The sequence below is a fragment of the Rhinoraja longicauda genome, chromosome 34, assembly GCF_053455715.1.
Source record: "Rhinoraja longicauda isolate Sanriku21f chromosome 34, sRhiLon1.1, whole genome shotgun sequence".
Classification (NCBI taxonomy): Eukaryota; Metazoa; Chordata; class Chondrichthyes; order Rajiformes; family Arhynchobatidae; genus Rhinoraja; species Rhinoraja longicauda.
This window is the reverse complement of record NC_135986.1, coordinates 20,345,376-20,416,369: the sequence shown is the minus strand read 5'-3', so window position 1 is coordinate 20,416,369 and position 70,994 is coordinate 20,345,376. Positions and strand designations below refer to the sequence as shown.

At 48.9% G+C, this 70,994-nt stretch overlaps 3 protein-coding genes across 3 annotated transcripts; 2 read left to right on the top strand and 1 right to left on the bottom strand.

The window, feature by feature from the left end:
- The first annotated feature begins 11,750 nt into the window (after positions 1 to 11,750).
- Positions 11,751 to 18,220, top strand: LOC144609411 (LRRN4 C-terminal-like protein). Its single transcript, XM_078427884.1, has 3 exons — positions 11,751 to 11,885; positions 14,773 to 15,077; positions 16,833 to 18,220. The coding sequence occupies exons 1-3, from the start codon at positions 11,840 to 11,842 to the stop codon at positions 17,394 to 17,396; spliced, it is 915 nt and encodes a 304-aa protein (XP_078284010.1). The 5' UTR covers positions 11,751 to 11,839; the 3' UTR covers positions 17,397 to 18,220.
- Positions 18,221 to 35,841: 17,621 nt separating this feature from the next.
- On the top strand, positions 35,842 to 57,490 carry LOC144609347 (histone H3.3A). The gene is made up of 4 exons (XM_078427778.1): positions 35,842 to 35,936; positions 50,697 to 50,853; positions 53,422 to 53,575; positions 54,441 to 57,490. The coding sequence occupies exons 2-4, from the start codon at positions 50,726 to 50,728 to the stop codon at positions 54,567 to 54,569; spliced, it is 411 nt and encodes a 136-aa protein (XP_078283904.1). The 5' UTR covers positions 35,842 to 35,936; positions 50,697 to 50,725; the 3' UTR covers positions 54,570 to 57,490.
- A 1,394-nt stretch (positions 57,491 to 58,884) lies between these two features.
- On the bottom strand, positions 58,885 to 67,606 carry LOC144609425 (proton-coupled zinc antiporter SLC30A1-like). The gene is made up of 2 exons (XM_078427903.1): positions 66,571 to 67,606; positions 58,885 to 63,837 (listed from the first exon to the last, which is right to left on the bottom strand). The coding sequence occupies exons 1-2, from the start codon at positions 67,052 to 67,054 to the stop codon at positions 63,122 to 63,124; spliced, it is 1,200 nt and encodes a 399-aa protein (XP_078284029.1). The 5' UTR covers positions 67,055 to 67,606; the 3' UTR covers positions 58,885 to 63,121.
- Positions 67,607 to 70,994: the final 3,388 nt, after the last annotated feature.

The following is a 70,994-nucleotide window of genomic DNA, read 5'->3' as shown; positions in this document are numbered from 1 at the left end:
TAGTGCGTGTAGGATAGTGTTAATGTGCGGGGATCGCTGGGCGGCGCGGACTTGGTGGGCCGAAGGGCCTGTTTCTGCGCTGTATCTCTAAATCTAAAAAACAAAAAACCCCCAGCGGTATGAATATTGATTTCTCCAACTTCAGGTAACCCTTGCTTCCCCTCTCTCTCTGTCCCTCCCCCACCCAAGTTGTTGCACTAATTTCAAAGTCATCTTGTTGAGTCTCAGTGTCTGTAACTTGTTTCCCACAGCTAACAATGGCCTGTTTCCTATATCATCGTTCCTTTTTTGCATATCTTTCTTTCATCTGTTCTATATCTCCCTACGTCACCGTCTTTGCCTCTCGTTTACCCTTTACCCTGACTCTCAGTCTGAAGAAGAGTTTCGACCCCTAAACGACATTTGTCCCTTCTGTGATGCTAACTGTCCCGCTGAGTAAAGTAACTCCAACTTTTTGTGTCTATCAAGGTTTGTAGGTTAATTTGTAGATTTTTTTAAATGGAGTTACTCAGTGGGACTGGCAGCATCTCGGGAGAGAAGGAGTGGGTGAAGTTTCGGGTCGAGACCCTTCTTCGGACCCGAAACATCACCCATTCCTGCTCTCCAGATGCCTATCTCGCTGAGTTACTCCAACATCTTGTGTCTATCTTTGGTTTAAACCAGCACCTGCAGTTCCTTAGAAAATAGGTGCAGGCGGAGGCCATTTGGCCCTTCAAGCCAGCACCGCCATTCATTGTGATCATGGGTGATCATCCACAATAAGTGCCTGCCTTCTCCCCATATCCCTTGATTCCGCTAGCCCCTATAGCTCTATCTAACTCTCCACTAGCCCCAAGAGCTGTATCTAACTCTCCACTAGCCACTAGAGCTCTATCTAACTCTCCACTAGCCCCAAGAGCTCTATCTAACTCTCCACTAGCCCCAGGAGCTCTATCTAACTCTCCACTAGCCCCTAGAGCTCCATCTAACCCTTCCTTCCTACACAGCTCTCTCCTCGATGCGGGCGTGAGATGTGCTGGCTCAATGTCTGATACGCTGCGCTCTGCAAGAACCTTTATGTGGTCTTTATGCGGGCCTCATATCTGAGGAAAGCTGTGCTGTGCTAGCTTTCCTCACGGCAGATCAGCCATGATTGAATGGCGGAGTAGACTTGACGGGGGAGTGGCCTGATCCTGCTCCTCTAACTTACGAACTGAATGAAGTGAGTTAAAAGGTGCGGAGAACAGTGCAAGGGTCCTTGTCACGAAAGATTTAGATTTGATTTTGAGATGCTTTCTCCGGGTGCTCCGGTTTCCTCCCACATTCCCAAGAAGTGCGGGTTGGGAGGTTAATTGGCTTCTGTAAATTGTCCCCTGAGTGTAAGGTAGAACTAGTGTACGGGGTGATTGTTGGTCAGTGTGGACTGGTGTGGACTGGGGCACCCGGATAAAACCCACGTGGTTGCGGGAAGGACGGTCAAACTCTGTACAGACAGCACCCGTAGTCAGGATTGAACCCGGGTCTCTGGCATTGTACGGAAGCTACTCTACCACTGTGCCACCGTGCTGCTAAGGTCATACCATGTACTGTGGCTTACACCAGTGTGATTTGATTTACTCGGATACCAATGACTTATCATATCCATCGATCCGCCAAAACATTATGACCACTGACAGGCGAAGTGAATAACATTGATGATCTTGTTACAATGGCACCTGTCAAGGGGTGGGATATATTCGGCAGCAAGTGAACAGTCAGTTCTTGAAGTTGACGTGTTGGATGCAGGAGAAATGGGCAGGGGTAAAGACCTGAGCGACTTTGACAAGGGCCAAATTGTTCTGGCCAGACGACTGGGTCAGAGCATCTCTGAAACAGCAAGGCTTGTGGGGTGCTCCCGGTCAGCAGTGGTGAGTACCTACCAACAGTGGTCCGAGGAGGGACAAACCACAAATCGGCGACAGGCAGGGTGTTGGGCTCATCGATGCGCGAGGGCAACGAAGGCTATCCCGTCTGGTCCGAGCCGACAGATGGTCGACTGTGGCACAAGTCACGAAAAATGTTAATGGTGGTCACGGGAGGAATGTGTCACAATACACAGTGCATTGCACCCTGCTGCGTATGGGGCTGCACACGGAGGACCAACAGCATATTAGGCAGGTGGTCATAATGTTTTGACTCATCAGGTCATAATGTTTTGGCTGATCGGTGCATTTATTTGTCGTATTGAGACGTTTAGTGTGCGAGGAAGAATTTCATATTCTGCTCCCCAGTACAGTCGACAATTAAACAGTCTTGACTCTTGTCACAACCTCCCGAAACAGGCTCTCGATGCTGAACTGCATCACGTACAGAGATTAGCAGAAGGACAGCGGAAATAATTAGGCGGTTTTCCATTACATCCTCAGTGACCCCTGGGAGGATGAGCAGAGGAATCAAACGTTGACTGCGGCAGAGATACGACGTTTGGGGTGTCTTGTTCTTTAACACAAGGATGACATCTACCTGGGGAACCATGAGCTTTTGATAATCCAGGCAACTCTCACCAGAACAAAGAATCCCAATGGCAGGTCACAACCCAGCCATATACGGCCACAAGGGTCAGAAGTGACAGGAGTAGAATTATAGACAATAGGTGCAGAAGGAGGCCATTCGGCCCTTCGAGCCAGCACCGCCATTCAATGTGATCATGGCTGATCATTCTCAATCAGTACCCCGTTCCTGCCTTCTCCCCATATCCCCTGGCTCCGCTATCCTTAAGAGCTCTATCTAGCTCTCTCTTGAATGCATTCAGAGAATTGGCCTCCACTGCCTTCTGAGGCAGAGAATTCCACAGATTCACAACTCTCTGACTGAAAACGTTTTTCCTCATCTCAGTCCTAAATGGCCTACCCCTTATCTTAAACTGTGGCCCCTTGTTCTGGACTCCCTCAACATTGGGAACATGTTTCCTGCCTCTAACGTGTCCAACCCCTTAATAATCTTATACGTTTCGATAACATCTCCGCTCATCCTTCTAAATTAGGCCATTTGGCCCATCAAGTCTACTCCGCCATTCAATCATGGCTGATCTATCCCTCCCTCCTAACGCCATTCTCCTGCCTTCTCCACATAACCCCTGACACCCGCACTAATCAAAAATCTATCTATCTCTACCTTGAAAATATCCACCGACTTGGCCTCCACAGCCAATTGTGGCAATGAGTTCCACAGATTACCACCCTCTGACTAAAGAAATTCCTCCCCATCTCCTTCCTAAAGGAACGTCCTTTAATTCTGAGGCTGCGACCTCTAGTGCTAGTCTCTTCCACTACTGGAAACATCCTCTACCCAAAAATCTACTCCATCCACGCCTCGTTTCAAGTAACCCTTGCATTCCCTCTCTCTCCGTCCCTCCCCCACCCTAGTCGTCCTGCTAGTTTCACTGTTCGCACCCATATATCCCTTTGGTATCACCTCTTCCACGGCCAACAATGGACCATTGTGGGCTCCACCTTCCCTTGCTCATCGGTGCCTGTTCTGATTTGTTCTGAACCTTTAGGCACCCCTAGTTTCCCTCTCCCCTGACTCTCAGTCTGAAGAAGGGTCTCGACCCGAAACGTCAAGTATTATTTTTCTCCAGAGGTGATGCCTGTCCCGCTGAGTTACTCCAGCATTTTGGGTCTATTTCCAATGGATATAATCTCTTCCTTAATACCACCACTGCACACAATCCCAATAAACTCAAATCCCTTCCTATTCACTCCAACGTACCCAGTCCTAATGGATCTAATATCTTCCCTTTCACTCCCAATGTACATGCTCCCAATGGACCTAAATGTCCACATTATTCACCTCCACCAAACTCAACCCCCTTCCATGTGCTCCCATTGCACACAATCTCTTTCCCATCGCTAAAAACCAACCTCCTTTCCATTGAAGGTAGACACAAAATGCTGGAGTATCTCAGCTGGTCAGGCAGCATCTCTGGAGAGAAGGAATGGGTGACGTTTCGGGTCGAGACCCTTCTTCAGACTGATGTCAGGGAAGGGGGCGGGACAAAGATAGGATGTAGTCGGAGGCAGGAAGACTAGTGGGAGAACTGGGAAGAGGGAGGAGATAGAGAGGGAAAGCAAGGGCTTTCTGAAGTTAGAAAAGTCAATGTTCATACTGCTGGGGTGTAAACTGCCCAAGCGAAGTATGAGGTGCTGTTCCTCCAATTTGCGCTGGGCCTCACTCTGACAATGGAGGAGGCCCAGGACAGAAAGGTCAGACTGGGAATGGGAGGGGGAGTTGAAGTGCAGAGCCACCGGGAGATCAGGATGGTTAAGACGGACTGAGCGGAGGTGCTCAGCGAAACGATCGCCGAGCCTGCGCTTGGTCTCGCCGATGTAGAGAAGTTGACACTTGGAACAGCGGATACAGTAGATCCCTTCCATTGACTCCCTTTATACCTCACGTTGCTTCGGCAAGGCCAGCAGCATCATCAAGGACCAGTTTCACCCAGGCCACTCCCTCTTCTCCCCTCTCCCATTGGGCAAAAGGTACAGAAGTGTGAAAACGCACACCTCCAGATTCAGGGACAGTTTCTTCCCGGCTGTTATCAGGCAACTGAACCATCCTACCACAACCAGAGAGCAGTCCTGAACTACTATCGACCTCATTGGTGACCCTCGAACTGTCTTTGATCGGATTTTGCCAGCTTTACCTTGCACTAAGTGTTATTCCCTTATCATGTATCTCTGCACTGGAAATGGCTCGATTGTAAACTAATCGTGTATTGTCTTTCCGCTGACTGGCTAGCACACAACAAAAGTTTTTCACTGTACCTCAGTACACGTGACAATTATCTAAACTCAAACTAAACTAAAAGCAGCCTGGGTTGTTTTTAAGGCAGATTTGTACATGTGGTTGATTGCAATCACTCGTACGCAAGGTCCCTTGGTTACATCTGTTTGTTGAGTACTTATCGCAACAAAACATTCCTTACAAAACAGATTATGTCTATAGCCAATCTACAATGATTTCTCTCATTGGCATCTAAGCAACCAAGTGGGTCAATCTGGAATGTGTAGGAAGGAACTGCAGATGCCGGTTTACACCGAAGACAGACACAAAATGCTGGAGTAACTCAGCGGGACAGGCAGCGTCTCAGGATAGAAGGAATAGAAACATATGAAATTATAAAAGGACTGGACAAGCTAGATGCAGGAAAAAACGTTCCCAATGTTGGGCGAGTCCAGAACCAGGGGCCACAGTCTTAGAATAAAGAAAGGGGAGGCCATTTAAAACTGAGGTGAGGAAAAACTTTTTCACCCAGAGAGTTGTGAATTTGTGGAATTCTCTGCCACAGAGGGCAGTGGAGGCCAAATCACTGGATGGATTTAAGAGAGAGTTAGATAGAGCTCTAGGGGCTAGTGGAATCAAGGGATATGGGGAGAAGGCAGGCACGGGGTATTGATTGGGGACGATCAGCCATGATCACAATGAATGGCGGTGCTGGCTTGAAGGGCCGAATGGCCTCCTCCTGCACCTATTTTCTATGTTTCTATGAATGGGTAACGTTTCGGGTCGTGACCCTTCTTCAGACCTGGAACGTTGTTGCCCCAGGATTAGTTTAGTTTATTGTCATGTTTACAATGAAAAGCTTTTGTTGCGTACTAACCAGTCAGCAGAAAGACGACACACGATTCAGACAGTCTGAAGAAGGGTCTCGACCCGAAAGGTCACCCTCCAGTTTTCTCCAGAGATGCTGCCTGAGCCAAAGCTCAGTTACTCCAGCACTTTGTGTCGATCTTCTGTGTGGATGTAAGGATTTAGGGGACTAGCCCAATATGTCATAAAGCCATGTCATAAGGGACAGGAGTAGAATTTGACCATTCGGCCCATCCAGTCTACTCCGCCATTCAATCATGGCTGATCTATCTCTCCCTCCTAACCCCATTCTCCTGCTTTCTCCGCACAACCTCTGACACCCGCACTAAACAAGAATCTATCTATCTCTGCCTTAAAAATATCCACTGACTTGGCCTCCACGGCCTTCTGTGGCGAAGAATTCCACATTGTCAATATGGTCAGCCTCGACAAGGTGGTCTGAAGGACCTGTTTCTGTGCTGGGCAGCTCTGATTCTAAGCAGCTTATCAGACCATGGATTTGAATGATGCTTCACAGCAGATTTGTAATGATTTTATTACATTACTAGACCAAGTGGACCCGTTGGGCCCAAACCTCTCCTGCATTGGTGCAGCGCCCTGTTCTCCCCCCCTCCCCCCTCCCCTCTCTCCTCAACCCCCCCTCCCCTCTCCCTTCTCCCCCACTCCCCCCTTCCCCCTCCCTCCCTCCTCCCTCCTCCCCTCCCCCTCCCCTCCTTTTAAACTTGAGTCAAAAATGTGAATTACTTAAAAAATATAAGACCGATTTCAATAAAACTACTTGCATTATCACTAAAGTGACAATGGTGAATAAGGTGGGCCTAAAATTGTCGCGCTATCGTGTACCGTTTTGGCTGAAGTTCAGTCACAAACAAGATAACAAACAGGGAGTTTTAGTATATAGACGACGTCTACGGAAGAGAGATGGGGTTGTGTGCAGTGGAGAGAGGAGGCAGTTGTCTGACTTGGACCTGCGGGTCAGGCAGCATCTCTGGAGAAAAGGTGTAAAGTGACGTTCCGGATCAGACTGAGGGTCAGGGGAGAGGGAGTCGAGAGATATGGAAGGGTGAGGTGTGAAAATGACAGATCAAAGCAGCACAGAGGGGGTGCAGCGAGAAAAGGGTGTTGTAGAACTCTCGTCGGAGAGAGGAGGAGGAGAACTTCTTCAAAGTAGGCACACCTGGAGGAGATTTTGCCGTGCAGCACACTGAAAGTGAAGGAAAATGGAACAGGAGGGTGAAAAGGGATCGGCCCAGACGGTAGAAAAACCTCGAGGGGCCGAACGGCTTCCCGTATTAGCCGGGACATCCCGTACTTCCTCACTGCCAACTTCCTCACTCCTAAACGCGGGAGAAAGGGTTGACGTCACCGCCCCACGCCCCACGTGACCTCGCCCAACCAACGGGAGCACGTGGCCGCTGGCCTGGGCGAGGTCACGTGGGGCGCGGGGCGCTGGCATCAGCCCTTTGTCTCTTATTTGCTAGCGAGGAAGTTGGCAACCCTACTAATACCGGGGACAAGGGACAAACTAATTTAGCCCAAAATACGGGATGTCCCGGCTAATACGGGACAGTTGGCAACCCTAGTTAGGAGGCAGGGTGAAGAGTTAATTACTATCCGCCCGTTGGACGTAGTTGAGTCAGAAGTAGGGGAAAGGTTACTCCCCACCACATCTTGCCTTGGATGCATACTGAAGGTGTGATGTATAAAAAAATGCATCTCGCCTTTTATGGGCAGTGGGCAGCAGAGGCTGAGGGGGGAGTGAACAAGTGCACCCTTTACAACTAGCTGCAGAGGCATGCACCGTCTGGCAGAACTCAGGATGAGTTGTTCCAAACGCAAATGGACCGTTTCGCATTGCTTCACCCAGTCCCGAGAAAGAACAAACAAGAGGCTTACTTAACCACACATGCGTGTTAAAAAGAGCTTTAAACACCAGCATCAAAGTACAATGTAGGCACAAAAAGCCGGAGTCACTCAGCGGGTCAGGCAGCATCTCTGGAGAGAAGGGTTTTGGGTCGAGACCCTTCTTCAGACTTGCTATTGAGGGCGTGCAGCGTAGGTTCACCAGGTTAATTCCCGGAATGGCGGGACTGTCATATGTTGAAAGACTGGAGCGACTAGGCTTGTATACACTGGAATTTAAAAGGATGAGAGGAGATCTTATCGAAACGTATAAGATTATTAAGGGGCTGGACACGTTAGAGGCAGGATGTTGGGGGAGTCCAGAACAAGGGGCCACAGTTTAAGAATAAGGGGTAGGCCATTTAGAACTGAGATGAGGAAAAACCTTTTCAGTCAGAGAGTTGTGAATCTGTGGAATTCTCTGCCTCAGAAGGCAGTGGAGGCCAATTCTCTGAATGCTAGATAGAGCTCTTAAGGATAGCGGAGTCAGGGGGTATGGGGAGAAGGCAGGAACGGGGTACTGATTGAGAATGATCAGCCATGATCACATTGAATGGCGGTGCTGGCTCGAAGGGCCGAATGGCCTCCTCCTGCACCTATTGTCTATTGTCTATTGCCTCGGAAAAGCAGCCAACATAATCAAAGACTTACCCCACCCCCGGTCACAGAAACATAGAAAATAGGTGCCGCCCATTCTGTTTAATGCCAACAAGTGCTGGGTTTGGAGCATGGGTCCCAGGCAGGCATGTGCAAATGCGAACTTAGCTTCCCCTTGACCCAGCAATTTTAAATTTGTCTTCTATTGACTTCTCCTGAAAGACCAGCTATGGTTAACATGAGTGGACTGACAGCAAACGGGGTGCCTAAGTCAAAAGGTCATTAGATTTAGATTAGATTTTAGATTTAGAGATACAGCGCAGAAACAGGCCCTTCGGCCCACCGGGTCCGCGCCGCCCAGCGATCCCCTCACACTAACACTATCCTACACCCACTAGGGACAATTTTTACATTTGCCCAGCCAATTAACCTACATACTTATACGTCTTTGGAGTGTGGGAGGAAACCGAAGATCTCGGAGAAAACCCACACGGGTCACGGGGAGAATGTACAAACTCCGTACAGACGGCGCCCGTAGTCAGGATCGAACCTGAGTCTCGTTGCTGCATTCGCTGTAAGAGCTACTGCTTACAGCGTCAGATACCCGGGTTCGATCCTGACCACAGGTGCGGTCTGTATGGAGTTTTGTACGTTCTCCCCGTGACCTGCTTGGGTTTTTTCCGAGACCTTCGGTTCCCTCCCACACTGCAAAGACGTAGAGGTCTGTAAGTTAATTGGCTTGGTATCATTGTAAATTGTCCCTGGCGTGTTGGATTGTGTATGTCTGCGGGGATCGCTGGTCGGTGCGGACTCGGTGGACCGAAGGGCCTGTTTCTGCGCTGCATCTCCAAACTAAATGAAACCTTATGTCAAAAGACTGCAAAATATTTATTTGGCCAAGGCTCCAGGGTAAATGGAGGGTGTGGCAGGAATGAATAAATATATTTCACTGCTTGAAGCCGTGATATGGTAAAGAGAGATCCTGTGTCCCACTCTCAGTGAGATTGGCTTGTCTTTCCAGAAATATGCATTGAAAATCCAAGCGGGAGGAATTGTGGAATGAAAACAGATGTGTCAATATGCGATTTGACCCAGCGAGTAAACTAATGCTGTTTTGAGCCATTTTGGCTTTGTCTGTTTGACTCGATGTAACCATGGCAAGAGCCAAGTGTAAGAGAACAAATCCTCCTTTCCTTGCCAAACATTAGCTTCCAGGCTACTGGAAGAGGCTGGATTTTAGAAACAATCAAGACCTCTTTCCTTCCCTTCAGAAGTTTGAGCTTAGTTTATTGTCACATGTACCGAGGTACAGGGGAAAGCTTTTGTTGCGTGCTAACAGTGGAAAGACAATACGTGATTACAATCAAGCCATCCACATGATAAAGCGAACAACATGAATAACATTTAATTCAAGATAAAGTCAGTAAAGTCCGATCAAAGATAGTCCGAGAGTCACCAATGAGGTAGATAGATAGTAGTCCAGGACTGCTCTCTAGTTCAGTTGCCTGATAACGGCTGGGAAGAAACTGTCCCTGAATCCGGAGGTATCCGGAGAGGGGAGAAGAGGGAGTGGCCAAGGTGTGACTGGTCCTTGATTATGCTGCTGGCCTTGCCGAGGCAACCTGAGATATAAAAGGAGTCAATGGAAGGGAGGTTGGCTTGTGTGATGGTCTGGGCTGCGTCCACAATTCTCTATAATTTCTAGCGTTCTTTGGATGGAGCTGTTCCCAAACCTTGTTGGGATGCATCCCGATAAAAATGCATTCTGCGGCGCATCTGTAGAAGTTAGTGAGAGTTGTTGGGGACGTGACTTCCTAAGCCTTCTAAGGAAGTAGAGGCGTTGGTGTGCTGTAAGATTGTACGTCCAAAGCTCCCTGTAACGAGGGTTGCCAACTATCTCACTCTCAAATAGGGGACATGGTGACGTCAACGCCCCGCGCCCCACGTGATCTCACCCAGCCAGCGGCCACGTGCTCCCGCCTCATTAATGGCGGCCACCCGGGCTGGGAGGCAGGTTGCTAAGCAACCTCCGTTCGGCGAACACACTCAGCCCCGCTCCCCGAACACACTCCGTTAGCCTACACTGTCCGTGCCTACAGCGGCCTGCGGGTCTTCAGTGTCCGGGCCTACAGTGGCCTGCGGGCCTACAGTGTCCAGGTCTGTAACGCCCCCCCCCCCCCCCCCCCCCCCCGGGCCTAATACGGGACAAGGGTGGTCCCGTACAGATTTTAGATTTAGATTTAGATTTAGAGATACAGCGCGGAAACAGGCCCTTCGGCCCACCGGGTCCGCGCCGCCCAGCGATCCCCGCACATTAACACTATCCTACACACACTAGGGACAATTTTTTACATTTGCCCAGCCAATTAACCTACATACACTTTGGAGTGTGGGAGGAAACCGAAGATCTCGGAGAAAACCCACGCAGGTCACAGGGAGAACGTACAAACTCCATACAGACGGCACCCATAGTCAGGATCGAACCTGAGCATTCGCTGTAAGGCAGCAACTCTACCGCTGCGCCACCGTGCCGCCCAGGACAACCAATTTAGTCCAAAATACGGGACAGTTGGCAACCCTACCTGTAACCCCTGCATTCAAAATGGGCGCCAACACCCGGGTGGCCCTTTGGCATCCATTTTGAAGATGGTGAGAGCGTCTTAGTGGCATGGTTGGAATGGTGGAGGAGGCGGTGAATGGGATCGGTTGCTGGGATCAGTGGGATGGGGGAATGTAACTTTAGTCTCACCCTGCTCCCCCCCGTCCTCCCTTACCCCCGTCCCACTTAACCAAGAGTAAAGAGAGTCAGGTCAAGAGTGTTTTATTATAATAAGTCCCAATAGAACAACGACATTCTTACAAAAGCACAACAGAATATGTAAACATAGTACACTGTAAACAATATAATAGAGAACAAAGTTCAGTGTGTGTATATGCAAATACTCTCACACATACACATACACACACATATATATACAGACACACACAGATATGTACACAAAAAAACAAACTATAATAGTGCAATAATAACAATAATAGTCTATGCAGTTCAGAACTTATTGGAGGTTGTAGTGTTTAATAGCCTGATGACTGTAGGGAAGATGCTGTTCCTGAACTTGGACGTGATAGTTGTCAGGCTCCTGTACCTTCTTCCCAGGGGCAGGGGTGAAGTGAGAGAGTGGCCAGGGTGGTGTGGGTCTCTGATGATGATGCTGGCTGCCTTTTTGAGGCAGTGACTCCCGAAAATCCCTTCGATGGTGAGGAAATAAAAAAATCTACGGCCCTTCCAGACGTGGGACGGCTGTTGATACCAAAAGACACAGTTGCCAGGCATCTGTACTGTTTAGAAATTGGTTCCAGGCCCCCTTGTTGTGCTGTTAAATGCGTGTGCTACGATCCAGTTTCCGCTGAGAAACACAGCAAAGAATTGCCAAAGCTGAATCCATCCAGTGTTTTCTTCCCACCAGTTAACTGACCTGATTCACATTACCCCCCCCACCCCCCCCCCCCCCTCCCCACCTCCGCCCAATCCTTGATTAAGCAATTCTTTGAGCCTTGGCGGGGAGGTCTGGGTTACGTCAGCGGTCTGTGATCTATATAAACCGAGCTGAAGTACAGGGAGAGAGTGAGACAGAGAAGGAGAGAGAGGGAGAGACAGCGATACACCCTGACTGATATACGACTCAAGAAAGCTAATCAGGAGTGTTCTTTGACTGCGCTCAGACAGGGAATGGAAGGGATGCATACAAAGTTACAGAGAAGCAGATTATCTCCAGGTAAGCCCATTTGTTTTTAACTCTTTGGCGTGCTGGTGCTGAAAGCAGCAGTGATTTAATACTGAGGAGGATAGAAAGATCGGCAGTCTCGTTCAAAGTGCTGAGCAGCACTTATGTTACGAGTGGTGTTGTTACTGCTTCTTTTTGTAGCCTTTTCAAAACATTTACCTTGATTTTAAAAATGCGTCTGGTGGTGACCTCCGTCCACCATCGAAGGGGTTTACTGGAGTCACTGCCTCAAAAAGGCAGCCAGCATCATCATCAGAGACCCACACCACCCTGGCCACGCACTCATTTCACCCCTGCCATCGGGAAGAAGGTACAGGAGCCTGAAAACTGTAACGTCCAGATTCAGGAACAGCTCACCTTCCTACGGCCATCAGGCTATTAAACACCACAACCTCCGAATATGCTCTGAACTACATGGACTCTTATTGTTATTATTGCATTATAATTTTTTGTTTGTTTTTTACGTGTACGTACAGTATGTGTGCGCGTACATGTGTACATTTATGTAAATATATATATAAATGTTTAGGAAAGAAAACTGCAGAAGCTGGTTTAAATCGAAGGTGTTACAAAATGCTGGAGTAACTCGGCGGGTCAGGCAGCATCTCTGGAGAGAAGGAATGGGCGACGTTTCGGGTCGAGACCCTCCTTCAGACTGAAGGCCTAAGAGCTAAATCTAATTCTCTCTTGAAAATAAAATCTAACAATTTCATGTTAGCCTGGGTGGGTGGATGGGGCTGGGTGAGAGGGAGGGTGGGTGGGTGGGTGGGTGGGAGGGTGGTGGGCGAGTTTGGGTAGGAGGGTGGTGGGTGGATGGGAGGGTGGGGGGTGGGTGGGAGGGAGGGAGGGTGGGTGGGTGAAGTGGGTAGTCAGCATCAGTTGCAAAGAATGTGAGAGCGAACTAGTTATTGGGAATTGAATTGTTCTGAACGCCGGCATAGACTTGATGGGCTGAGTGGCCTCTAGTGTTGTGAGCATTGAGAGACATGACCACTCCAGGAACACACGGTAGCGGCACGGTGGCACAACGGTAGAGTTGCTGCCTTACAGCGAATGCAGCGCCGGAGACTCAGGTTCGATCCTGACTAAGGGTGCTGTACTGTACGGAGTTTGTACGTTCTCCCCGTGACCTGCGTGGGTTTTCCCCGAGATCTTCGATTTCCTCCCACACTCCAAAGACGTACAGGTTTGTAGGTTAATTGGCTGGGCAAATGTAAAAAATTGTACCAAGTGGGTGTAGGGTAGTGTTAATGTGCGGGGATCGCTGGGCGGCGCGGACCCGATGAGCCAAAATGCCTGTTTCTGCGCTGTATCTCTAAATCTAAAATCACACTGGAGCCATTTAACATGTGTAGTTTCCCCAGTTCATGCCTGTGCCTGACATTAAATGGATTCACACAAAATGCTGGAGCAACTCAGCAGGTCAGGCAGCATCTCTAGAGAAAAGGGATTGGTGGCGTTTCGGGTCGGAACCATTCTCCAGTCTGAAGACGGGTCTCCACCCAAAACGTCACCTGTCCACGTTCTCCAGTGATGCTGCCTGACCCGCTGAGTTACTCCAGCACTTTGTGCCCTTTTGTGTATTAAGCAGCATCTGTAGTTCTTTCCTAAACATGTCATGCAGCAACAAGTGTGGGCCGAGATGTAGCAGATGGAATGCAGCGTAGCAAAGTGTGGAGTCATGCACTTTGGCAGCAGGAATAAAGGGTGGTGAATCTGTGGAATTCATTGCCGCAGACGGTTGTGGGAGCCAAGTCGATGGATATTTTTTCTTCAGAAGCGTCTCAACCCGAAACGTCACCCGTTCCTTCTCTCCATTAAAAGGGATTAAAAGTACCATTAGCAAATTTGCAGATGATACAAAGCTGGGTGGCAGTGTGAACTGTGAGGAAGATGCTATGAGGTTGCAGGGTGACTTGGACAGGTTGTGTGAGTGGGCGGATGCATGGCAGATGCACTTTAATGTGGATAAGTGTGAGGTTATCCACTTTGGTGGTAAGAATAGGAAGGCAGAGTATTATCTGAATGGTGTCAAGTTAGGAACAGGGGACGTACAACGAGATCTGGGTGTCCTAGTGCATCAGTCACTGAAAGGAAGCATGCAGGTACAGCAGGCAGTGAAGAAAGCCAATGGAATGTTGGCCTTCATAACAAGAGGAGTTGAGTATAGGAGCAAAGAGGTCCTTCTGCAGTTGTACAGGGCCCTAGTGAGACCGCACCTGGAGTACTGTGTGCAGTTTTGGTCTCCAAATTTGAGGAAGGATATTCTTGCTATTGAGGGCGTGCAGCGTAGGTTTACTAGGTTAATTCCCGGAATGGCAGGATTATCATATGTTGAAAGACTGGAACGACTAGGCTTATATACACTGGAATTTAGAAGGATGAGAGGAGATCTTATCGAAACGTATAAGATTATTAAGGGGTTGGACACGTTAGAGGCAGGAAACATGTTCCCAATGTTGGGGGAGTCCAGAACAAGGGGCCACAGTTTAAGAATAAGGGGTAGGCCATTTAGAACTGAGATGAGGAAAAACTTTTTCAGTCAGAGAGTTGTGAATCTGTGGAATTCTCTGCCTCAGAAGGCAGTGGAGGCCAATTCTCTGAATGCATTCAAGAGAGACCTAGATAGAGCTCTTAAGGATAGCGGAGTCAGGGGGTATGGGGAGAAGGCAGGAACGGGGTACTGATTGAGAATGATCAGCCATGATCACATTGAATGGCGGTGCTGGCTCAAAGGGCCGAATGGCCTCCTCCTGCACCTATTGTCTATTGTCTATTGTCACCCGTTCCTTCTCTCCAGAGATGCTGCCTGCCCCGCTGAGTTACTCCGGCATTTTCTTGTGTCTGGCTGACTGGACTGACTGCTATCTCTCTGCAGGTGCCAACCTGATGCGATGCGCCGCCGTGTTTGTCCTGTTGGTCATCTGGAAGGAGGCGGCGTCCGTTCCCCTCAGCACCAGCGACCAGCCGCCCACCTCGCCGGAGCAGCCCGGCGTTAACCAGAGCCGGGAGTGGCCGGGACCGGTGACCGTAAATTCCAGGACGCCGGGGAGATGGCTCGTCCGCATGGCGGCGGGAGAGGCGGACTACGATGATTCCGAGGAGGAGGAAGAGCCCACGACGCCCCCTCACCCTCAGCTCCCCTTGAAGCAGTGCAACTATGACCGCTGTGCCCACATGCAGGTAGGTGTGAGGATGTTTAGATTTAGATTTAGATTTAGAGATACAGCGCGGAAACAGGCCCTTTGGCACACCGAGTCCGCGCCGCCCATCGATCCCCTCACATTAACACTATCCTACACACACTAGGGACAATTTTTACATTTACCCGGTCAATTAACCTACAAACCTGCACATCTTTGGAGTGTGGGAGGAAACCGATCTCGGAGAAAACCCACGCAGGTCACGGGGAGAACGTACAAACTCCGTACAGACGGCGCCCGTAGTCAGGATCGAACCTGAGTCTCTGGCGCTGCAAGTGCTGTAAGGCAGCAACTCTACCGCTGCGCCACCGTGCCGCCAGCAATAGAGGGTGTGAGCTGTAGGGAGAGGTTGAGCAGGCTGGGACTCTATTCCTTGGAGCGCAGGAGGATGAGGAGAGATCTTATAGAGGTGTACAAAATCATGAGAGGAATAGATCGGGTAGACGCAGAGTGGAGCAGTCGTCGAGGAGAGGAGGAGAACTTCTTCAAAGTAGACATACCTTGAGGAGAAATCGCAGTGGAGCGGCGTCGAAGAGAGGAGGAAGAAGGGTCTCGACCCGAAACGTCACCCATTCCTTCTCTCCGAGATGCTGCCTGACCTGCTGAGTTACTCCAGCATTTTGTGATACCTTCGATAGGGTAGATGCACAGAGTCTATTGCCCAGAGTAGGGGAATCGAGGACCGGAGGACATAGGTTCAAGAAAAGATTTAATGGGAATCTGAGGGATAACTTTTTCGCACAAAGGGTGGTGGGTGTATGGAACGAGTTGCCAGAGGAGGTAATTGAGGCTGGGACTATGCCAACGTTTAAGGTGGAGGCCAAGTCTCTGACTGCATTCAAGAGAGAACTAGATAGATAAACTCCCAATGTTGGGGGAGTCCAGAACCAGGGGCCACAGTTTAAGAATAAGAGGTAGGCCATTTAGAACGGAGATGAGGAAAAACTTTTTTCATTCAGAGAGTTGTAAATCTGTGGAATTATCTGCCTCAGAAGGCAGTGGAGGCCAATTCTCTGAATGCATTCAAGAGAGATCTAGATAGAGCTCTTAAGGATAGCAGAGTCAGGGGGTATGGGGAGAGGGCAGGAACGGGGTACTGATTGAGAATGATCAGCCATGATCACATTGAATGGTGGTGCTGGCTCGAAGGGCCGAATGGCCTCCTCCTGCACCTATTGTCTATTGAGTCCACGCTGACCAGCGATCAACCCAAACACTAGCACTATCTTACACTCTAAGGACAATTTATAATTTTACCAAATCCAATTAACCTACAAACCTGTACGTCTTTGGAGTGTGGGAGGAAGCCAGAGCACCCGGTGAGAACCCATGCAGGTCACAGGGAGAACATGCAAACCTATTGAGAATGATCAGCCATGATCACATTGAATGGAGGTGCTGGCTCGAAGGGCCAAAGGGCCTACTCCTGCACCTATTGTCTATTGTCTATTGACTATCCCAACGTTTAAGAAACAGGTACATGGGTAGATTTATTCACAAAATGCTGGAGTAACTCAGCAGGTCAGGCAGCATCCCGGGAGAGAAGGAATGGGTGACATTTCGGGTCGAGACCCTTCTTCAGACACTGGGTACATGGGTAGGACAGGTTTGGAGGGATATGGCCCAAGCGCGGGCAGGTGGGACTAGTGTAGCTGGGGCATGTTGGCCGGTGTGTGCAAGGTGGGCCGAAGGGCCTGTTTCCACGCTGCATCACTCTCTCTATGACTCTATGCAGGTGCCGTGTGCGGAGCTGCAGCGGGAAGAGCCATGCCTTTGCCCCGGGGGGTCGAGCTGGTCGGTCCCGCCATCCCAGCCGAAGGTACAGCCGTTGGCCGGGATAACGGACCGGGGGGCGAGCGTGCGCTGGTGTGAGCCGCTGTCGGTGGTGGACGGCTACCAGCTGGTGTACTGGGCGGAGGGCTCGCTGGGCAACGCCACCACCAGCCGCCGCCTCCCCGGCCGCGACCGCACCTACAACCTGGACGGGCTGCTGGCGGGCACCAGTTACGTGGTCTGCGTACAGGCCTTCAATCCGTCCGGCAATAGCACCCTGCGGGGCACCGACCAGTGCGTGACCTTCAGCACCACCTCCGTCCGCCGCCTGATCCTCTACATCGGCCTCGGTATCTGCGCGCTTGTCCTCCTCAGCGCCGCCTGCGTCTTGCTGAAGTGTTTCTGCGCCAGGCGCCGCCGGCGTCTCGACTCCTCCTCGCCCTCCGCTCCTTCCCCCTCCTCGCTGCCCCTTGGCCTTCGCAACCCCACCTACGAGCAAGAAAAGAGCGGCTCGCTGCCGTCCTAGGGTGATCGTTGGACCTTCAACAACCACCCCCCCCCCCACCCCACCCCAACTGCTGAAAGCCACCACTGCTCCTCGAGATGAGGGGGTGGGCTGCAACTCATATCCTGGGACAAGACTCCAAGTCCTGGGCCACCTCATCTCCAATGTCAGGAGAAGCCTCCTCGAAGCCTGCAGATCAGATGAGATCCTGAGAGCAGGAGTAAGACCACTCGGCCCTTCGTGCCTCTTCTGTTATCGTGCAGGAAGGAACTGCAGATGCAGGCGTACACCGAAGGTAGACACCAAATGCTGGAGAGGCCACTGTTGGCTCGATTGTGATCACGCGTAGTCTTTCCGCTGACTGGTTGGCCAAGTCAAGTCAAGTCAAGTTTATTTGTCACATACACATACACGATGTGCAGTGAAATGAAAGTGGCAATGGCTCGATTGTGATCACGCGTAGTCTTTCCGCTGACTGGTTGGCATGCAGCAAAAGCTTTTCACTGCACCTCGGTACATGTGACAAGAAACTGAACTCAACTTATTTAATAAGATCACGTCAGAACTTCTACCTCATTGTCCTTGCATCTTAATTCCTCAAATAATCTGCTGGGTTTTTGTTTCACTCTCCTCAGTGACCGAGCCTCGACAAGTCGAGAGAGTCAAGAACATTTAATTATCCCATGTCCCGAAACAGAACGATGAAATTAGACAATAGACAATAGGTGCACGGTAGCGCACAGTAGCACAGCGGTAGAGTTGCTGCTTTACAGCGAATGCAGCGCCGGAGACTCAGGTTCGATCCTGACTACGGGTGCTGCACTGTAAGGAGTTTGTACGTTCTCCCCGTGACCTGCGTGGGTTTTCTCCGAGATCTTCGGTTTCCTCCCACACTCCAAAGACGTACAGGTATGTAGGTTAATTGGCTGGGTAAATGTAAAAATTGTCCCTAGTGGGTGTAGGATAGTGTTAATGTACGGGGATCGCTGGGCGGCACGGACTTGGAGGGCCGAAAAGGCCTGTTTCCGGCTGTATATATATGATGATATGATGAGGTCACGGGGAGAACGTACAAACTCCGTACAGTACAGCACCCGTAGTCAGGATCGAACCTGAGTCTCCGGCGCTGCATTCGCGGTAAGGCAGCAACTCTACCGCTGTGCCACCGTGCCGCCCTTAGTATGGGTGTCAGGGGTTATGGGGAGGAGGTGGGAAAATGGGGTTGAGAAGGAGAGATAGATCAGCCAGGATTGAATGGCAGAGTAGACTTGATGGTCCGAACGGCCTAATTCTGCTCCTATCACCTATGAACTTATGAATCCTTCCTGCATGTCTGGTCTTCTAGGACCAGGTTATTGCACACATTCCTATCTGATCAGTCAGTCTGTCTGCACCTGACTATCAAGGGACAATCAAAAGAGCAGAGGGGAACAAAGAACAACTCTCTGAGCAATAGCCTGGCTCAGAAGTGTGGAAGCTGGCGTGTGTGTTATGTGTGATGTGCTCCAGATTCATCCTGACTCATAGGCTCCTGCTGAAAATGTTGGACAAATTTCAAAATCGGCCAGTGTTGTGGAAACTTGACATTTGCTTACATTAATTGTCGTATATTGCAACAATCAGCAAGTATATACAGGGAAGATGGATTGAGCTACATCAGCACTTTTTAAAAAAATTGTGGAAGTGTAAATTCCACACAAACAGTACCAGAGGTCAGGATTGAACCCAGCACTCTGGCGCTGTGAAGCAGCAGCCCAGCCCCTACAGCTGCTCCATGCTGTGCCACCTTTGCCATGTTTAGTTTAGTTTAGTTTAGATCAGAGATACAGCGCGGAAACAGGCCCTTCAGCCCACCAAGTCCACGCCGAACAGCTGCCCCCGCACATTAACGCTGTCCCACACACACTTGGACAATTTATGGAAACACAGAAAATAGGTGCAGGAGTAGGCCATTCAGCCCTTCGAGCCAGCACCGCCATTCAATATGATCATGACTGATCATCCAAAATCAGTATCCCATTCCTGCTTTCTCTCCATATCCCTTGATTCCGTTAACCCCAAGAGCTAAATCTAACTCTCTCTTGAAATCATTCAGTGAATTGGCCTCCACTGCCTTCTGTGGCAGAGAATTCCACAGATTCACAACTCTCTGGGTGAAAAAGTTTTTCCTCATCTCAGTCCTAAATGGCCTACCCTTATTCTTAAACTGTGACCCCTGGTTCTGGACTCCCCCAACATCGGGAAAATTTTTCCTGCATCTAGTGTGTCCAATCCGATAAGAATTTTAGATGTTTCTATAAGATTCCCTCTCATCCTTCTAAATTCCAGTGAATACAAGTCCAGTCAACCCATTCTTTCATCATATGTCAGTCCCACCATCCCGGGAATTAATCTGGTGAATTTATGCTGCACTCCCTCAATAGCAATAATGTCCTTCCTCAGATTAGGAGACCAAAACTGCACACGACACTGCAGGTGCAGTCTCACAAGCCCCCTGTACAACTGCAGTAGGACCTCCATGCTCCTAAACTCAAATCCTCTCGCAATGAAGGCCAACATGCCATTAGCTTTCTTCAGTTGAGGTGGTGAAAGGTGTGGAATGAAGAGATCTATTGAGTCCCTCCATGTAATTCTCTGAACGGTAATGTCAAGAATCATGTTTTCACTCTATATTGAAAGAACTGGAAGCTGCAGGGTCTGGACCGACAGTTAGTTTAATCTGCAATGCACTGTTAGCTAGAATGGATGCAATGGGCCAAATGGCCTCTGATTTTTAAATTACAATGATTTCTCAGTACGTATATATTATTGTTTGTAGTTATTGTATGATCCGGAAATTTTCTTGATTCCTAATAGATCTTTTTGTACATTTTCAATGAAATAAAACATATATTTGTGTATATCTCTCTCTCTCCTGTGAATTATTTTCATTTAACTTTGTACTTGGCCCAGGTAGAAAGAAACAGTTTTTAAGTGGGATAAGCAATGGCCAAATTCCATAAATATCAACCTTATTAGAGCTAATTTGTTTCAGTATTGTTAGTTGGGGGATAAATATCACTAGCAAGGAGATGATAATTATTTCCAGGCATTGTTTGATATAAGGGTGGTTCAGTGGGAGTTCATACGAAGTTTAGACGAACAGAGGGAGTCCAAGTTTAATTCTTGCCTGAAGGGTACATCTAACATGTGGCACTCCCTCTTGCAGCTTTGCACCGATCAGCCAAAACATTATGACCACTGACAGGCGAAGTGAATAACATTGATTATCTTGTTACAATAGACAATAGACAATAGACAATAGGTGCAGGAGTAGGCCATTCAGCCCTTCGAGCCAGCACCGCCATTCAATGCGATCATGGCTGATCACTCTCAATCAGTACCCCGTTCCTGCCTTCTCCCCATACCCCCTCACTCCGCTATCCTTAAGAGCTCTATCCAGCTCTCTCTTGAAAGCATCCAACGAACTGGCCTCCACTGCCTTCTGAGGCAGAGAATTCCACACCTTCACCACCCTCTGACTGAAAAAGTTCTTCCTCATCTCCGTTCTAAATGGCCTACCCCTTATTCTCAAACTGTGGCCCCTTGTTCTGGACTCCCCCAACATTGGGAACATGGCACCTGTCAAGGGGTGGGATATATTAGGCAGCAAGTGAACAGTCAGTTCTTGAAGTTGACGTGTTGGATGCAGGAGAAATAGGCAGGGGTAAAGACCTGAGCGACTTTGACAAGGGCCAAATTGTTATGGCCAGATGACTGGGTCAGAGCATCTCTGAAACGGCAAGGCTTGTGGGATGCTCCCGGTCAGCAGTGGTGAGTACCGACCGACAGTGGTCCGAGGAGGGACAAACCACAAACCGGCGACAGACAGGGTGTTGGGCGCCCAAGGTTCATCGATGCATGAGGGCAACGAAGGCTATCCCATCTGGTCCGAACCAACAGGTCGATTGTGGCACAAACATATAACATATAACATATAACAACTACAGCATGGAAACAGGCCTGTCCGGCCCTACCAGTCCACGCCGACCATTCTCCCTGACCTAGTCTCATCTACCTGCACTCAGACCATAACCCTCTAATCCCCTCCTATCCATATACCTATCCAATTTACTCTTAAATAATAAAATCGAGCCAGCCTCCACCACTTCCACCGGAAGCCCATTCCATACAGCCACCACCCTCTGAGTAAAGAAGTTCCCCCTCATGTTACCCCTAAACCTTTGTCCCTCAATTCTGAAGCTATGTCCCCTTGTTGGAATCTTCCCCACTCTCAAAGGGAAAAGCCTACCCACGTCAACTCTGTCCGTCCCTCTCAAAATTTTAAAAACCTCTATCAAGTCCCCCCTCAACCTTCTACGCTCCAAAGAATAAAGACCCAACCTGTTCAACCTCTCTCTGTAGCCTAAGTGCTGAAACCCAGGCAACATTCTAGTAAATCTCCTCTGTACCCTCTCCATTTTGTCGACATCCTTCCTATAATTTGGCGACCAGAACTGCACACCATACTCCAGATTCGGCCTCACCAATGCCCTGTACAATTTTAACATTACATCCCAACTTCTATACTCGATGCTCTGATTTATAAAGGCAAGCATACCAAACGCCTTCTTCACCACCCTATCCACATGAGATTCCACCTTCAGGGAACAATGCACAGTTATTCCCAGATCCCTCTGTTCCACTGCATTCCTCAATTCCCTACCATTTACCCTGTACGTCCTATTTTGATTTGTCCTACCAAAATGCAGCACCTCACACTTATCAGCATTAAACTCCATCTGCCATCTTTCAGCCCACCCTTCCAAAAGGCCCAAGTCTCTCTGTAGACTTTGAAAATCTACCTCACTATCAACTACTCCACCTATCTTAGTATCATCTGCATATTTACTAATCCAATTTGCCACACCATCATCCAGATCATTAATGTAAATGACAAACAACAGTGGACCCAACACAGATCCTTGGGGTACTCCACTAGACACTGGCCTCCAACCTGACATACAATTGTCAACCGTTACCCTCTGGTATCTCCCATTCAGCCATTGTTGAATCCATCTTGCAACCTCACTATTAATACCCAACGATTTAACCTTCTTAATCAACCTTCCATGTGGAACCTTGTCAAATGCCTTACTGAAGTCCATATAGACAACATCCACAGCCTTGCCCTTATCAATTTCCCTGGTAACCTCTTCAAAAAAATTCAAGAAGATTAGTCAAACATGACCTTCCAGGCACAAATCCATGTTGACTGTTTCTAATCAGGCCTTGATTATCCAAATAATTATATATATTGTCCCTAAGTATCTTTTCCATTAATTTTCCCACCACAGACGTCAAACTAATAGGTCTATAATTGCTAGGTTTACTTTTAGAACCTTTTTTTTTTTTAAAGTCACAGAAAATTTTGATGGTGGTCACGGGAGGAATGTGTCACAATACACAGTGCATCGCACCTTGCTGTGTATGGGGCTGCACACGGAGGACCAACAGCATATTAGGCAGGTGGTGATAATGTTCTGGCTCATCAGGTCATGGTGTTTTGGCTGATCGGTGTATAAAACTTTGGTTAGGCTGCATTTGCCTGCAGTTCTGTTCGCCACATTACAGAAAAGATGTGGAGGCTTTGGAGAGAGTGCAGAGGAGGACTACCAGAAATGTGGCCTGGTTTAGAAAGTTTCAGCTGCGAGGACAGGTTGGGCAAACGTGGTGTGTCAGAAGGAACTGCTGATACCGGTTTACACCAAAGACAGACACAAAAAGCTGGAGTCACTCAGCGGGCCAGGCAGCATCTCTGGAGAAAAGGAATAGGTGACGTTTCGCATCCAGACCCTTCTTCAGACTGGTATCAGACTGGTAAAGACCTTATAGGTGAGAGGGGGAAGTTTTTTTTTACACAGAGCCTGGAACACACTGCTGGGGGAGATGGTGGAGGCAGGTCAGCAGATTGTGGCGTTTAAGAGGCTTTTAGTTTAGTTTAGAGATACAGCTCGGAAACAGGACCTTCGGCCCACCGAGTCCGCACCGACCAGCGATCCCCGCCCATTACAACCATCCCTTATACCAAGTATTACCGCTTACACCAAGCCAATTAATCTACAAACCTGTACGTTTTTGGAATGTGGGAGGAAACTGAAGATCTCGGAGAAAACCCACGTGGTCACGGGGAGAACGTACAAATGAGATCAGTGAAAGCGAAGTACTGACTAGTCTAAAGAAGGGTCTCGACCCGAAACGTCACCCATTCCTTCTCTCCAGAGCTGCTGCCTGTCCCGCCGAGTTACTCCAGCATTGTGAGTCTATCTTCAAAACAAAGCACGTTTCCAGCTTCTCTGGTGGATGTTTAAAGCCCCAGTGGGAGTTGTGCAAACAGTTTTCCAGCCACATGCTTCTCCGTGTGACTTTGACTCATTGTGTGTTTTGGCGGTGCTTGACTCACACTTCCAGATAAACACACACGCACGCACACTCACATGGACAAACATGGAACGCATTCAAACATGGACACTGCACTCAAACACACACTGTGATACATGCGCGCACACACACAATAGACAGAGAAACACGCATAAACACACTGATACATGCGCTCACACACAATATTCACGCACACATTGATACATGCGCACACACTTATACACACACACAATAGATACTCACACAAACACACTGATACACATTGCTACATGCATACACACATTGATACATGCGCACACATATATACACACAAATAGACACACACACACAAACACACTGATACATGCGCACACACACACATTGATACATGCGCACACACTTCTACACACACAATAGACATACACACAAACACACTGATACATGCACACACAATACACACACACATTGATACATGCGCACACACATATATATACACACAATAGACAGGCACACACAAACACACTGGTACATTTACACACACATTGATACATGCGCACACATATACGCACACATACAAGACACACACATGCACACGCACATACACACTGATACATGCAAGATACACACATACACACTGATACACACAAAACACAGACGCATGCGCACACAAAACACACACATTGACACATGCGCACACACAAACACACTGATACATGGACACACACACACACAAAAGAGAGAACATTAGATTAGAGGAGAACAAAACCCTCTGATGCCAATGAAATATAGCCCATGTTTTAATGAATGAGATGCAACAACCATTTGTTTCAAGCAAGCTGCCATACACAGCAATGATAATAACCAGATAATCTGTCCTTTAGGGATGTCAGATGCAGCTATTACGGGGAAATGTTGGATAAATATGTGCAGTCATTGGCCCGTTAACGGTACCCTACACGTACGTTTGTTTGCAGGACTCCAGCAGAACCACAGTGAGAGGGCATCCTCTCTGGGTTCATCCTGCACTTGGTTGCTGGCACCACCCAGTGGTTTGCTGCAGAACTCCAAAAGACACGCGAGGAAACTCCAGAGGGCAACGAGAATTAATTAGGCTAATGTGCAGGAAGGAACTGCAGATGCTGGTTTAAATCGAAGACACACAACGCTGGAATAATTCAGCGGGACAGGCAGCATCCCTGGAGAGAAGGAATGGGTGACGTTTTGGGTCGAGACCCTTCTTCAGGCTGACTGGCAACTACTGACGACAGACATTACTGGCAACTACTGTGGCACGGTGGTACAGCGGTAGAGTTGCTGACATAGACCTGCAATCGATCCTGACTACGGTTGCTGTCGATATGGAGTTTGTACGTTCCCCCTGGAGCTGCGTGGGTTTTCTCCGGGTACTTCTGTTTCCTCCCACATTTCAAGGACGTGCAGATTCGTAAGTTAATTGGCCTCTGTAAATTGTCCCTAGTGTGTGGGATAGAAATAGTGTATGGGCGATAGCTGGTCGGCGCAGACTCGGTGGGCCGAAGGGCCTGTTTCCGTGCTGTAGCTCTAAATCTGAAACACATTCCAGGGTGTTGGAGTATGTAACTAGGGATGCACAGAAACTTGGTGCAGGGAGCATGTATGCTTTTTAGACTTTAGAGATACAGTGCGGAATCAGGCCCTTCGGCCCACCAAGTCCGCGCCGACTAGCGATCACCCCGTGCATTAACCTACATACATTAGGGACCATTTTACAACTCACCGAAGCCAATTAACCTACAAACCCACACGTCTTTGGAATGTGAGAGGAGACCGGAGCGCCTGGAGAAACCACACACGGCCAGAGAGACTGTACAGACTCCGTGCAGACAGCACCCGTGGTCAGGATCCAACCCGGGTCTCAGGCACTGTAAGGCAGCAACTCTACTGCTGCGCCACCGTGCCAACCCTTCACTGGGGATCTAGTCTAGGCATCAGCCGCCACTGTGAATGAGGGGCTGGAGCCCTTCCTATTGCTCATGGAGCAGATGAGAAAGCAATGTTGATGTCATGCGGATGTAATGTAAACCTTGCAGCAAATGGAATGCTCTGGTCGAGTGAATGGCAGGATATGAATGTCCCCTTGTATTTATTTGCAAAGTTATGAATCAAGTATAGTTTTGTCAGAAAATATGTCCCAAGGAATGGATTCATAATTCCATCAGCCTTTATAATTATTTCCCGTTCTTTCCATGACTTTCGCAATGGTTCTAAACATATTTGGCCATGACTATTCACCCTTCAGAGCACTGTGCTCTTTTTTTTCAGGCTATCCATACCCCGACATAGCCTGACTTCATAGAAGGAGGCAACTTCAGCCAGTGACTCTCATTCCAACACACAGAGCAATCCATCTTCACACTGGTTTTCCCTATTTAGTTTAGGTTAGAGATACAGCTTCGAAACATGCCCTTCAGCCCACCAAGTCCACACTGACATCCGGGGGTGCCAACCATCTCACTCCCAAATAAGGGACAAGGGTGACGTCACCGCCCCGCGCCCCATGCGACCTCACCCAGCCAGCGGCCACGTGCTCCCGCTCCACCAATGGCAGCTGCTCGGACCGGGAGGCGGGTTGCTAAGCAACCTCCATTAGGTGGCGCCCGGGCCTCTGGACCTGTACACTGTCCGGACCTATACACTGTCCGGACCTATACACTGTCCGGGCCTACAGTGTCCAGGCTTACATTGTCCGGACCTACACTGTCCGGACCTACACTGTCCGGGCCTACAGCGTCTGGGCCTACACTGTCCGGGCCTACATCGTCCGGGCCTACAGCTTCCCCCGGGCCTAATACGGGACAAGAGCAGTCCCGTACGAGACAAACCAATTAAGCCCAAAATACGAGATGTCCCGGCTAATACAATACAGTTGGCAACTCTACTAACATTGTTCAGTTCTGTTCAGTTCAGTTTATTGTCATGTGTACCGAGGTACAGGGAAAAGATTTTGTTGCGCGCTAACCAGTCAGCGGAAAGACAATACATGATTACAATCGAGCCATTTACAGTGTAGAGATAGATACATGATAAGGGAATGTTTAGTGCAAGGTCTGATCAAGGATAGTCCGAGGGTCACCAAAGAGGTAGATAGTAGTTCAGCACTGCTCTCTGGTTGTGGTAGGGTGGTTCAGTTGCCTGATAAGAAGCTGGGAAGAAGCTGTCCTTGAATCTGGAGCTGTGCGTTTTGGAGGTGTGCGTAAATGGTCAGCCGTTTACTTTAGTTCTGTTATCCCACTTTCGCATCCACTCCCCACACACTAAGGGGCAACTTACAGAGCGCCAATTAACCTACAAGCCAGCACCTCGAAGGGATGTGGGAGTAAACCGGAGCACCCGGAGGAAACATATATTCTCCCCACATTCCCATCAATCAACTACTCCCAGTTTCCACCACTCACCCACAACTCTAGGGGCAATTTACAGAGGGCCAATTAACCTACAAAGCAAGAGTCAAGAGTGTTTTATTGGCATATGTCTCAGATAAAACAATGACATTCTTACTTGCAGCAGCACAACTGAATATGTAAACATAGTACACTGTAGACAATAGATGAGAGAGAAAAAGAAAGTTCAATGTGTGAACACATTCTCACAAATACACACACACGGATCAGCCAAAACATTATGACCACTGACAGGCGAAGTGAATAAAAAACATTGATTATCTTGTTACAATGGCACGTGTCAAGGGGTGGGATATATTAGGCAGCAAGTGAACAGTCAGTTCGTGAAGTTGGCGTGTTGGATGCAGGAGAAATGGGCAGGAGACTTTGACAAGCGCCAAATTGTCATGGCCAGACGACTGGGTCAGAGCATCTCTGAAACGGCAAGGCTTGTGGGGTGCTCCCGGTCAGCAGTGGTGAGCACCGCCATTCAATGTGATCATGGCTGATCATTCTCAATCAGTACCCCGTTCCTGCCTTCTCCCCATACCCCCTGACTCCGCTATCCTTAAGAGCTCTATCTAGCTCTCTCTTGAATGCATTCAGAGAATTGGCCTCCACTGCCTTCTGCCACGTCAACTCTCATTCAAGCCCGCAACGCTCTTTGTCAAACAGCCTACATTAAGTAGCAATGTACTACTGAAGAAGGGTCAGTCTGAAGAAGGGTCTCGACCCGAAACGTCACCCATTCCTTCTCTCCCGAGATGCTGCCTGACCTGCTGTTACTCCAGCATTTTGTGAATAAATCGATTTGTACCAGCATCTGCAGTCATTTTCTTATACTACATTAAGTAGCACTTAGGAGGAGGCCTTAGAAACTCTCCTAATCCCTCACTCTTTCCCTTTGACTCTGCACAAAGTTAACTTTAGAGCCACTTATCCAATCCCACTGCAACAGTGAAAAAGCAATAGCAACTGTTTGTATCGATGGAAACTAGGAGATGTAGCTTTCCACTCCATGTGTTTGACTTGTTCATAGTCAGGAGCCGCAGCTTTTGCTGGATACGTTGGGGCTCGGTGGCACAGGGGTAGAGTTGCTGCCTTCCAGCGCCAGAGACCCCGTCTGGATCCTGACTACGTGTGCTTGTCTGTACAGAATTTGTATGTTCTCCCCCGTGACCTGCGTGGGTTTTCTCCAGGTTCCTCCCACGCTCCAAAAACGTCCAGATTTGTCGGCTAATTGGATTGGTAAAATTGTAAATTGTCCCAAGTGTGTGTGTGGGATAGTGTTAATGTGGGGAGATCGCTGGTCGGTGCGGACTCGGTGGGCCAAATGGCCTGTTTCGGTGCTGTAATTCTAAACTAAACCAAACGTTGAACCAAATGCTACCAATCTGGCAATTTATCCTTCCATTTTGCCAGCCTATCTAACAGCTTAGTCGTTTATTTGCCTTCAAGCCAGTAACTTTAAATCTTGCTAACAGCCTTTCCACATGAATACTTGATGAACTTTCTTGATTAATAATAATAATAATAATAATAATAAGCATTTATTTTATATAGCGCCTTTCCAGAAGCTCAAAGCGCTTTACATAAACAATCATAACATATTAACTTCTGTGAGTCACATCCACCCATATTCCCCAACCTCCTCTGAAGAAGAGTTTTCTAAGGTTTGGCCTCAATAGGGCCAAGCTCAAGGGCGGCATGGTGGTGCAGCAGTAGAGTTGCTGCCTTACAGCGAATGCAGCGCCGGAGACTCAGGTTCGATCCTGACTACGGGTGCTGTACCGTACGGAGTTTGTACGTTCTCCCCTTGACCTGCGTGGGTTTTCTCCGAGATCTTCGGTTTCCTCCCACACTCCAAAGACGTACAGGTATGTAGGTTAATTGGCTGGGCAAATGTAAAAATTGTCCCTAGTGGGTGTAGAATAGTGTAAATATGCGGGGATCGCTGGGCGGCGCAGACCCGGTGGGCCGAAGGGCCTGTTTCTGCGCTGTATCTCTAAATCTAAATAAAAAGTAGCAGTTACATATCATCACAAGCTGCAGTCCAGTGCTTTGAATCATTACAACACAGCAGGAGGCCATTCGCCCACCATGTCCATACTGACTGAGAAAGAGATTACCAACCTAGTCCCGCTGTTAAGGTCTGTTCCAAACCTCAGCAGATCAAGCTCCTTCCATCAAAGAACTGTTTATATGTAGGAAACACACATAGACCTTAGAATTTAGAGATAGAGGGAAACAGGCCTTTCGGCCCACCGAATCCGCGCCGACCAGCGATCACCATGTACACCAGCACTATCCTACACACACAAGGGACAATTTACAATTTTACCGAAGGCAATTAACCTACAAACCTGTACGTCTTTGGCATTTGGGAGGAAACCCATGCGGTCACAGGGAGAACGTATAAACGCCATATAGATAGCGTGTGTAGGAAGGAACTGCAGATGCTGGTTTACACCGAAGATAGACACAAAATGTTGGAGTAACTCAGCGGGTCTGGCAGCATCTCTGGAGAAAAGGAATCGGCGACATTTTGGGTCGGGACCCTTCTTCAGACGCAAATGTGCGGAGAAGTCTGAAGAAGGGTCTCCACCTGAAATGTCACCTATTCCCTTTCTCCAGAGATGCGATCTGACCCACTGAGTTACTCCAGCTTTTTGTGTCCATCTGACAATAAAACACTCTGCACGCTTAAAATTTCTGTCTCTGCCACACTTACAGGCGGTGAGTTCCGTACGGGACAAACTAATTTAGCCCAAAATACGGGATGTCCCAGCTAACACGGGACAGTTGGCAACCCTAGTTAAGAGTCCATTATTATCTGAATGATGGCCGATTAGGAAAAGGGGAGATGCAATGAGACCTGGGTGTCGTGGTACACCAGTCATTGAAAGTAGGCATGCAGGTGCAGCAGGCAGTGAAGAAAGCGAATGGTATGTTAGCATTCATAGCAAAAGGATTTGAGTATGGGAGCAGGGAGGTTCTACTGCAGTTGTACAGGGCATTGGTGAGACCACACCTGGAGTATTGCGTACAGTTTTGGTCTCCTAATCTGAGGAAAGACATTCTTGCCATAGAGGGAGTACAGAGAAGGTTCACCAGATTGATTCCTGGGATGACAGGACTTTCATATGAAGAAAGACTGGATAGACTCGGCTTGTACTCGCTGGAATTTAGAAGATTGAGGGGGCATCTTATAGAAACTTACAAAATTCTTAACGGGTTGGACAGGCTGGATGCGGGAAGATTGTTCCCGATGTTGGGGAAGTCCAGAACAAGGGGTTATAGTTTAAGGATAAGGGGGATGTCTTTTAGGACTGAGATGAGAACGTTTGTTTTCACACAGAGAGTGGTGAATCTGTGGAATTCTCTGCCACAGAAGGTAGTTGAGGCCAGTTCATTGGCTATATTTAAGAGAGAGTTAGATGTGGCCCTTGTGGCTAAAGGGATCAGGGGGTATGGAGAGAAGGCAGGTACAGGATACTGAGTTGGATGATCAGCCATGATCATATTGAATGGCGGTGCAGGCTCGAAGGGCCAAATGGCCTACTCCAGCACCTATTTTCTATGTTTCTATGTCAACCATACTGGTGGGTCTAGAGTGACAGATAACAGGGCAGGTAGGTAAGGCTGATCCCATCCCCACAACCGCATGAGTGAATTTGGAATGCTTTTATGACAATCTGGTGGTTTTGCAGCAAAATAAAGCACACTGATGGACAAACACCCATGTGTTTCCTTTCTTCCGACTGTATGTTACCCAGCTGAGGAGACACAGTGTGATCTTCAATAGCATTTGAAAAATTAGGTTTCAAAATATCATTGATTGTTTGTTTTTGGATGTAAGCATGTGTGTGTGTGTGTGTATAAATAAATGTATAGGTAGACACAAAAAGCTGGAGTAACTCAATGTGTGTGTGTATAAATAAATATATAGGAACAAAACCTGCAGGTGCTGGTTTAAATCGAAGATAGACACAAAAAGCTGGAGTAACTCAGCGGGTCAGGCAGCATCTCTGGAGAGAAGGAATGGGTGACGTTTCGGGTCGAGATGCTTCTTCTCGACCCGAAGTACAGTCACAAATAAGATAACAAACGAGAGTTTTAGTATAAGAAAATAACTGCAGATGCTGGTACAAATCGATTTATTCACAAAATGCTGGAGTAACTCAGCAGGTCAGGCAGCATCTCGGGAGAGAAGGAATGGGTGACGTTTCGGGTCGAGACCCTTCTTCAGACTGATGTCAGGGGGGCGGGACAAAGGAAGGATATAGGTGGAGACAGGAAGATAGAGGGAGATCTGGGAAGGAGGAGGGGAAGGGAGGGACAGAGGAACTATCTGAAGTTGGAGAAGTCGACGTTCATACCACCGGGCTGCAAACTGCCCAGGCGAAATATGAGGTGCTGCTCCTCCAATTTCCGGCGGGCCTCACTATGGCACTGGAGGAGGCCCAGGACAGAAAGGTCAGACTGGGAATGGGAGGGGGAGTTAAAGTGCTCGGCCACCGGGAGATCAGTTTTGTTAATGCGGACCGTGGGCCGTCACGGTCAGACACACCGACCTCGCCCCGGTGTTCTTCTCTGACCACTGCCTCCTTCAGGCCACCTGTCACCTACAGGAGGACCGGAAGGCGGGCAGAGGGACGTGGAAGCTAAACGTGGAGCTGTTGACCCCGGAGAACGTTAAGGAGCTAAAGAGGGACTACGCATGCTGGAGAACTGTGAGGCCCCTCTTTGACTCCCAGACACTCTGGTGGGAGGCAACAAAGGAGAACATCAAGAAGTTCTTCGTCTCCAAAGGTGTTCAGAGAGCAAGACAGGGTAAGAGGGAACTGTGTCAACTCCAGACAGATTTGCAGCAGCTACTCCTTCTGCAGAGGAGAGGGGTGGATGTGAGGGAGGAACTGAGAGAGTTGAAGGGCCGGCAAGCTCGGCTCTTTACCTCTGAATCCTCCAAGATCATCTTCCGGTCCAGGGTCCGCCATGTTGAGCAGGATGAGACGTGCTCACGTTACTTCTTCCATAAGGTTCACAGGGGGAGCTCTGTGATCAAAAGCCTTAGGGAGGAGGACGGCTCGGTAACATCCTCGCAGACAGACATGCTCAAGATCTGCAGATCCTTTTATAAGGATCTGTACGATGTAAAGACCACAGACAGCACCGCCTCCCAGAACTTCCTGTCCTCCATCACGGAAGTCTTGGACGACAGCAAGCGGGAGAGTCTGGACCAACCACTGACCCTGGAGGAGCTGACTGGCTCCATCCGTTCCTTTGACTCGAGTAAAACTCCCGGAGGCGATGGCTTACCGGCAGAGTTGTACTCGGCTCTGTGGGACTGGGTGGGCCCGGACCTGCTGGAAGTGTACAACGATATACTCCTAGCAGGCAGCATGTCAGACTCTATGAGGAAGGGCAACATCACCCTGATCTACAAGCAGAAGGGGGAGATGAATGACTTAAGGAATTGGAGACCCATCACATTGTTGAATGTAGACTACAAGATCCTGTCTAAGGCCATCGCCAACCGGGTCAAGTCTGCTCTGGGACAGGTGATCCACCCGGACCAAACCTGTGCTGTACCTGGCAGGAAAATCTCAGACAGCCTGGTGCTGCTGAGAGATACCATTGCCTACGTGCAGGACAGACGGGTGGATGCCTGCCTGGTCAGCTTGGACCAGGAGAAGGCCTTCGACAGGATATCGCACACGTACATGAGGGACGTGCTCTCCAAAATGGGCTTTGGGGAGGGAATCAGGAAGTGGATACAACTGCTCTACTCTGATATCTGTAGTGCAGTCCAAATTAATGGGTGGGAATCAGACAGCTTCCCCGTCAGGTCTGGAGTCAGGCAGGGTTGCCCTCTTTCCCCTGTCTTGTTCGTCTGTTGCATTGAACCCTTTGCCGAATCCATCAGGAAGGATGCGAGCATAAGAGGAGTGACACTGCCAGGCAGTGGGGGCACTCAGGTCAAGGCCTCCCTGTACATGGACGATGTCGCCGTCTTCTGCTCGGATCCAGGGTCGGTCCGCAGACTGATCAGCGTCTGCGACCAGTTTGAGTTGGCCACGGGGGCCAGGGTAAACCGCAGGAAGAGCGAGGCCATGCTCTTTGGCAACTGGCCCGACCGATCTTCCATCCCCTTCACCATCAAGCCTGACTTCCTGAAGGTGCTGGGGATCTGGTTCGGGAAGGCTGGGGCATGTAACAAAAATTGGCTGGAGTGGATAGCCAAGGTGGGGAAGAAGCTGGAGCTGTGGAAGCAGCGCTCCCTCTCCATCACGGGGAAAAACCTGGTCATCAGGTGTGAGGTGCTCTCGGGGCTGCTGTACTTGGCGCAAGTGTGGCCCGTCCCTCCCTCCTACGCCACGGGGATCACCCGGGCTGTCTTCCGTTTCATCTGGGGGTCGGCGATGGACCGGGTGCGACGAGCCACAATGCACAAGTCGGCAGACAACGGGGGTAAAGACGTGCCCAACGTCGCCCTCATTCTGATGGCCACTTTCGTGTGTGGCTGCATCAGGCGGAGCATAGAGCCAAGGCACGTGGGCACCAAATGCCACTACCTGCTGAGGTTCTACCTGTCCCCGGTGTTGCGAAGGATGGGCCTGGCGCAGATGCCACGCAATGTGCCAGTCAGCTGGACATTGCCGAACCATCTGTCGTTTGTGGACAGGTTCTTCCGGACCAACACCTTTGACCACAAGTCCATCGGGCAGTGGTCAGCACGGAACGTCCTGCAGGCACTGCAGGGGAATGACTCCATGGATCCTGTGGCGTGGTTCCCAGAACAGACTGCCCAGCTTGTCTGGCAAAATGCCTCATCGCCAGTACTCACCAACAAGCACCAAGACCTGGCTTGGCTGGCGGTGAGGGGAGCCCTCCCAGTCAGATCCTTCCTGCACCGCCGGAACCTCACTACCAGCGCACGCTGCCCTCGGGACGGCTGCTACGGAGAGGAAACGGTGGCCCACCTCTTCAAAGAGTGTGGATTTGCCAAGAGAGTCTGGAGAGGTCTGCAGGGGTCCCTGTCACGATTCATTCCGAGCAGCTCCGTCACAGAGGACTCTGTGCTCTACGGACTGTTCCCAGGGACGCATTCCGAGACTGACATCGAGTGCTGCTGGAAGGTCATCAACTCGGTGAAAGACGCTCTTTGGTCTGCCCGATCCTTGTTGACCTCCCAGCGGAGCGAGCTGTCCGTCAAGGAATGTTGCCGACTGGCCCACTGCAGACTGCAGGAGTACGTGCTGAGGGACGCTCTGGAGCTCGGTGCAGCCAACGCCAAGGCCCTGTGGGGGAGGACCACAGTCTAGGGTCCTTCCGCTGCTGGACATGGGGGGCAGGGGGTGGTGGAGAGAGACGCCCCTCCAAATAAGGGATATGTATGTAAATGTATGTAAATGTCTAAGTAAATGCCTGTATTGAATATGTAACCTCCGGAAATGTCGGATGGGTTTGTTTAAAAATGATGTTTTGTAAATGATATTTATAACTTGAATAAAGTATTTTTTGATAAAAAAAAAAAAAAATTTTTTTTTTAAAAGTTAATGCGGACCGAGCGCAGGTGTTCAGCGAAGCGATCGCCGAGCCTGCGCTTGGTTTCGCCGATGTAGATAAGTTGACATCTAGAGCAGCGGAGAGTTTTAGTATATTAGATAGAAACATAGAAAATAGGTGCAGGAGTAGGCCATTCGGCCCTTCAAGCCTGCACCACCATTCAATATGATCATGGCTGATTATCCAACTCAGTATCCCGTTCCTGCCTTCTCTCCATACCCCCTGATCCCTTTAGCCACAAGGGCCACATCTAACTCCCTCTTAAATATAGCCAATGTTCTGGCCTCAACTACCTTCTGTGGCAGAGAATTCCACAGATTCACCACTCTCTGTGTGAAAAAAACTTTCTCATCTTGGTCCTAAAAGACTTCCCCCTTATCCTTAAACTGTGACCCCTTGTTCTGGACTTCCCCAACATCGGGAACAATCTTCCCGCATCCAGCCTGTCCAACCCCTTAAGAATTTTGTAAGTTTCTATAAGATCCCCCCTCAATCTTCTAAATTCCAGCGAGTACAAGCCGAGTCTATCCAGTCTTTCTTCATATGAAAGTCCTGCCATCCCAGGAATCAACCTGGTGAACCTTCTCTGTACTCCCTCTATGGCAAGAATGTCTTTCCTCAGATTAGGAGACCAAATCTGGATGTGGGACGTATAACAATAAAACACTCTTGACTCTTGGCATCTCGCTCTGCTGGGAGTATAAGAAAATAACTGCAGATGCTGGTACAAATCGAAGGTATTTATTCACAAAATGCTGGAGTAACTCAGCAGGTCAGGCAGCATCTCAGGAGAGAAGGAATGGGTGACGTTTCGGGTCGAGACCCTTCTTCAGACTGCTCTGCTGGGAGGTCAACATGTTTGTGGGCAGACCGAAGAGCGTCTCTTTCGCTCAGGACCATGCGACAACGGCGACAAACAAAACAAAAAAAAAACCCTCTTTTTGAGTGATGAGAATTTGAATTGCCCGCGCCTTCTCGCCAGCTTTATGAATGGAGTCGAGTTTGCGGCGCTCGACATTGGCTGGCGAGCCTCCCTCCCCTCCTCTCCCGGGTGGCGGGGAGTTGATTGGGCCGAATGAGCAGCGAGTGGGGCGCCAGGATACGGCGGAGCGTTGCCATTGTGTCTGCAGCAAGTGAGGGGGAAAGTGACGAGGGAGCTCCAGCGGCGAGGGAGGTGAGCAGCTTATTTACTCTCCCCTCCCCAACAAAATCTATACAACCCCCTTCCCCCCCTACACACACACACACACCTTTGATGTTTGAGGGGTTATTTCTTAAGCTTTAACTCTGTGTCTTTTATCTCCTTGTGTGTTTTTTGTTGTATTATTGCGTGTATGTGGGCGGACTTGTAACATTGAACGCTCTTGTTGTTTCTGCGTGTATTGTAGCCAAATTGTATCCAAATTTAAATCGTTACATTTTGCTGTGTGTAATTAGTGTCCGGTCGCTCTGTGATACATTTTATCCTCGTCCTTTCCTGTTTATTTAAACGTGGCTCCTCCTGTGCTGACTGGCAGGCTGGGTTGTTTAAACCGTGTTACTATCCTGGTGCTCTGGTGCCTTGAGCTCTGGAGGGGGTTTGGATCCGATCACCATTTTGTCCTTTTGTGTGTGTATGTGTGTGTAAGAGAGAGAGAGTCTCTGTCACACACAATCACCCATGAAACGTGAGAGAATAGTGAAGGATTTGCCCTGCAAGACGAGGTGTGCGTGTGTTTATGTTTTTTTGCTTCACGCAATTTGGCCTTCTGCACTTTTTAAAAAAAAATAAGTTTTATCCCCCTCTCGCTCTGTCCTTGTCGGTTTGAACGGCAGAATTTAGAACTGATTTAAAATAATAGAAAACAAACGACTTCTTCTGGAGGAGAGGTCGGGTGTCCATGTTTGTGTTCCTTATTTTCGCTCTGTTTTTTTTTAAAAAGGGGGGAGGATACTTGTTTATATCGACTCTTGGTGGATTAATTTTACCGCTGAATCTACATTTTATTTTGTTTATGAGCATTTAAAAAAAAAATGTTAACAATTATTGAGTTTGAGTGCTTGAAGGCACGATAATGCGAGTCGGGTTTGCCTTTAAGTTTGCATCTTGAACTATGTTGATGCCAGAGTGGATTTTCTATCGGGAGTATTTTCTTATCGGGGGTATTTTTAAATTGCTGTGTAGTAGTTCTTGCTGTGTGTGTGTGTTTGTTGTTATAGTTGATCGCGTTTCCTCCTCACGTGGTGCGCACAAACGGCGGGGATTTGTAAATTTCAATTGAACGGAAGGGGGTCGATTTTTACTTTATGTTGGCGGGATTAGACCAAGGAGGTAAGGCATATAGGAACATTTTGGGATAACTCAGGCCTGCAATGTTTAATTCGATCGCAATCAAGGACTGAGTTTTCCGAGCATGCGTTTTGGAAGCAAAAAAAAAATCCAGATGTTTTCAATTCACGGTTCCACTATAAACTGAAGAAGGGTCTCGACCCATTCCTTCTCTCCTGAGATGCTGCCTGACCTGCTGAGTTACTCCAGCATTTTGTGAATAAATACCTTCGATTTGTACCAGCATCTGTAGTTATTTTCTTATACTATAAACTTTCGCTCAACAAAGTCAATTATCGATTTTTACTACTACTGATATTTTTATACCTCTTTCTACGCGTTTGTCGTTTATTCGTGATTTTCTTCTTTTTTTTTTAATGCTCCAGATATTTTTGTACGGGATTTTCAGGAATTTGGGCCAGTTCGGGTGATTCTTCTCTATAGGGGAGACAGACATTTGCCAATATTTAAGTAGTGCAAGAAAATAACTGCAGATGCTGGTACAAATCGAATGTATTTATTCACAAAATGCTGGAGTAACTCAGCAGGTCAGGCAGCATCTCGGGAGAGAAGGATAGGAATGGGATTCCTTCTCTCCCATTCCTTCTCTCCCGAGATGCTGCCTGACCTGCTGAGTTACTCCAGCATTTTGTGAATAAATGCCAATATTTAGGAATCTCCATCGGGGAACAAATTTTCTGAGGTGGAAATTTGTCTTCAAGCAATTGTTTCTGCCTGCCTTGTTGCCTAAAATAGATGTTTTTGTTGTGTTGAGTCTGTTGGGACCGATGTTGCGGGTTCCTTGCGTGAGGGCGGGAACAGTGTCTGGCCGGATTAAATTTTAGGTCCGGTCTAATGTAAAGTGAGAACTAACGCCGCTTTTGAATTAACCCCTCCGTGGCGGATGAAACGGCAAGGCACACAAACAAGGGCAGATGTAGAGATTTGTATGAGGCGGTTAAGTTCCCCGAGTGCACTGTCTGTAAATTGGAGAGTTGGGTTGTCCAGATTCAAACCCGGGGACTGCACAAGTTAGATACAGAGTAGAGTAGAGCTCCCTCCAAACTGTCCCGTCAAACAGGTACAGAAGAGGGCCATTTGGCCCTTCAAGCCTGTTCTGCCACTCACTAAAACGATTGGTTGGTTATCTCAATACTCCAGTTCTGCTCTCCCTTGAAGGCTTTTTGTAGAAATGTAACTACCTCCTCCTAAATTACAGTTGGTGTCTTGATCGCCATGGCTTTGAGATAGTGAATTGCTCACCACTCTCAGAGGACGTTTCTCCTTGTCTCGGGGAAGGTTTCGAGGACTCGAGGCCAAATGTGGCCAGATAGGATGAGTGTAGATGGGGCATCTTGGTTGGCAAGGGCAAGTTGGGCTGAAGGCCTATTTCCCTGCTCCGTGTGTGACTCTATCTTAGTCCTAAATCTTTTGCCCTCAATTTCAATTTGGATCCCACTCGTTCTTCTAGACTCGAGTGAATACGGGCCCAGTCAACCTAATCTAGCCTAGCACCCCAGGAATCTCTGGTGAACCTTTGTTGCACAGAGTTGTACAGCACAGGGAGGGGCCCTTGGGCCCATCATCAACATGTTGACCATACCCTATTTGCCTCGGCGATCGCTTCGTTCAACACCTGCGCTCGGTCCGCATTGACCAACCTGATCTCCCGGTGGCCGAGCATTTCAACTCCCCCTCCCATTCCCAGTCTGATCTTTCTGTCATGGGCCTCCTCCAGTGCCATAGTGAAGCCCACTGGAAATTGGAGGAACAGCACCTCATATTTCGCCTGGGCAGCTTGCAGCCCAATGGTATGAACATCGACTTCTCCAACTTTAGATAGTTCCTCTGTCCCTCTCTTCCCCTCCTCCTTCCCAGATCTCCCTCTATCTTCCTGTCTCCACCTATATCCTTCCTTTGTCCCGCCCCCCTGACATCAGTCTGAAGAAGGGTCTCGACCCGAAACATCACCCATTCCTTCTCTCCTGAGATGCTGCCTGACCTGCTGAGTTACTCCAGCATTTTGTGAATAAATACCTTCGATTTGTACGAGCACCTGCAGTTATTTTCTTGTACCCTATTTGCCTGCATTAGAACTGTACCCTGCCATTTTAAGTGCCTGGTTAAATACCTCTTAATGGCGGTGAGTGTATCTAATTCCATCATCACTTCTGGCAATGCATTCCTGATATCAACCACAATAGAAAAAACGTGCACCTTGGATTGCCTTTCAAAATTCTGAGGGGGTTTTTCCCCCTTAAAACTAAGTCCCCTTTATTTTTGATAGCCCCACCATGGAGAAAAAGATTTAGACTGGCTAGTCATCTTGTACACGTCTATCAGGTCATCTCTCCTTTGCTTCACGGGAAAATAGATGGTCGCATCACACCACATAACTAAAGTCCTCCAATCAAGAGTGTTTAATTGTCAGACGGGAACAATGAAATTCAAACTTGCTGTACCTTTACAGCACATTAAGACAACAAGACCTTGAATACATACACAATGATCAGTGTCTTGTCTTGTTGATACTGCACCAACCACCGCTGTTGGGCTATAAACGTGCAGTCCCAGTTATACTAGGGCGTAGAAACAAGGAACCGCAGGTGCTTTTTCTTTTACAAAAAAAAAGACCAATGTCCTGGAGTGACTCAGCGGGTTAGGCAGCATGTGTAGAAAGGAACTGCAGGTGCTCTTATATACTGAAGATAGACACAAAGTGCTGGAGTAACTTAGTGGGCCAGACTGCATACTTGGAGAAAATGGAAGGGTGATGTTTCCAGTCGGGTCTGAAGAAGGGTCCCGACCTGAAACTTCACCCATCCTTTTCCTCCAGAGATGCTGCCTGACCCACTGAGTTATTCCACCACTTTTGCCTTTCCACGGACTCTGTCTGAAGAAGGGTGCCCACCTGAAACGCCACCTGTTCGTGTTCACTGGGTATGCTGCCTGACCCAGTGAATCACTCCAGCGCTTCCTTTTTTTTCAGTTGTACCAGGGAATCAGATGATAATAGCACAACCTTTATACAAAGTCCATAATGGTTCCGAGCTGAGGGTAGGGTTTTGATTTAGGGGTATGTAGTATGCTTCAAGAGCCTGACGACTAATGTGAAGAAGCTGTTCTTGAACCTGGAGGTCATGGTTCTCAGACCCTGAACCCCTTCGTGATGGTTGCAGCGAGATGAGAACATGGCCTGGACGATTCTCAATGTAGGGCGAGTCCAGAACCAGGGGCCACAGTCTAAGAATAAAGGGGAGACCATTTAAAACTGAGGTGAGAAGAAACCTTTTCACCCAGAGAGTTGTGAATTTGTGGAATTCTCTGCCACAGAAGGCAGTGGAGGCCAATTCACTGGATTAATTTTAAAGAGTTTTAGTTAGATAAAGCTCTAGGGGCTAAGGGAATCAAGGGATATGGGACAGGCACAGGTTACTGATTATGAATGATCAGCCATGATCACAATGGCTCGAAGGGCCTAATGGCCTCCTCCTGCACCTATTTTCTATGTTTCTATGATTGTGTGGGGCTTTGTGATTAGCTGCCTTCCTGAGGCAGTGTTTCCTGTCGATCCCTTTGATGGCCGAGAGGTTGACACCTGTGATGGACTGGGCAATGGTCGCCATTTTCTGCCGCATTCATTGAGGCAAATGGTCTGGTGTATCTCCCCCGTTGCATCCTGGTATATCTTTACTATGTTGGGGGATCAGAAATGCGCGGAGAAGGCAGCGTAGGGGTTAATTGCCAGCTTAGCAGCCAGAGGATTTCATCTGGTGGGTGGCTGATTAATTGCCTGGTCGAGCTTGCCCCAGGTACGTAGGCGAGTAGTAGAAACTGGGAGGAGTTGATGAGAATAAAATGGCATTAGACTAGCACCAGTGTAACTACGTGCTTGATGTTTCAGCGTGGGCTCTGTGGATCAAAGGGCCTCTTCACCAGAATGACTCTTTGAAAATGCGCTGTGCATGATCTGAAGAAAGCTCCGCATAACTGTAGCAAGACATCCTTGGTCCTACTCAGAAGCTGCTTGCAATGGTCCAATGTACTTTAATGTTTAATTTGTTGCTGCATCTGTATTGGTTTCAATGTTTCCCCCTTGCACAACCCCGTGGCCGGTATAGACCACACAGCTCGACTGAAGAATAATTCCCCCTGCACTGTCCTGTCACACACCAAGGCCAGATGTTTTGTAAAACTTTCATCTGCCCCAACAATGTATTTTGGTTCAGAACTGAGGAGAGCACGTGATCAATTTAAGAAAGACACAAAATGCTGGAATAACTCAGCGGGACAGGCAGCATCCCGCTGAATTACTCCAGCAAGTTGTGTCTACCTTCGATTTAAACTAGCATCTGCAGTTCTTTCCGACACTTGATAAATTTAGCTTCGTTTAGAGGCACAGCGCCGAAACACTAATTCCACGCCAACCAGCCATCACCCTTACTCTAACACTATCCTACACGCTAGGGACAATTTACAATCTTTACCAAAGCCAATTAACCTACAAACTTGTATGTCTTTAGAGTGCGGGAGGAAACCGGAGCAATAGACACTACACAATAGGTGCAGGAGTAGGCCATTCGGCCCTTCGAGCCAGCACCGCCACTCAATGTGATCATGGCTGATCATTCTCAATCAGTACCCCGTTCCTGCCTTCTCCCCATACCCCCTGACTCCGCTATCCTTAAGAGCTCTATCTAGCTCTCTCTTGAATGCATTCAGAGAATTGGCCTCCACTGCCTTCTGAGGCAGAGAATTCCATATATTCACAACTCTGACTGAAATTGTTTTTCCTCATCTTCGTTCTAAATGGCCTACCTCTTATTTTTAAACTGTGGCCCCTGGTTCTGGACTCCCCCAACATTGGAAACATGTTTCCTGCTTCTAACGTGTCCAACCCCTTAATAATCTTATATATTTCGATAAGATCCCCTCTCATACTTCTAAATTCCATGTATACAATGTTTTATTTGTAAAACGTCCGGGAAAAGCATCGGGGGGAACAGTCATGGGTAGAACATACAAAACTCCGTACAAACAGTACCCGTAGTCAGGATCGGACCCAATTCTCAGCAGATTTCAGTGGAGATACAAGAGGATGCAGATGTTGGAATCTTGAGCAAAACATAGTGTGGGAGGAACTCAGCGGGTCAGGCAGCATCTGCGGTAGGAATGGGCAGCGTGGCGTTTTGTGTCGGGACTGAAGAAGGGCCCCAATCCGAAATGTCACCCGTCCATTCCCACCAAAGATGCTGCCTGTCCATCCAGCACTATGGTTTCAACAACATAATGTGACTGTGAGCTAGTTTTCGTTGGAGGTGGAGTTGGTAACCTTAAATTCCATATGTAAAAATCTCGGGTAATCTGTCCTGGACCTAGCACATGTGTTAATCGGGAAGAAGTCCCAACACTGCCTCTCCTTTCTTAGAAGTTTAAAGAGATTTGACACGGGGCTGGGACTATCCCAACATTTAAGAAACAGTTACACAGGTACGTGGATCGGACAGGTTTGCAGGGATATGGATCAAACGCAGGCAGGTGTGACTAGTGTCGCTGGGATATGTTGGCCGGCGTGGGCAAGTTGGGCCGAAAGGCCTGTCCACGATCTATGACGGAAATAGATTACTCAGTTCCTTTTTTAGTTTATTGTTATGTGTACAGAGGTACAGTGCAAGACAACACATCGAGCCATTCACAGTGTACAGATACACGATGTGCTCAAACCTCTATAGATGTACTCTTAGAAAGTATCGTGACTGGTTGCATCATGGCCTGGTATGGCAATTCCAATACATAGGGGTGCAAGATGCTGCAGATTGGTGAACTTGGTCCAGTCATCCCTGACACCCCACTCTACTATTAAAAGCATTTGCATGAGGTGCTGCCTCAGAAGGAACCGTTTATCATCAAGGATCCCCACCACCCGGGTCATGCCCTCTTCTCACTGCTACTGGCAGGCAGGAATCTAACAGTCCCATGCCACCAGTTTCAGGAACAGCTATTTTCCTACAACCAACAGGTTCTTAAACAGACCAGCACAACCCTAATGGTAGCTCAGCAACAGGACACTACCAACCACTGCATGCACCATGTTCACCAAGAAGCATGATCCTGCTCAAGAACTTGAGCATGGTTCTTGCTTTGCGAATTGTGTTTTCTATTGATGTTTGGTTTTTGCACAGTCTTTTATTTTGATGTCTTGTAGAATTTTGGTGTTATTTGTGTTGTGTGTTGTGCAAGGTCTGTGAGCCTGTCACACTCCTGCAGACAGGATTTATATTGTACCTGTGCCTCACCATACTTGTGCCTGTGACAATAAACCCAATTCGACTCGACAGAACACAGCCGTTGCAGAAAATATGAAATAAAATAACTTGCAGTAAATATTCGGATCAGGTAGCGTTGGTGGAGTGAGAAAAAAACAGAATTAATGTTAGAGGCAATAATGTTGCATTGAAACCGGACCAGTCCTGTCCCGAAACGTCACCTATCCATGTTCTCCAGAGAAGCTGCCTGACCCGCTGAGTTTCTCCAGCACTCTGTGAAACGTCACCTATCCGTGTTCTCCAGAGACGCTGCCTGACCCGCTGAGTTACTTCAGCACTCTGTGAAACGTCACCTATCCGTTTACTCCAGAGATGCTGCCTGACCCACTGAGTTTCTCCAGCACTTTGTCTCCTGATTATTTGCAACTTGAATTCAATACACGCAGTTCCCCGGTTACTTAAGGGTTCCGTCTATGAGCACTGTCTGTAAGCCAATTTCTCAAGTCGGAAATATCCATTTTCTACAGGTACCAATTGCTGTAATTCTTCCATTTCATCTAGCATTCACCCTAACACTATCTATAATTGAACAAAGGGAATAGAGCACTGTCTGCAGTTATTAACGAATACCACAAAATATTATTACGATTACTCTCTTGAAAACCCATTTTAAAATGTATGGGAGAATTTACCTTGTGTCGGATTTCTGTAACAAGGGTCTCGACCCGAAATGTCACCCGTACCTTCTCTCCAGAGATGCTGCCTGACCCTCTGAGTTACTCCAACATTTTGTGTCTAACCTCGGGATTCTAGTGTGCCCAGATGGAGAATGATGTGGTGTTCCTCAAGCTTGCATTAGGCTTCAAGAGGGGCAGTGCAGGTGGCCAAAGAAGATTCACCTTAGGAATAGGACGGAGATGTGAAGTGACAGACACTTGGAAACGTGATGACCTCGGTCGTTGGTTTCTCCAAGGTGCAGGAGAGCCCACCAGCCCATGAAATTATTGGTGGAATTGAATTATTGCTTCACTCAAAAGGGTTGTTTGGTTCGCTGGATGCTGCAAGATTTTAGATTTTTTTAGAGATAACAAGGCAGGTGTTGCATCTCCTGCTGTGGCCTGGGACAGACACTGCCTTTGAAGGCAGCAATGGGTGGATGTGGAAGTGTATATCGGAGAGTTACCGAGGTGATGGTCCCTTTGGGACTGAAAGGGCAGCGGAAACTTGTCTGCTGGTGGAATATCATTGAAGGTGATGGAAATAACGGGAGGAAAAGCTGCAGAATGTGGAGGGCGGCAGGAGCACCCGGAGAAAACCGGAGCACCCGGAGAAAACCCACATAGGTCACGGGGAGAATGTTCAAACTCCGTACAGACAGCACCGGTAGTCAGGATCGAACCTGGGTCTCTACCGCTGTGCCACCTTGCCACCCAGCACTCCTTTTGTAAACCAACATCTGGGAGTGCCTTGGGTCCTGGTTAATTGGTTAGCATGATTTTCACTGTACCTCGGTACACATGACAATAAACTAAACTAAGATGTAGCCTTTTTGCCTGGGACCACGAGTAAAGAATAAACTGGCAGGTGTGAGTGTGATTGGGTTGAATATCCGACACAAGGGTGGAGCTGGGCAATGCAGTTTCTCCTGTCATTAAGTCGGGCTGCCTCTTGGTGTTGAGGGAGATGTTTGCTGTCAGTTGTCTCAATTGCACAAGTCTCCTTGGTGTCTACGCAGAAGGTTCAGCCGCAGGCTGGGTGGGGCCTGTGGGACTGCTTTTGCAAGGCAGCCTGATTACTGCAATTTGCTGGTGTGTTAAACGCGGTTCAGGAAGGTGCTGTGGGGCCTAACCCAGGGTAGCTGGGGCCTAACCCAGGGTAGCTGGGGCCTAGCCCAGGGTAGCTGGGACTAGCCCAGGGTAGCTGGGGCCTTTGGAGTATCCTGGGCATTGCACTGTTGATTGTCCCCCATCAGGTACGTGAAGAGGAAAAAAATAGTCAAGGCAAATGTGGGTCCCTTGAAGACAGAAGCAGGGGAATTTATTATGGGGAACAAAGAAATGGCAGACGAGTTAAACCGTTACTTTGGATCTGTCTTCACTGAGGAAGATACACACAATCTCCCAAATGTTCTAGGGGCCGGAGAACCTAGGGTGATGGAGGAACTGAAGGAAATCCACATTAGGCAGGAAATGGTTTTGGGTAGACTGATGGGACTGAAGGCTGATAAATCCCCAGGGCCTGATGGTCTGCATCCCAGAGTACTTAAGGAGGTGGCTCTAGAAATAGTGGAAGCATTGGAGATCATTTTTCAATGTTCTATAGATTCAGGATCAGTTCCTGTGGATTGGAGGATAGCAAATGTTATCCCACTTTTTAAGAAAGGAGGGAGAGAGAAAACGGGTAATTATAGACCAGTTAGTCTGACATCAGTGGTGGGGAAGATGCTGGAGTCAATTATAAAAGACGAAATTGCTGAGCATTTGGATAGCAGTAACGGGATCATTCCGAGTCAGCATGGATTTACGAAGGGGAAATCATGCTTGACAAATCTACTGGAATTTTTTGAGGATGTAACTAGGAAAATTGACAAGGGAGAGTCAGTGGATGTGGTGTACCTCGACTTTCAGAAAGCCTTCGACAAGGTCCCACATAGGAGATTAGTGGGCAAAATTAGGGCACATGGTATTGGGGGTAGGGTACTGACATGGATAGAAAATTGGTTGACAGACAGAAAGCAAAGAGTGGGGATAAATGGGTCCCTTTCAGAATGGCAGGCAGTGACCAGTGGGGTACCGCAAGGTTCGGTGCTGGGACCCCAGCTATTTACGATATACATTAATGACTTAGACGAAGGGATTAAAAGTACCATTAGCAAATTTGCAGATGATACCAAGTTGGGGGGTAGTGTGAATTGTGAGGAAGATGCAATAAGGCTGCAGGGTGACTTGGACAGGTTGTGTGAGTGGGCGGATACATGGCAGATGCAGTTTAATGTAGATAAGTGTGAGGTTATTCACTTTGGAAGTAAGAATAGAAAGGCAGATTATTATCTGAATGGTGTCAAGTTAGGAGGAGGGGGAGTTCAACGAGATCTGGGTGTCCTAGTGCATCAGTCAATGAAAGGAAGCATGCAGGTACAGCAGGCAGTGAAGAAAGCCAATGGAATGTTGGCCTTCGTAACAAGAGGAGTTGAGTATAGGAGCAAAGAGGTCCTTCTACAGTTGTACCGGGCCCTGGTGAGACCGCACCTGGAGTACTGTGTGCAGTTTTGGTCTCCAAATTTGAGGAAGGATATTCTTGGGCTTGTATACACTGGAATTTAGAAGGATGAGGGGGGATCTTATTGAAACATATAAGATAATTAGGGGATTGGACACATTAGAGGCAGATAACATGTTCCCAATGTTGGGGGAGTCCAGAACAAGGGGCCACAGTTTGAGAATAAGGGGTAGGCCATTTAGAACGGAGATGAGGAAGAACTTTTTCAGTCAGAGGGTGGTGAAGGTGTGGAATTCTCTGCCTCAGAAGGCAGTGGAGGCCAGTTCGTTGGATGCTTTCAAGAGAGAGCTGGATAGAGCTCTTAAGGATAGCGGAGTGAGGGGGTATGGGGAGAAGGCAGGAACGGGGTACTGATTGAGAGTGATCAGCCATGATCGCATTGAATGGCGGTGCTGGCTCGAAGGGCTGAATGGCCTACTCCTGCACCTATTGTCTATTGTCTATTGTCTATTATCTCCTGCCCTCGTCCACAGTTGGTTCCTCACCACTGCACTGCATCGACAGTGCCTTGCTTCCTCAATCTTTTTTGCACTACTGGTGACATTTTAATAGAACATTCTAGAAACGCCCTCTTTATCTAACAGCAGGGGGTCCACCCCTGTGCACGACGGTGGAACTGAAACCAACTGCATGGCTTGTAGTTTTCTGTGTTGTGACCGGTGCCGATCTTGGCTGACTAAAGCTGACGGGGGGAGTTAAACTGTTATCAATGTCAGTTTAAGCCTGCCAGATGTTGATGGTGCCTGTCACTGACTTGTGTTGCTCTGCGATTATCCTGGATCTCTTGTCGCAGTCTTGTGAAGTCCAAATGGTGCCATCTGCAGCTGTTGAAGTAATTCAGCGCCAGGGCTGTCCTCTGTTTTCAGTCTGAAGAAGGGTCTTGACCCAAAACGTCACCCATTTCCTTCTCTCCAGAGATGCTGCCTGTGTCGCTGAGTTACTGCACCATTTTGTGTATCCTGTTTTCAGTCAATGGGTGGCAAAGTGGTGCACCGGGTAGAATTGGTGCCTTGCACCACCAGAGACCTGGGTTCAATCCCGACTCTGGGTGCTGTCTGCACGGAGTTTGTACATTCTCTCAGTGACCTGTGTGGCTCTGGTTCCCTCCCACACTCCGAAGATGTACAGGTTTGTAGACTAATTGGCTTGGTATAATTGTAAATTGTCCCTGGTGTGTGTACGATCGTGTTGGTGTGCAGGGATTGCTGGTCGGCGTGGACTCGATGGGCCTGTTTCCTCACTGTATCTTTAAACTAAAACTAAACTGCAGTTGGATGTTGGGTTAGGGCTAGGGTGAGGCACAACCTCCAATGCTTGCCTTTTTTTAAAATTTGAAAACAAAATCAATCCGTTGCATTTCCACCAACGGGATCCCACCACTAGCCACATCTTCCCATTGCTGCAGAGACCGTTCCTTCTGCAACTCCCTGGTTAACTTGTCCCTTCCCACACAAAACATTCCCCTGCAACCGCTGGAGGAAGATACCTCCTCCCCCCCCCCGACTCCGTCAATGGCCCTGACAGTCCTTTCAGGTGAGGCAGAGGTTCACTTGCACCTCCTCCAACCTCTTCTACTGTTCCAGGTGTGGGCTCCTGCATATCAGCGAGACTAAACGCAGGCTTGACAATCGTTATGCTGAACAGTCCGCCTAGTCCTACGCGATCTCACCAGGTTGCTAAACATTTTAACTCCTCCTCCCATTCCCACGCTGACCTTTCTGTTCCGGCGCTCCTCCGCTGTCAGATTGAGGCCCAAAGTAAATTGGGGGAACAGCGCCTCATGGGGTAGCTTACAACCCAGCGGTATGAATATGGATTTCTCTCCAAGTAACCCTGCTTTCCCTCCCCCACCCTAGTTCTCTGACTAGTTTCACTGTCCTTCCCCTCGGGCAACAACGGACCATTCTACTTTTACTTGAGCATCGTCTTCTTTGATCTGTCCTTTTCACACCTTACCCGCCCATTTCTCTAGTTTCCCTCTCCCGACTCAAGTCTGAAGAAGGGTCTCAACCTGAAATGTCACCCATTCCTTCTCTCCAGAGATGCTGCCTGTCTCGCTGAGTTGCTCCAGCATTTTGTGTCTTACCAGGTTTGTAGGTGAATTGGCTTCTGCAAACTGTCCCCAGTGTCCAGCATAGAACTGGCGTTCGGGGCGATTGTTGGTCGATGCGGCCTCGGTGGGCCGAGGGTCTGTTTCCACACTATATCTCTAAACTAAATATCTCGGAGAAGAATGTCCTACTCCAGGATCAAAGTTGGTACCGTGTAAAACCGTGGGTTATCTCGCATTTTTGTCAGTTTACCACAATGTTTATGCAGCAGCAACAACTTCAGCACTCGGGCACTCGGGGAATTTAAATTCAGCTTATTCTTCTTATTCTTCTTATCGTGTCCACAGCCAAAACTGAACACAACTCTTAGCAATATCATTGTTCTCTGCGAGCTCCTCAGCTTTGCATTCGTGCTCCAATAGAGGACATCTCAATAGGCGCTCCATAGTTTGTGGTTCAGTGCCACATATGCAGATGACGTCTTCAGTGTCTCTTTAACCCCGCTTCTTGAGAGTCGCTTTACAACGACCAGTACCAGCTCTCAATCTGTTGAGGCATTTCCATTCAGCCCAGCTTGATCAGCTAATTAACTAGTTAGAATCATGAGAAGAATAGATTGGGTAGACGCCTAGAGTCTCTTGCCCAGAGTGGGGAAATCGAGAAGTAGATTTAAAGGGGGGGGGGGAGATTTATTAAGAATCCGAGGGGTAACTTTTTCATGCAAAGGGTGGTAGGTGTAAGGAACAAACTTAAGGAACGAACTGTCAGAGGAGGGGGTTGAGGCAGGTACTTTTGCAACTTTTAAGTAACATTTTAACGGGTGCATAGATAGGACAAATTGTATACATTGGAATTTATATCATATCATATCATATATATACAGCCGGAAACAGGCCTTTTCGGCCCACCAAGTCCGTGCCGCCTAGCGATCCCCGTACATTAACACTATCCTATACCCACTAGGGACAATTTTTACATTTTACCCAGCCAATTAACCTACATACCTGTACGTCTTTGGAGGATTTAAAAGGATGAGAGGGGATCTTATCGGAACGTATAAGATTATTAAGGGGTTGGACACGTTAGAGGCAGGAGACATGTTCCCAATGTTGGGGGAGTCCAGAACCAGGGGCCACAGTTTAAGAATAAGGGGTAGGCCATTTAGAACAGAGATGAGGAAAAACTTTTTTAGTCAGAATTGTGAATCTGTGGAATTATCTGCCTCAGAGGGCAGTGGAGGCCAATTCTCTGAATACATTCAAGAGAGAGCTTGATAGAGCTCTTAAGGATAGCGGAGTCAGGGGGTATGGGGAGAAAGCAGGAACGGGGTACTGATTGAGAATGATCAGCCATGATCACATTGAATGGCGGTGCTGGCTCGAAGGGCCGAATGGCCTACTCCTGCACCTATTGTCTATTGACAGGTTTGGAGGGATATGGGCCAAACACAGGTAGGTAGGGCGAGTGAGGATGGGACAATGTTGTCCAGTGTGGGCAAGTTGGGCCGAAGGGCCTGTTTCCGCACTGTAAGATTCTCTACAGTATTTTGGTGACCGTAACGATGAAACCTGCACGTTGTGGAAAAAGCCATCTGGCGCACGGTCCTTTAAAGATTTCCATCTTTAAAGGACCGTGCGCCAGATGGCTTTTTCTAGCCACTCTTAAGGTGAATACAGACCCACTGTAACCTGGTTGGCTCCTTGCCACCGAGTTCAAGGGCAAATAATGATGAACAATAAATGTCGGTTTGACTAGTGACATCAACATCATGTGAATGAATTTACAACAAAAAAAAACTCTGAAATCTAATACCCGTTTAGACATCAAATGACTTGAAATACCAATGTGTGCAAATTAATGCATTTGTATCAATTCAGCGTAACTATTTTTGGAAGGAGCACAAATCCATGATTTTGTTTTCCCCTGACATGGTGCTGTTTGCTGATTTTTGGATCGGCGCTTGGATGAGGGGGAGGGGGCGCCTTGTGATGCTTTTGTTTCTTTAATTCCCTCTCCTTGTGCTTACGTAGGAAGGTGTGTGGTATACTGAAGGTGGAACATGGCACGTACCAAGCAGACAGCTCGTAAATCTACCGGTGGCAAGGCCCCTCGCAAGCAGCTGGCCACCAAAGCAGCGCGCAAAAGTGCGCCGTCAACTGGGGGTGTCAAGAAGCCCCATCGTTACAGGTAAGACGCGTGCTGGCTTGATTTGTGGGGCTAGGAAGCTGGACAGCGATTAGTTACAAGGGCAAAAAAAACATCAACCCCACTTTGCACGATCATAGAGTCATGCAGCACAGGTAACGGGCCTATGTCGACCAAGATGCCCCCATCTATGCTAGTCCCAGCTGCCTGCTTTTAGCCCACATCCCTGAAAACCTTTCCTATCCATGTACCTGTCCAAGGTGTACAGGCCACCTAACAGTAGTAGTAGAGTTGGGGATGGCATCAAACAGGAAATTAGAAATGCGTGCAACAAAGGTAAAACAGTTATAATGGGTGACTTCAATCTACATATAGATTGGGTGAATCAAATTGGCAGAGGTGCTGAGGAAGAGGATTTCTTGGAATGTATACGGGATAGTTTTCTAAGCCAACATGTAGAGGAACCAACGAGAGAGCAGGCTATTCTAGACTGGGTATTGAGTAATGAGGAAGGGTTAGTTAGCAGTCTTGATGTGCGTGGCCCCTTGGGCAAGAGTGACCATAATATGGTTGAGTTCTTCATTAGGATGGAGAGTGACAGGCTAGATGCAGGAAGATTGTTCCCAATGTTGGGGAAGTCCAGAACAAGGGGTCACAGTTTAAGGATAAGGGGGAAGTCTTTTAGGACCGAGATGAGAAAGTTTTTTTTCACACAGAGTGGTGAATCTGGAATTCTCTGCCACAGAAGGTAGTTGAGGCCAGTTCATTGGCTATATTTAAGAGGGAGTTAGATGTGGCCCTTGTGGCTAAAGGGATCGGGGGTATGGAGAGAAGGCAGTTACGGGATACTGAGTTGGATGATCAGCCATGATCATATTGAATGGCGGTACAGGCTCGAAGGGCCGAATGGCCTACTCCTGCACCTATTTTCTATGTTTCTAAATGTATTTTAAATGCTGTTCTACATCTGCCCCAACTGCCTCTTTCAGCTTGCTGCACTTACCCACCACCCTCTGGAAATGTTGCCCCTCGGGTTCCTATTAAATCTTTCCCTCGTAAACTGTTTCTTGATTTCCCTACCCGGGCAAATGAATCTGTAAATTCTCCCTATTTATTCCCCTCCATTGCCCTCATCGCTGGGCAATAGAAAGCGGATAGCTCCTCCTTGGAATTACTGAGCTACTGAGCGATCCTTTTTGTTGTTCAAGTGACCTCTTAGCAAACACTTTCCAACTCTTGATCACTCGGATGACCAATCTAGAGGGCCCATGGCTTGATTAGCTCGAAGGCTCGAATGGCCTACTCCTGCACCTATTTTCTATTAAGATGGTCGGAGCAACAGGAATCTATTTTTGTTGCAAAAATGATTAACGGAATTTACCTCAAGGAGGGTAATATTTCAAGAATGCAGGATAACATTTGTGTTTCATGTTTTCTCATGACAAATGAGGAGCGCATGTGGTCCGTCTTTGCAAGACTTGCGCAAGGATAGTTGAATCTTGGAATAATTGCGGAGAGATCACAATGTAATGGGTTTGGTAGGCAAGGTGGTTGGAAGGACTGGTTGGAAGGTCTTTAATGGTTGAGGCACAGAATGCAAGGAGGTCATGAAGGACCGGTATAAAATAACAGTAGTTACGATTGTAGCACTGTGTACTGGTCTGGCCACAGGAAGGGTGTGTTAGCACTACAGAGTAGATTTGTGTGCTGCTGGTTGGAGAACTGCAGTCAAGAATGAAGATTAACTCGGCTTCCTTATTTTAAGAGGGGAAGGAAGACACAGGAGACTGAGAGGTCATTTGATTGAGTCATATAAGATTGAAAGGGCTACATGAGGTGAAGAGGGTTGTGTCCTTCATCAGTCTTTTAACTAGGGGACTTTGCATTTGAAGTCAATAGGTGGACGGATTAGAGGGGAAGACAAGAAAATAAATTTAATCCAGAGACAAACGGGAATTTGGAATTCACTGCTTAAAACTGCCTCAGAAGGCAGTTCTCTGAATGCATTCAAGAGAGGGCTAGATAGAGCTCTTATAGTGGAGTCAGGGGGTATGAGGAGAAGGCAGGAACGGGTTACTGATTGAGAATGATCAGCCATGATCACATTGGATGGCGGTGCTGGTTCGAAGGGCCGAATGGCCTCCTGCACCTATTGTCTAAAAGTTGAGACCAGCAGGGCTACAGACTGAATTAGGATGAAGGATTAGACCAAACATTTTTGGCCTGCACAATTACTAAAGGTTTTACAAAATGCTGGAGTAACTCAGCAGGTCAGGCAGCATCTAGGAGAGAGGGAATGGGTGACGTTTTGGGTCGAGACCCTTCCTCAGACTGAGGAAGGGTCTCGTCCCGAAACGTCACCCATTCCCTCTCTCCTAGATGCTGCCTGACCTGCTGAGTTACTCCAGCATTTTGTGATACCTTTGATTTGTACCAGCATCCTAAGGTTTTGATGATTTACTGTTGCCCGCCATGCTTCAGCCAAGCGGCTGATGGAATCTAATGACTACTGGGATGGTGAGGATGGGCTATCCCACAGGTGACGTGGTGGACCTCTGGTGGCCTGTTGCTTTTAGTGTTCTTGTCTACCGTTCCTTTCGTCTTTCCCAGGCCAGGGACTGTGGCCTTGCGCGAGATCCGCCGTTACCAGAAATCGACGGAGCTGCTGATCCGTAAGCTGCCCTTCCAGCGCCTGGTGCGTGAAATCGCCCAGGACTTCAAGACGGACCTGCGCTTCCAGAGTGCAGCGATCGGTGCCCTCCAGGTACATTGCTAAGTCCTGGGGTAGGGGTGGGGAACGGACTGACTGACCCATTCCTGGGTGGGGCTGTACGCTCCTCCCACTGTCAGTTGAGAGGTGGTCATGGAGGGAGGCGGAGTGGTGCAGCCGGTAGAGCTGAGCACCAGAGAACCGCATTGGATTCTGACCTCGGTTGCTGTCTGGGGAGTTTGCTAATTTCCCCAGCTCCTCAGAGTGCTCCAGGTTCTCTAATGACTACTGGGATGGTGAGGATGGGCACATACAAAAGACATGCAGGTTTGTAGATTGTAGAAACAAGGAGTGTTGTTGTCAGTCTGAAGTATGGTCTCGGCCTGGGGTTGCCAACTATCTCGCTCCCAAATACGGTACAAGGTGACGTCGCCGCCCCGCGCCCAGGTCCCGCTCCATCTATGGCGTCCGCCTGGGCCGGGAGGCGGGTTGTTACGCAACCTCCGTTAGGCAAACACACTCCGTTAGCCTACACTGTCGTGGTCCACAGCGGCCCGCGGGGCGAATACGGACAAGGGTGGTCTCGTGTGGGACAAACCAATTTAACCCAAAATACGGGATGTCCCGGCTAATACGGGACAGTTGGCAACCCTGCCTCGACCAGAAACGTCCCCAGGTTCTCCAGAGATGCTGCCTAACCTGCTGAGTTACTCCAGCGGTTTGTGCCCTTTTAGGGCTGCAGGTTAATTGGCCGCTGTGAACTAAAAACATGTCCCTAGTGTGTCGGAGGACACTGGCGGTGCAGCCGGTAGAGCTGCTGCTATACGGCGCCGGAGAACACACTGTGATGTTTATGTTTTGAGTTTGATTCATGGCATGTTTTTATTCTCTCTTCCCCCCCCCCCCCCCCAAATTGCAGGAGGCGAGCGAGGCCTACCTTGTCGGCCTCTTTGAGGACACCAACCTGTGCGCCATCCACGCCAAGCGAGTCACCATCATGCCCAAGGACATCCAGCTGGCGCGTCGCATACGCGGCGAGCGGGCCTGAGGCGGCTCCAGGGAGGGAAGGAGGGAGGAGGTCGGGGTGGCCTTCCCTCCTCTGCCCTCGTCCAGTAGTTATGTCGACTGTTCTAGAATTTTTTTTTCTCTCCGAGGAAACTGTCGCTGTTCTAACTCCTTCCTTGGGGGGGGAGGGAGGGGGGGTTGCGGGTTTGGGGCAGAATTGTATGACTTTTATTTTCTCTCTCTCTCTCTCTCTCTCTCTCTCTCTTTGTCTCTGTCCACGCTGGTGAATTAGGGCTCGGTGCTTCGGCCCAAGTGTGAGGGGGGTCGTCGTGCTGGGCCGCATCCACTGCGCCTGCGCGCCCCCAGTTCCCGCCACTTTTGCCGGCCGCCCGCCTTCTGCGCATGCGTCCGGCTTCCCGACCCCCGCCTTCTGCGCGTGCGCCCCGGCTCTGTCTTACCGGCCGCGCATGCGCCCTGCTCTCCCCGGCTCTTGCCCTGCGCCGACGCGTCCCTTTCCCGCCGCCACCAACTGCCAAACTCCCCGGGCGTGCGCCGGCTCCGGCCGCCATCTTAGGTTCTCCCCCCATCCGAAGAGGAGGTGGAGGAGAAGACGAAGCGCCCCTGTCGTTGGGAACCTCCTCCCCGGGATAGCTAAGTCGGAGGAAGTAGGTGGTGTTGCGGTGGTGGAATGGGGTAGGCCTGCCCCATGTCGCTCTTTCGCTGGGCGGGTGAGTCGGAGGAAAGGCTCAGCAATGGCGGCGGCGGGCGAGTGATTTGAGGGGAGGGACGGACCGGGACGAGCGGCGCCCCACGTGACCCGAGGGCGCAGTAACCCGGCCCCGCCATGTGAGGGCGCGGCGGCGGGGCTTTGTGTGTGATTGCTCGCTGTGGACATCTGCTGGCCGGGGTCAGCACTGCAGGAGGCCAATCCCCCCCCCATACCCTGTGCATTGGAGGGTCATCTCTGAGCTGGGGCATTGAATATCTATCTCATGCCATTCCTCCCCAGACATAGACACACAATGCTGGAGTAACTCACCGGGGGGGACAGGCAGCATCTCTGGAGAGTAGGAATGGGTGACGTTTTGGGTCAAGACCTTACTTCAGACTCGAAACGTCACCCATTCCACCTTCTTCAGAGATGCTGCCTGTCCCACTGAGTTACTCCGGCATTTTGGGTCTCTGTTGTAAACCAGCATCTGCGTTTCCTTTCTACCCATCTCTCCTTCCCCCCCCCCCCCAGAGCTGCACATTGCATTCAATCATACCTTAGTGGGACGGTAGGGGGGAGGGAAAGTAGATGTCACAAAGTCTATCCTTACATTTTCCCTTCCTCACTCCCCTCAACACCCCAAGAATTAGAAACTCTTCCCCCACTCCCAGCACCAAATTATATTGCCCAGATGCGTCACTCTCTTGCCTTGGTGAAGTGGGCCCAAAGTACCAATGGCCACCTTGAGTTTTATAATAAATTTTATACTACTGCAAAGCAAAAAAATATTTTTCCATTGCTGACATTAACTGCGGTAATTTAAAAGGACAAAAAAAAAGCAATGACAAATGGTGCTTACCTTTTACCTCCAAGCCATGGGATGACAAAGCTGTTTTTTTTTTTTTTACTGCATCTCATGGCTACCTGCTCTTTCCGCGGCCATGATAGGGCTGGTGGATTGGGATAATATTTGAGTTGTTTCTATTCTTGGTGTTTATGTTTTTTAATGAAACCTGTTGTTTGGAGTTTTTTTTTAACATTTCGGCCTCTCTCTCTCTCTCTCTCTCCTGTTTTTGTTGGGAAGAGTTATTTTTGATGGGGGGGCTCGCCCCGATATATTTTTAACCCCCCCCCCCCCCTTTCTCTCTGTAAACTAAATCCCTAGGGGGGGGGGAAAGCAATTCATTCAAAATTACCGTTTCCTATGTGAAACCAGTGTCTGAATTCTGTGGTGGCTGGGGAGCAAAGAACCTGGTTCTTCATTGTTGAATGAGATTATTTCAGAATCTGGATTATCCAAGCTTGTCTGTAAACTTTTGTCTGTGTGGCCGGTTGGCTTTAAAAGAAAATCTCTCGCCCACCAGATGCACGGTGTGAGTGTCTCTCTGGGGGGGGGGGGGGGAGGGGAGGTTTGCATCAGCCTTGCAAAGGCTGGTTGGGCAAGATCAGCCATAATCTCACCATTTAGGGCCCTGAATGGAGGTGAGCCCCTTGCACATAAAATGGAGGTCTCCATGGTCCGCTGACTGTTCAGGCTGCACTGACGAGGGAACTGTGATCATGGTTCAAGATGGGCATGGGCTTATCAGCACAAACCCGGTGTTTATTAGCGATGGTGTTGGGCAGTGTGGGAACAAGAGATTAGGGCTGAATCATGGTGCGGGGATAATATTTAGTCTATCTCTGCCCTAAAATGGTGTACAAGTACCATTACTCTATCTAACCTGTGTTATCTCTGCCTTGAGAATGTGTTAAGGGACTGGGTAGAGAGAGAGAGAGAGAGAGAGAGAGAGAGAGAGAGGGGTGTAGTCTTGTCTCTGCTTTGCAAATCCCCCCCCCCCCATCAAGATCACTGAGCATAACCATTGTTTTAAAAAATACTGTCTGCCATCTAGCCTCTAGGCTGCTCCCCTCCCGCCCGCGCTCCCTTCCCTCTACTCTGAAAGGAAAATGATTAAAACGCCTCCCACACTTGCAGCACGAGTTTCTCTAGTTCACAGCACAGTCCAGGGTATTTTATAATCCAGTCTTTAAATCTTTCATATCAACTACACTAGAAAAAGAAAATGTTTGTAGAAAGGGTTTTATTTGTGTTTTAAAAAGAAAAATAAATCTAAACCTGTTTGTATTTGTCTTTCTGAAGAGATTTCTTCAACCGTATTCATGACCTGTCTGCTCTCTCTTCTGTGACTGCTGTCTTCTCTTTCTCTGACTATCTTGTACACATTACTATTAAAAGCGTGAAATCTGAAGGCTGAGTTGTGGTTTGTTATTTTTCACCCGTTCAAGCGTCTTTCCCTAAGCTCTTCGACGTTGAGATTGCAACCACTGCTCTAGCTTGTCGTTCCCTCTCCCTACCCATGAAAACTTGACCTGTTCCTGCTATTAAACTAGATCAGGACCTGTCTGATTTTTTTTAGATTTAGAGATACTACGCAGAAACAGGCCCTTTGGCCCACCGGGTCCACGCCGCCATGCGATCCCCGCACATTAACACCATCCTACACCCACTAGGGACAATTTTTACATTTGCCCAGCCAATTAACTTACCTGTACGTCTTTGGAGTGTGGGAGGAAATCGAAGATCTCGGAGAAAACTCACGGGGAGAACGTACAAACTCCGTACAGACGGTGCCCGTAGTCAGGATCGAACCCGAGTCTCTGGCGCTGCATTCGCTGTAAGGCAGCAACTCTACCGCTGCGCCACCGTGCCGCACTTTTTACAAAACAGAGTCTGGGTCTCACCCTACCTTATAAACAATAAAAATAAGTCTATATTAAGACATGAAACATTAAGTCAGGGTTATTTTCCCCCCAAATGCTGCCTGATATATTAAATATATTCAGGTTTCTCTAAAAGACACACAATGCTGGAGTAACTCCAGGTCAGGCAGCATCCCTGGAGAACCCAGATGGGCAACGTTTTGAGTAGGGACTTATCTTCAGACTCTTTCATATTTCCAGCACCAACACAGCGCTGGTCGCGTTGCTGCTTCTCAGCGCCGGAGACCTAGGTTATATCTTGACCTCAATTGCTGCCTTTGCAGAGTTTGCCCATTCTCCCTGTGACCGTGTGGATTTCTTCCGGGTGCTCTGGTTTCCTCCCACTTTGGGAAGTACAGGTTTGTAGGTTAATTGGTGCTCTGTGTGTGGGGAGTGGATGTGAAAGAGGTATAATGTAGAACCTGTGTGAACAGGTGACCCGACGGTGGGCTGAAGGTTTCTATGTAGCAACGAGGAATTGCAGATGCTGGTTTACACAAATTCCATCACTTAAAAAAAAATAGCGCAAAATGCTAGAGTGACTCAGCATCTCTGGAGAACATGGATAGATAACGTTTCGGGTTGGGACCCTTCAGAGTGCAGAGGGAGAGAAACTTTCTGAAAGACCATTCTGTGCAACACATCCAGTCTAACTGAGAAAATCGCTGTCCAGCCTAATCCTCTGGTCTGTAGCAGTCTGTGGATGGACACTCTGAATGCACAGCCACACGGTGTTAAATGTGATGAGGGTCTCTAATCTGCTCTTGGGCTTATGAGAGACCAGGAAACCATCAGCCTGTCAGCTTGATATCTGCCAAAGGCAAAAATGCTGCAACTCATTATTAAAATAACAGTCAGTCGATGTGCTTTTATAAAAGGGAAATCATATTTGACAAGTTTATTAGTATTATTTGAACATGTTGCAACGTATAAAAAGGGAGCCAGTAGACTAATAAGTATATTGGATTCTAAAAACGATTTCAATAGGTGCTACGTAACCAGAGTGCAGAAGGATGAGGGGTGATCTTATAGAGATGTACAGGATCCTTACAGGAATAGATGGGGCAAATGCAGAGTCTTTTACCCAGATTGGGGGAATTGGGAACAAGAGGACATAGGCTTAAGTTTCTTGGATTTAATAGGAACCTGTGGGGTGACTTTTTACACAAAGGGTGGCGGGTATCTGGGTTGAGCTGCCAGAAGAGGTACTTGAGGCAGATAGTATCGTTATGCTTGACATTTGGACAGGTTCATAGGGCAGGTTTAGAGGGTTATGGGTCAAGCGCGGGCAGTTGGGACTAGCGTAGATGGGGCATGTTGTTAGTTGGGTAGTTGACCCAAAGGGCCAATGGGTTAGTTGACCCAAAGGTTCAGCTTCCATGCTGTAGGACTATGACTTTAGGTGACTATTCAAGGGAAGGAACTCAAGTGTGCTGTGGGTAATATACCAGCATGAATGGATGACTGGATAACCGACAGAAAAGTGAAAGTTGGGATTAATTGGTTATTTTCCAAGTTGACGAGCTGTAGCAAGTGAGGTGCCACAGTGATGGATTGATGGTTGCTTCAGCTATGTACGATCAATGTTAATGATGGAGAAGAAGGGACTGAAATCAAATGGTATAAAGGTGACTGGTGAAGCAGGCCACGTAAGTATTCGGAGAGTTTAAATGAATGGGTAAAAATAAATTAGCAGATGGAGTATAATGTGAGGTTATCCACTTTGATCGGAATAATGAGAAAACAGTGTTGGCACAAGAAACTGCAGATGCTGGAATCTGTAACAAAGATAGAAACACTTGGACGGGTACATGGATAGGAAAGGTTTAGATTTAGAGATACAAATTTAGGGATACAGCGCGGAAACAGGCCCTTCGGCCCACCGGGTCCGCGCCGCCCAGTGATCCCCGCACATTAACACTATCCTACACACACGAGAGACAATTTTTACATTTGCCCAGCCAATTAACCTACATACCTGTACGTCTTTGGAGTGTGGGAGGAAACCAATGATCTCGGAGAAAACCCACGGGGAGAACGTACAAACTCCATACAGATGGCGCCCGTAGTCAGGATCGAACCTGAGTCTCATTCGCTGTAAGGCAGCAACTCTACCGCTGCACCACTGTGCCGCCCAAATGCGAGCAAATGGAACAAGCATTTATGGGGCATGTTGGTCAGCATGGACAAGTTGGGCCGAAGGGTCTGTTTCCATGTTGGTATGACAGGTCAGCTGCAGGAACTCAGCTGATCAGGCAGCGTCTGATTTCAGAGAAATGTGTAGGCAACATTTTGTGTTAAGGCACTTCATCTAGAAGTTGCCACTGTTTGAGGGGGAGGGTTGAATCATAAGGAAACCAGCAACAGTGGGATAGAGAAGGGGTTTAGAGATACAGCGTGGAAACAGTCCACCAAGTCTGCGCTGACAAGTGATCACCATACATTATTTCTATCCTAAACACATAGGACAATTTACACAAGCCAATTAGCCTACAAAACTGCACGTCTTTTGAATGTGGGAGGAAACCGGAGCACCTAGAGAAAACCCTCGTCGTCTCAGGGAGATCATATGGAATCCGTACAGACGGTACCCGGTCACGACCAAACCTGGGTCTCTGGCGCTGTAAGGCATCAACTCTACTGCAGTGCGACCCAGTGCGTTATTGTCTGCCTGCTGGGTGCATTTACATGTCAATCTTCTTCACCTGCTAATGAGGCCGTTGGACTCACAAGCCTGGACATCGGGTAGAAGCCCTTACCACCTGAATCAACCATCATTCTGAAGAAGGGTCCCGACCTGAAATGTCACCTATCCATGCTCTCCGGGGATGCTGCCTGACCTGCTGAGTTACTCCAGCACTTTGTGGGGGGGTTTTTTTGTTGCAAGAACCCACTTCACAAGTTGCCTGGCTGACCCATTAATAACACCCAAATCTCCCAGTGGGAGTTTTAAACACAGGAAGAGAATTGTACAATTTCTTTACTTAAAAATACACCTTAATTGAGATAGGGGTTGGGGCTCAAGTAATTCAGGTTATTTTTTTGGAGCAATTCCAAACACAAATTTAAGAATGTTATTGCAACACCCAAACCATCTCCAACAATCTCCAAACCGTGGCAGCCAAGAGGAAATTGGTCAGACACAAACATTGTGTGGCATGGTGGTGCAGCGGTAGAGTTGCTGCCTTATAGTGCCAGAGACCCGGGTTCAACACTGACAATGGGTGCTGCCTGTATGGAGTTTGTACGTTCTCCCTGTGACTGCATGGGTTTTCTCCGGGTGCTTCTGTTTCCTCCCACACTCCCAAGAGATACAGGTTTGTAGCCTAATTGGCTTGGTTAAATTGTCCCTAGGGTGTGTAAGATGGTGTTAGTATGTGAGGATGGCTAGTCGGCGCAGGCTCTGTGGACTGAAGGGCCTGTTTCCGTGCTGTGTCTCTAAACAAAACTGGAGTAAGATGATGAGGAGTACAGTTGCAGAGGGGTTTGGATTTGGACAGTTGAGGAACAGAAACTGGCACTGGTCCAGAGATGCTGCCTGATCCTCCGAGTTCCTCCAGCACTTGGTATTTTGCTCAAGATTCCAGCATTTGCAGTCCCTCGTATCTCCAACAGGCTCTCTCTTGTCACTAATAGGATTAGTGAGAGCTTAATACTAAGCCAGGGCAGTTTTCTAATGCGGAATCGATGAAACGCGGTAGTGTGCAGTCTCGAACGTGACCCTGTGCATGTGGAGCTATGGGTGAATGTATGCCTCTAAATGTATGAGCTTCGGTGCTCGAGTGTGTATCAGTAATTTGTTTGCTGGTGAACCAAACCATCAATAAACAAAATGTGCGCATGTATGCGGTGTGTGTGCCCATAAGTATGCATGCTTGCCTGTCGTGTGCTCCAGTCATTTGTGTGTGCACTCATGCTTATACGTGTGCATGTGCTTGTATCCCGTGTATGCACCAGTAAGTTATGTATTTGCACATGTGTATGTACATGTGTGCACAGTAATTTGTACTCATGTGCGCATGTGCTCCATATTCCCACGGGTGTGCACTGTTAGTTTGTATGTCATGCATGTGTGTGAATGTATATGCCCTGTATCATGTGTGTGAACTAGTAATTTGTGTGTGCCCACATATGTTTGCATGTATATGCTCCATGTCCCCATATGTGTGCACTGGTAGTTTGTGCGTACTTGTGTGCATGTGTGTCACTGTAATTTGTATTTACTTGCGCCTGTGTCAATGTATGTGCTCCATTTGTGCACCGTTAGTTTGTATGTCCTTGCTTATGTGTTTGTGAATGTATGTGCTCGATATTCCCATGCGTGTGCTGTTAGTTTGTATGTACTTGCATATGTGCTTGTGAATGTATGTGCTCCATATCCACGTGTGCAGTTAGTTTTTGTATGTAGTTGCGCACATGTGCATGTATGTGCTCCATATCCCCATGTGTGTGCCGTTAGTTTGCATGTACTTGCATATGTGTGTGTGAAGGTATTTATTTCACAAAATGCTGGAGTAACTCGGCAGGTCAGGCAGCATCTTGGGAGAGAAGGAATGGGTGACGTTTCGGGTCGAGACCCTTCTTCAGACTGATGTCGGGGGGCGGGACAAAGGAAGGATATAGGTGGAGACAGGAAGATAGAGGGAGATCTGGGAAGAAGGAGGGAAAGAGAGGGACAGAGGCACTATCTAAAGTTGGAGAAGTCGATGTTCATACCACTGGGCTGCAAGCTGCCCAGGCGAAATATGAGGTGCTGTTCCTCCAATTTCCGGTGGGCCTCACTATGGCACTGGAGGAGGCCCATGACAGAAAGGTCAGACTGGGAATGGGAGGGGGAGTTGAAGTGCTCGGCCACCGGGAGATCAGTTTGGTCAATGCGGACCGAGCGCAGGTGTTCAGCGAAGCGATCGCCGAGCCTGCGCTTGGTTTCGCCGATGTAAATAAGTTGACATCTAGAGCAGCGGATGCAATAGATGAGGTTGGAGGAGGTGCAGGTGAACCTTTGTCTCACGTGTGTGTGTGAATGTATGTGCTCATATCCACATGTGTGCATTGTTAGTTTGAATATGCTTATGTACATGTATGTGCTCCATATCCCCGCTAAGTGTCCTGGTGCTGCATTAGACGGTTGACTCACACTCGGTGCTGTAAGCTGAGAGAGGAGCCTCGGCTAGCAGGGAGGTGGGCCTTGAGGGCTGCCGGTCCCCCGCGCAGCACAGCCTGGGGGCGCAGCGCTGCCCGCACGCCAGCTCGCACCCCAACCCCCGGTCCGGGCCCACCTCCGGCTGCACCGCAACGGCCACCATCCCCTCCCGGCGGAGCAGGGCGGCCAGCCTCCCGGCCGTCCCCGCTTCCCGGCACCGGGCGTGGGCCGTGGCCACCAGCCGCCTCCCGGCCAGCCGCCACACGTGCAGCTCGTGCACGGCCTCCACCCCGTCCTGTCGCAGCAGCCGCTCCCGCAGCCTCCGCACATCCAGCCCCCCGGGCACAGCCTGCAGCAGCAGCAGCGCCGACTCCTTCAGCCGGGGCCAGGACACCCACAGGGCCCTGGACACCACAACGAGGACCAGGGCTGGGTCCAGGTACAGCAGCCAGCAGGGCCCGGCCCTCTCCTCCCCCTTGCACTGTCCCACGGAGCAGGAGGGCCAGGCGGTGTAATGAGCCAACGCGTTCAACAGCAACAGCACAGATACCAGGGCATCCCCCAGCACCCGCGGTGAAGACCTCTGACAATCCAGGCGCAGCTCTTCGCCCATGACCCCGGGCTCCTCCAAATCCTCTCCCCGCCAGCTCTTGCTCCGCTCCGGGACGCCGGTCACCATCTCACTGAGAAGTTCTGTAACAACAGCAGAGAGGGACGTCAGGCCTACCGTGTCTCCCGGCTGGGAACCATTTTCATTCCCATTCCCACACTGGCCTTAGACACAAAATGCTGGAGTAACTCAGCAGGTCAGGCAGCATCTCTGGAGAGAAGGAATGGGTGACGTTTCTTGTCGACACCCTTCTTCAGACTGATGTCAGGGGAGGGGGCGGGTCAAAGATAGGATGTAGTCGGAGACAGGAACATTAGTGGGAGAACAGGGGAGGGGATCGAGAGGGAAAGCAAGGGGCTATCTGAAGTTAGAGAAGTCAATGTTCATACCGCTGGAGTGTAAACACCCAAGCGAAATATGTTCCTCCAATTTGCGCTGGGCCTCACTCTGACAATGGAGGCGGCCCAGGACAGAAAGGTCAAATTGGGAATGGGAGGGGGAGTTGAAGTGCTGAGCCACCGGGAGATCAGGTTGGTTAAGACAGATTGAGCGGAGGTGCTCAGCGAAACGATCGCCGAGCCTGCGCTTGGTCTCGCTGATGTAGAGAAGTTGACATCTGGAACAGCGGGTACAGTAGATGAGGTTGGAGGAGGTGCAGGTGAACCTCTGCCTCACCTGGAAAGACTGTTTGGGTGCTTGGATGGAGTCGAGGCGGGAGGTAAAGGGACACTGACTTTTCTGTCCTGGGTCGCCTCCATTGCCAGAGACAAACTGGCGGAACTGCGCCTCGTATTCCACTTGTGGAGATTGCAACCCAACAGAATGAACATGGAAGGTAGGCACAAAATGCTGTGAAGTGAAAGGACTGGATAGAGTAGATGCGGAGAGGAGAGAGGGTAGACACAAAATGCTGGAGTAACTCAACGGGACCGGCAGCATCTCCGAAGAGAAGGAATGGGTGACGTTTCGGGTCGAGACCCTTCTTCAGATATTTTCACTGGTGGGAGAGACAAGGGCCAGAAGCCTCAGAATAAAAGGGCGTTCGTACCTTTAGGAAGGAGATGAGGAAGTATTTCTTTAGTCAGAGGGAGGAATCTGTGGAATTCATTGTCACAGACGGCTGTGGAGGCCAAGTCAATGGAATTTTTATAATAGACAATAGACAATAGGTGCAGGAGTAGGCCATTCAGCACTTCGAGCCAGCACCACCATTCAATGTGATCATGGCTGATCATTCTCTATCAGTACCCCGTTCCTGCCTTCTCCCCATACCCCCTGACTCCGCTATCCTTAAGAGCTCTATCCAGCTCTCTCTTGAAAGCATTCAGAGAATTGGCCTCCACTGCCTTCTGAGGCAGAGAATTCCACAGATTCACAACTCTCTGACTGAAAAAGTTTTTCCTCATCTCCGTTCTAAATGGCCTACCCCTTACGTCTTTTCGCTGACTGGTTAGATTTTAGATACAGCGCGGAAACAGGCCCTTCAGCCCACCGAGTCCGTGCCGCCCAGCGATCCCCGCACATTAACACTATCTACACACACTAGGGACAATATTCTTTACACATTTACCCAGTCAATTAACCTACATACCTGTAAGTCTTTGGAGTGTGGGAGGAAACCGAAGATCTCGGAGAAAACCCACGCAGGTCACGGGGAGAACGTACAAACTCTGTACAGACGGCGCCAGTTGTCAGGATCGAACCTGAGTCTCCGGCGCTGCATTCCTGTAAGGCGGCAACTCTACCGCTGCGCCACCATGCTGCCGTAGCACGCAACAAAAACTTTTCACTGTACCTCGGTACACGTGACAGTAAACTCTCAATGTTGGGGGAGTCCAGAACCAGGGGCCACAGTTTAAGAACGAGGGGTAGGCCATTTAGAACGGAGATGAGGAAAAACCTTTTCAGTCAGAGAGTTGTAAATCTGTGGAATTCTCTGCCTCAGAAGGCAGTGGAGGCCAAGTCTCTGAATACATTCAAGAGAGACCTAGATAGAGCTCTTAAGGATAGCGGAGTCAGGGGGTATGGGGAGAAGGCAGAAACGGGGTACTGATTGAGGATGATCAGCCATGATCACATTGAATGGCGGTGCTGGCTCGAAGGGCCGAATGGCCTACTCCTGCACCTATTGCCTATTGTCTAAACTAAACTAATAGGAGCACAGGGCTGCTCTCTAGTTGTTGGTAGGGTAATAGCTGGGAAGAAACTGTCCCTGAATCTGGAGGTGTTCGTTTTCACATTTCTGTACCTCTTGCCTGATGTGATGGGCGAGGGGAGAAGAGGGAGTGACCGGGGGTGAGACTGGTCCTTAATTAAGCTGCTGAGAGGATGAGAGGAGATCTTATCGAAACGTGTAAGATTATTAAGGGGGATGGACACGTTAGAGGCAGGAAACATGTTCCCAATGTTGGGGGAGTCCAGAAAAAGGGGCCACAGTTTAAGAATAAGGGGTAGGCCATTTAGAACGGAGATGAGGAAAAACTTTTTCAGTCAGAGAGTTGTGAATCTGTGGAATTCTCTGCCTCAGAGGGCAGTGGAGGCCATTCCTCTGAATGCATTCAAGAGAGAGCTGGATAGTGCTGATAGAGCTAGGTGGGACTGGCCCTTGATTAAGCTGCTGTCCTTGTGGGTTCAAGTCAAGTCAAGTCAATTTTATTTGTACAGCACATTTAAAAACAACCCACGTTGACCAAAGTGCTGCACATCTGATTAAGAAAAAAAAAGAAACATACAGTGACTTGTAACTCAACCAAACTGTGTTAAAAGTGACAGCAATTCTTAACCATTCCCCCACCCCACCCCGGGTAAGTTCCTACCTTTGTTTTCGCGCTTGCAATCCGAGTCTGCAGAGTGCCAGTCATGTGCGTTGTTTGTCCCCCCTCTGAAGATGTATAAGCTTCCCAGGTCGACCAGGAGACTGGTCAACCCGACTCCCACCAGCACCCCGGGGCGCCGGACTGGGCGAGGTTGCAACACGCTCTCCACCGCTTTGCCCAGGGCGGTCAAGCAGAGACCGGCGAGGAAGACCCCTTGCACCAGGGCTCCCAGCGGCTCCACCCTCAGCCAGCCGAAGGTGTTCTTGGCCCGAGTAGGGGGGTTGACCCGGTTGAGCCTCAGAGACACCTGCAGGGTGCTCAGACCCAGCAGCGTGGAGAAGGTGTGGAAGGACTGGGAGAGCAGGGCCAGGGAGCAGCACACTTTGCTGGCACTCAGCTGCAGCAGCCAGACCCCCAGGGTCAAGGCAAACATCAGATGCAAAGACACGGCTCCCCAACACGAGCGGTGGCCCCTCTGTCGCATTCTCCACACTCTTCCCCACAGCCCCCTCTTCGGTGCTTATGCACCCGGTGTCAAAAGCAACTCTCCGCACGAAACAAGGGCTCAGAACCGAGTAGCATAAAACAGAGCACTTGCAAAACCAAATCACGGACTTCCTTCGTGCATTCACTGGGAAAAGTTCATTGGAGGAAAAACTTTTTCAGCCAGAGAGTTGTGAATCTGTGGGATTCTCAGCCTCAGAAGGCAGTGGAGGCCAATTCTCCGAATGCATTCAAGAGAGAGCTGGATAGAGCTCTTAAGGATAGCGGAGTCAGGGGGTATGGGGGAAAAGGCAGGAACGGGGTACTGATTGAGAATGATCAGCCATGATCACATTGAATGGCGGTGCTGGCTCGAAGGGCCGAATGGCCTCCTCCTGCACCTATTCATCCACAGATTTTCCGCCTTTTGCGTGCTTGCTTGCAACTCCTGCTCCAGAAAATTAAAAATATTTTAACCCATATTCAACTCCGGGGGCAACTTTACGCTGTGTCTAACTTTGAAAACAAAACTCCAGGCACAATGTAGAATGGTCCCGACCCGAAACGTCACCTATCCATCCATGGAGACTCAGGTCCATCCATGCCCTCCAGTGCTGCCTGATCCAATGCTGCCTGGTCCAATGCTGCCTGGTCCAATGCTGCCTGGTCCAATGCTGCCTGGTCCAATGCTGCCTGGTCCAATGCTGCCTGGTCCAATGCTGCCTGATCCAATGCTGCCTGGTCCAATGCTGCCTGGTCCAATGCTGCCTGGTCCAATGCTGCCTGGTCCAATGCTGCCTGGTCCAATGCTGCCTGGTCCAATGCTGCCTGGTCCAATGCTGCCTGATCCAATGCTGCCTGATCAGTTGAGTCACTCCAGCACTTCTTGTGGTTTCTTTTTAAATATAAAACAGTACATCACAGGAGGAGGATCTTCGCCCGAACAAGGTGCCAAGTTGCACTGATCTCTGCTTCCACGTGATCTGTATCCCTCATCCAGAACCAGGGGTCACAGTTTAAGGATAAGGGGGAAGTCTTTTAGGACCGAGATGAGAAAGTTTTTTTTCACACAGAGAGTGGTGAGTCTGTGGAATTCTCTGCCACAGAAGGTAGTTGAGGCCAGTTCATTGGCTATATTTAAGAGGGAGTTAGATGTGGCCCTTGTGGCTAAAGGGGGTATGGAGAGAAGGCAGGTACGGGATACTGAGTTGGATGATCAGCCATGATCATATTGAATGGCGGTGCGTACAGGCTCGAAGGGCCGAATGGCCTACTCCTGCACCTATTTTCTATGTTTCTATCCAACTTTTGTGTAATGGAACTGCAGATGCTGGCTTAAATTCAAGAGAGAGCTGGATGGAGCTCTTAAGGATAGCGGAGTCAGGGGGTATGGGGAGAAGGCAGGAACGGGGTACTGATTGAGAATGATCAGCCACGATCACATTGAATGGCGTTGCTGGCTCGAAGGGCCGAATGGCCTCCTCCTGCACCTATTGTCTATTGTCTAAACTTCGTCTCATCCTCTCCGTTTTCACAGCGTGACAGCGGAGGCCGTAGCAGCTGGAACAGTCCGTTGCTGGGGTGGCAGGGGTCCCCCATAATGTTGCTGGCTCTGGATCTGCACCCCTGATGTGTAGGTCCTGCGGGGACAAAAGCAGGGACGTGCTTCAGAAGGTGCGTGAAGGGGTTAAGTACGAGGTTTGTAGTGGCGTCAGCAGCAGCTGGGAAGTCTGCCTGAATGGGTCAGCTAATTCACAGTGTGATATTGTGTGCTCTTGTCAGTGGAACTGAGCGCACAATGGTAGCAATGTGATTCCTCATTAATGCTGCACAGAACGTTCCAGAATGTAAGGGTCCTGCTCCCCCCCCTTCTCTCTTTCTCTCTCTCTCTTTTATCTCTCTCCATCTCTCTCTTGCTACCTCCCTCTCTCTTTTTTGCTCCCCATCTCTCTCAACCTCTCCCCCTCTCTCTCCCTGCCTCCCCCAGTTCTCTCTCACCCTCTCCCTACCTCCTTCTCCCCCTCACTCCCTACCACCTCCTCCCCTCTCTCTCTCTCTCTCTCTCTCTCTCTCTCTCTCTTCTCTCTCTCCTCTCTCTCTCTCTCTCCTCTCTCTTCTCTCTCTCTCTCTCTCTCTCTCTCTCTCTCTCTCTCTCTCTCTCTCTCTCCCCCTGCCTCTCTCTCTCTCTCTTCCCTGCCTCTCTCCTCTCTCTCTCTCCCTGCCTCTCTCTCTCTCTCTCTCTCTCTCTCTCTCTCTCCCTGCTTCTCTCTCCCTGCCTCTCTCTCCCTGCCTCTCTCTCTCTCTCTCTCTCTCTCTCTCTCTCTCTCTCTCTCTCTCTCTCTCTCTCTCTCTCTCTCTCTCTCTCTCTCTCTCTCTCTCTCTCTCTCTCTCTCTCCTCCCCCCCCCCTCCTCCCCCTCTCTCGCTCCCTGCCTCCTGCTCTCTCGTTCTCTCCATCTCTCTCTATCTCCCCTCCTCTTTCTCTCTCTCCCTCCCCCTACCTCCCTCTCTCTCACTCCCCTTCTTTCTTTTCTCCCGCTCTATCCTTGCCACTCCCAGAATCTCTCACTCTTTTTCTTTCTCCCCCACTCTCTCTCTCCTATACCTACCCGTGTGAAGTTTGACACCTGTGGCATTACCAAATGTGAACGATAGCAGTTGACATACTATGTGAGTGAGTGCGTGCAAATGAGTTTATGTGTGTGTGTGTCTGCGTGTGTGTATCTGTGCGTGCAAGCGAGTTAAAGGGTGTTTGTGTGCACAATTGAGGGTGTGGGTGTATGTAAGTGATGTGTGTGAGGGTGTGAGTGTGTGTGAGGGTATATGTGTGAGTTGAGGGTATGTGTGTGTGTAATGTGAGGGTATGTGTGCATGAGGATATGGGTGTGTCTGTGAGTGTTTGTGTGTGTGTGTGTAAGTGAGGGTGTGTGTGTAAGTGAGAGTATGTGTTTATTGAGTATATGGGTGTGTCTGTGAGGGTATGCGTGTGTGTGTGTAAGTGAGGGTGTAAGTGACGGTGTGTATAAGTGAGGATATGAGTGTGTATGTGAGGATATGCATGTGTAAGTGAGGGTGTGCATGCATGTGTGTAAGTGAGGGTGCAAGAGTGTGTGTGTGTGAGTGTGCAAGGGTGTGTGTGTGTGTGAGTGCGGGTGTGTGTGTAAGTGATGGTATGTGTGTATGAGGATATGGGTGTGTCTGTGAGGGTCTGCGTGTGTGTGTGTAAGTGAGGGTGTGCATGCATGTGTGTAAGTGAGGGTGCAAGGGTGTGTGTGTAAGTGAGGGTATGTGTGTATGAGGATATGGGTGTGTCTGTGAGGGTATGCGTGTGTGTGTGTAAGTGAGGGTGTAAGTGTGTGTAAGTGACGGTGTGTATAAGTGAGGATATGAGTGTGTATGTGACGATATGCATGTGTAAGTGAGGGTGTGCATGCATGTGTGTAAGTGAGGGTGTGTGTGTTGTATGGTTTGAGGTGAACCAGTTCTAATCAACGTCACACTGAACTGCCCACACTCTCTCTCACACACACACACACACACACACACACACACACACACACACACACACACACACACACACACACACACACACACACAAACTCACCACACACACACTCACACACAAACACACTCACACACACTCACACAAACAGGCAAGGCACGTTTATTCCCTTTCTGCACATCTCTATCCTTTTTTTTCCTTTTAAAACATTCCAAAAGCAACCTCTCGAGTCAGGGCCATGCACGTCTTTGATAATTCGGTAACTTGGCAGGTTTACCACAGGGGCCATCCAAATGCAGACGGATGAAGCTGTTGCAAACTGATTTCCCCTCATGGTGCAATCACCCCGACAGAGATGGCTGCACCATCCATAATTGCCCTTGATCAAGGCAGCCTAGGTCCAATGATCATAAACCCTCCAAGGCAGTGAATGCCTCATTA

Coding starts and splice junctions, on each gene's coding strand:
- LOC144609411 (XM_078427884.1), top strand. CDS start 11,840: ATGGAAGGGATGCATACAAAGTTACAGAGAAGCAGATTATCTCCAG. Junction 11,886..14,772: donor GAGAAGCAGATTATCTCCAG/GTAAGCCCATTT, acceptor ATCTCTCTGCAG/GTGCCAACCTGATGCGATGC. Junction 15,078..16,832: donor ACCGCTGTGCCCACATGCAG/GTAGGTGTGAGG, acceptor GACTCTATGCAG/GTGCCGTGTGCGGAGCTGCA.
- LOC144609347 (XM_078427778.1), top strand. CDS start 50,726: ATGGCACGTACCAAGCAGACAGCTCGTAAATCTACCGGTGGCAAGGCC. Junction 50,854..53,421: donor AAGAAGCCCCATCGTTACAG/GTAAGACGCGTG, acceptor CGTCTTTCCCAG/GCCAGGGACTGTGGCCTTGC. Junction 53,576..54,440: donor CAGCGATCGGTGCCCTCCAG/GTACATTGCTAA, acceptor CCCAAATTGCAG/GAGGCGAGCGAGGCCTACCT.
- LOC144609425 (XM_078427903.1), bottom strand. CDS start 67,054: ATGCGACAGAGGGGCCACCGCTCGTGTTGGGGAGCCGTGTCTTTGCAT. Junction 63,838..66,570: donor TTGCAAGCGCGAAAACAAAG/GTAGGAACTTAC, acceptor CTGTTGTTACAG/AACTTCTCAGTGAGATGGTG.